General features: G+C 36.0%; 1 protein-coding gene across 1 annotated transcript; it reads left to right on the plus strand.

Moving 5' to 3' along the window:
• The first annotated feature begins 21,114 nt into the window (after window positions 1-21,114).
• On the plus strand, window positions 21,115-50,127 carry LOC127085417 (6-phosphogluconolactonase 3, chloroplastic). The gene is made up of 2 exons (XM_051025932.1): window positions 21,115-21,694; window positions 48,210-50,127. The coding sequence occupies exon 2, from the start codon at window positions 48,313-48,315 to the stop codon at window positions 48,952-48,954; it is 642 nt and encodes a 213-aa protein (XP_050881889.1). The 5' UTR covers window positions 21,115-21,694; window positions 48,210-48,312; the 3' UTR covers window positions 48,955-50,127.
• The last annotated feature ends 21,962 nt before the right edge of the window (window positions 50,128-72,089 follow it).

The following is a 72,089-nucleotide window of genomic DNA, read 5'->3' on the forward strand; positions in this document are numbered from 1 at the left end:
ATATGCCAAATGAGACTTATATGGACATGAATGAGGCCTTTCAAGCCATTTCCCACCTTCCAATCCATAAAATCGGGCACAGTTGACCACAGTTGACTTTCTAGGGTTTCTGGCTGACTGAACAAGGACTGGTGACTTCTGAGCATCCAATCTTTGGCCAAACCACTTCAAAATGATCCTTGGACCATATGAGCTTGAAAAATCAACCCTGGGGCTTTGTCTCAATGCAAATGGCACTTGCTTGCTTGATTGATTGATGCTCCTGATCAGTTGGTCCTGATTCATCAACTGAGCTTGCACTCGGGCACATGGACAATGCAATGTTATGCAGTGGACATTGTTAATGCTATGACCTAATATGCAATGAATATTCACAATGGTAGGGTGCAAATTTGAGGTGCTACATGATGCACTGAATGAAATAAATCTCTAGAAAGGTCGGCACTAGATTTCCTAACACGAAGAGGCGTATTGCGTCTACGTCCACAAATTTTGCAACATTAGGGAACAGGACAGTCCCGTATACACAAAGAGCCAACACAACATTGAAACCTCTCTGCTCACCATCCTCAAGCTTCTTCTTGGCTTCTCCTACTAGGAAACTCAGATGAAAACCACTGACTCCTCTCTTCTGACACATATTAGACTTCAAGACTGATTTCCCCAAATACGTGGTTGAATCAACCATGCTGAGATCGGGCAGAAACTCAGAACTGTAGAATAGCAACTGCAGCTTGATAGGATCTCTGAGAAAACTGGCAACCTCCTCCAAAGTAGGGACCAAGATGTAATCCGAGAATGTGAAACACCTCAATGGAGGGTCATAGAACTGCAACAATGTAAAGAGAGCATCATGTTGATCTTTGGAGAGAACCGTAACGAAGCTTAGAATCAACCCGTAATCCTTCCGGAAACCTTCTAGAGAATCATGATCCATTAACTTCATCAGTTGTTGAATGGGATCCAAACAAACCACAGAAAACTTGTAGGCGACATGTCTCTTTCTGCCAATATCCATCTTAGGAGAACCAGAGAACCCCGACCGGAATCAAGAAGAAGATATAAACCCCTAGTAATAAATAAACATGTGTTAAATGATGTGAATGAAAAATGATGTGATGCAATGCAGTGACATGGGAATCAGGAATGTTGTATCTGCTTGAACAACTGTCGGGTCACACTGTCTGAAGAGAAACCCACTGAGGAACACATAAGAGGTCAAAGTGCTGCTCCAGAAAACCGGGTTGGTTGAAGGTTAAGGTTTCATGAATTTAGCCCGCCCCTCACTAGTAGGTTCTAAGAACAGAAGTTTGTCAGCTTCAGCCCTTCAGTCGAGAATAATACGTTTACCACTGAAGGTTTGGCATTATTACGAGACAAAAGACCTCCACTAACTCCCCTCAACAGGACATCCTAAAGCAAGTTCCCAGCCTCAGGGTCCTCGGATTGAGCAACGAGAATGCGCCCACCAGAGCTAACATAAACACGTCTCGGAGGAGAGGCCTCGACTGAGTTCTCGGGAAATGGTCACCAGAGTCGATGATTTCTAAAGGAACATCTGTCGTTATGGAACACCCATAGGACAAAATATATCCAAAAGAAACCTTGTATGGGTGTGGGTCTTCATGAACGACTTAACATAGCAACATGCTATGCAAGCCTCATGACTATCCATTCTAAAACCTGTGTGTACGCTCAAGCCTGGGTAGTGGGCTTATCTCTCATAGAACAACCCATCCCAAAAAACAACCAACCCAACAGCAGATACAACAATCATATGTACATAATGCAATAAGATAAAGCAGATAAATGCTTAAAGTAAATAACTGTACAAAAGAATAAACACCCAACAAACAAGAAACCTACAAAAGCTAGGAGGGACTAGCATAGGAAATACACTCCCCAGCAGAGTCGCCAACTGTCGCAACTGGGCGGAAAAAAAACAACCGACGAAAAAAGAAACAGAAGAGTCACCACCGTTCGTTATTTATCCCAAAGGAGGGAAAGGAAACGATCGAAGAAAACCTAAAGAGAAGGAAAAGACAAGGTCTTGCAACCAAATCTTGGGTTCGGGAGTCGATTATGCGAAGGGAAGGTATTAGCACCCCTACGCATCCGTAGTACTCTATGGGATCCACTCTTGTTGTTCTCGTCTAAAGGGTGTAGGTTTATCTAATGTACTATCTGCTAAAAAAAGGTCCAAAGAAAATGACTTGCAAGGATGTCACATCCACTGCCTACGTATCTCATCTGAACATAAGAATCAGAGTCTTCGTAGCTCGGCTACCTATGGGTGAAAGAGAAGTGTGCTCGATAAGACATCGTGTCTTATGCCTACGTATCTCATCTGGAATGAGAATTAGAGGAAAACGTAGTTCAGCTAACTACAGGAACAAGGGTCTCGATTGCAACTAGGGCAAGAGAAAGGGAATGTCTCGATCGCAACGAGGGCGAGAGAAAGGAATCGCAACAAGGGCGAAAGCAAGCAAGGATTAGTTGTTAGTCGTCAGTCAAAAACTCGGCAAGACATCGCATCTCGTGCCTACGTATCTCATCTGAACATGAGAATCATAGTTGTCGTAGTTCGACTAACTAGGGGCTAAAGATTGCCATCTGAACATGGTCTTACAAAAGAGGACACCAGTTGTGTCAAAGGAAAGTGGGCAATGTGTTCAACGTCCTAGCAGTAGGTGTCGCAGCTCGCTGAATCTAGTCTTAGGCAGTTACCTCTTTGCAATAGAATGGACTGACATGCCACAAGATCGGAGACGCACGGAAGGTCTAAAAGAATGGGGAAGCTCTGCCCTAGAGTTGTCATGCAATGTGGACCTATGTGTTAGGATTTACAAATGGGAACATCTACCTAATGTTAGCATGCAAAGAATAAGGGAATTCTACCTATGTTATCATACAAAGGGTTCTACCTAATGGGTGCTACCTAAACGGAACAAGAGTCGACGGATGGAGTAAGGAGAGGAGCCATGGGTAAGGGTAGATGGCGATGCCTGAGGCAATCGACTTACAAGTAGGTGGCGATGCATGAAGCAATCGACTTACAGGTAGATGGTGATGCATGAAGCAATCGACTTACAAAAGGATGGATGAATACGTGTTGGTTCTGTTAAGTTTTGAAAATTATTACTCGACGTTGGATCGAGCTTTTGATCTTGTTTTGAAATGGTTATCGGATGTTCGTTTTAATTCTTGTATTAACAGATGAATAAAGAATGAAAGAATAAATATTATACACTTCATGGGAGAGGGGTACATTTGTTATGAATGGGGATTGTTCATGGCAATCAAACAATAAGAATAATATGCCTCATACATCATACAAGTAGGCAACAATTATCAATCAAATCAGATAAATAAACATGTATATGATCAAATCAAATGATCAAAGAATGAAATAATGAAGCATTAAACAATGTATGAGAAGTATGAACATGTTAAACAATCAAGCAATGGCATGCATAGATGAAAGAAACAAGTATAACAGATGACAGATGAATCAGACAGATGAAACTATGCACACAAAGGATCACTGAATAATTTAATCAGGAAATGATGCAAGGATCAAATAAAATCAAGATGAAAGGCCTCTAATACATGGCATATGAGATGAACAAGGAAGGATCAAAAGATCTCTTCAATTGCCATAAGCAATCCCTAAGTCAAACATCAATCATAGAAAAGTCAACTGAAAAGTCAAGTCAACTTAAAAAATATGAAATAAATAGCAAATTAATCAAGAAAATTATGAAAAATTAAACTAAATAAGGTAGGGTCAGGACATCATCATCCCCCAAAAATATTTTAAAAATATTGAAAATTAGTGCATGAATTAATTGAAATAAAACAGAAGTCAAACCGAAAGTCAACCAACAAAACTAGGTTAGAAATAAATCAAGCATAAATGGAAAATGTGAAATAAAAATCCAAGAAAAGGTAAGGTTTACCATGGGACAGTGTGTCAACCTTCATCCCAAAAATCAGAACCTAAAAATAATTTTAAGTCATGAAAATAAAAATCACAAAAGAAAGTATGCTAATATGAACCATTTAGAATAAATAATTAAAATAAAATACTAATATTAAATAAATACGAAAATAAAAATTAAATAAAATTAAATAAGACATTAAGAAACATGGAAAATATTTTTTGATATTTTTATGAATAAATAAAATATTTTTATTAATTAAAACAATACAGAAAAATAAGAATTAAAAAAAAGAAAATGACAATGGATTGTTGGTGGGCCTTGAGTGTGGGGGGTGTTGGAAGCAGCAGCTGAGGCCTATGATCCAAGCGCTTAGACCAGGCGTGACAAAGATTAAATGAACATTTTATTTTTTAATAACCATGTAACATGCATATCAACTGGTCACGTTTGTTTTAAGTCACTGCATGACAAAAATGGTTGGACGGTTATGATTAAAAGGCAAACGCATGATCTAATGGCCTTGGAAGCGACACGTATCATCTTCCTCACAAGCGAAACCCTAATCACCATGCAGACGTGAAACGTGACAAACACAGTGGATTTTCTCCAACTTCACTTGAAAAATGCAACCAACGTAGTGCACCAAATGACATGACATAAACACCAAAGTTCAAGTATGCAATGTGAGGTTCATCATGGTACCTTATTTCAGTAAAAATAATGGCTTGAACATAAAGAAAAATGGACAGTAAGATGACACCATGAGCACGACATGAACAGAAAACAACATCACAAATTCATAACATGAATCATTGCCTCGTGTTGAGGGCTTCAAAAAACAGGCATGGCATATGGTTATCATGAGAATGAGCATGAAGCAAGCATATAAATAGCATGGAGTAAGCATGGAAAACATGATGAACAAGCATGGAATGAGCATAAAATATTGATACATGGCCATGGAAGAGAGTGATAGAATTACCTAGTGGATGTAAGGTCCACTTCCTCTTGGTTGTGGAGAAAAGAGGAAGAAGAAATGGTGCCTTGATGCTGCAACTTTGAGAGCTTGTGAAATGGAAGAGGAATGAAAAACAGATCTTGAAACTTGCCTTGCTTGCTTGCTCGAAAATTATAGCCACCTTCCCTTCAGATTAGGGTTTAGTGCCTTAAATATGATGGGTTTAAATGTTCTAAATGGGCTTGCAAATGTTTGTTTTGGTTATGTGCAAAATGATGCAAAAAGTGAGGTGGTGAAAGCAAGCTTCTAATTTTGGAAAAAACTTAAGTTAGTGGAAACAAGAGTACATGGCCAAATGAGGTAAAGAATGTGGGCTGGTCGGTTTTGGTCTGGCTACAGCATAACTTGGTTTGACTTGTGCAACACAAAAACAGTCCAAGATGAGGACTTTGTGACTTTGTATCTTGATGAGCACATGACCAAATGGTAAGACAATGCAAACAGTAGAAAGAGTTCATGGAGCTTAACATCTTTCATGTTGGGCACAAATGGAAATAATTAATGGAAGAGGGTGAAAAATGGGCTTAAAGTTCAGGTTTCATCATGCCAAAATGGTTGGGCCAGTTTGGCCTAAATGCTGCCTAGAAAATTAAGTCATGATGCCCACTTTAGGTGAATGTATCTCTCAAACCATGGATCCAAATGAGATGACTCCAAAAGGATGTGAAAGAGGACATGGCAAGGTACAATTGTTATGAAGAAGGTATTTTCAAAAGATGCCTTGAAATGCAGGAAAACTAGCCAAGAAGTCTTGATAAACTTTGAAGATTTTGGAACTTAGAAAATTTTCTAAGTGTCCTAAGAAAATGTCTCACTTTGACTAAGCATAACTTTCCCAATCTTAATCCAAATGGAGCAAACTTTATATCTCTAGAAAGCTTGGAACAAGAGGAACAACTTTCATGTTGGAGAAAGTTTCAAATGGAGTTTTTATCTTGATGGAAAATGGGCTTAAAGTGAGTGTAACAATCATGAAAACTTGCCCTAAATGGAAAGTCAACCATTTCCAAATTAAGCAACTTTTTCAAATCCTGATTAAATGATGAATCCATGATCCAACCTTGATCAAATTTCACATGTAAGATCCCCTAGGCATGGATTTTGAGATTCCACTCTCAAAATGTCAGGAGTTGACTTTTCTGGCCCCACAGTTGACTTTTCCCAAACTGTCTGATTCCCGATTCCATTGATCAATTGAAGCACTTCTAGCTCAAATAAAGAGCTGATTTTTTGTATGTAGACCCTTGTGGACACATGGAGGGCCATGGAAAAGAGTTCCACCCAAAGAATCAGAAATAAACTGATTTTATACCAAACCCTTGTTTTAGGGCAAAATGATCGGGAACTGATTGCACTGATTGCCAATGGATCTTTCTGAGATATTTGTGAATCTTCCTAGGCCAAGATGCCTCTCTAATCATGACATGAATGAGCCCCTCTACTTCCAACCAAACATTGCCTGTTGCAGGTAGCCATGAAACCCTAATTTCCTAATTAAATCCAGATGAGCACTCTGATAGCTCTGAATCTTTCACTGATGAACTGGGGACCATAATAAGATACCTGGATCCCCCTGAGAACCTCGAGGCTTGTATACTTAGAGAAATGAAGTCCAATTCTCAATCTTGCTTTGTGTGGGCTCCTTCTGTTAAGGAGTGATCAATCAAAACCTGATTTCTATGTCACTAATAAAATATGCAATGAGTATGACCTAGTATGATGCTAATGAAGTGTGAAACATAATCCCATGCTTTCCAAGAAAAATGAAGGGTAAATTTTGGAGTGTTACAGGATGCTGCGGTGTTCATGTGAGTTACGCGTTTCAATTTACTTCACTTGCCATTTACAATTTTCTATTTTCGCTGTTGCATTTTGTTGCACCTGGAGTTTTGCTTTGAGCTGCGTTTGGTCGCGTTTTGGCTTATGATGCCTTACGTCGTTTTATGTGCAAACCATTCTTCCATCTCATTTTGGTGTTGCAGCTTGTAGCTTACCCTTCAACTTCGGCGTTGGCTCGGTGAAATATTGTTCACGCCGTAGCTTGCAACTTGTTGCTTCGGTTGCCGTTATGCATTTTTACATTGCCTTTGTTTGTTGTTGCACTTGGCGTTTGCGACTTGCATCGCTGCATTTGGCTCACGTTGTCGTTTGTGCTACAAACACTGCATTTTGTAGTTGTTTTCCGTATTGTAATGTGGCTCGTGTTTCCGTTTTTAGCTTTACTGCATTTTGCTTTGGATGCAACATTTGTGCTTCATGGCTTGTGTGCCGTTTTCCACTTTCTGCACTTGCGTTTTACTGCTATGATGGCACTTACATAGCAGTTTTTGTATTGCATTTTCCTTCACTTTCCAACACCTTCTTTTGTTTTATCTGTAGGATATGTACATTATTAGTTAGATAACATACATGGTTTATGGATAACTGGATTTATAATTTGGATAGGGGTTAATGTGGTTAACTAATGGATATTGGTTTAAATGGATTTGGGTTCATGAATCTAAATGGTTATTTGGATTTTAAAATATGGATTGGTTAATTGGTTATTAGAATGGATAATTATTGGGTAACCAAAATGGATCACGGGCTTACAATTGGGCCTAACAAAAAATGGATTTTTATAACACAAAAAAAGATGAATAGGCTTAACCAAAAAAATATGGTGAATGGGCTTAACCAAAAAAAGATGGTGAATGGGCCATAATGGAAATGAACAAGCATAACCCAATTTGATATGACAAAAAAAAATGAATTTCTAAAATAAAGTTGAAACTTCTAAAATTAATTCGAAATAAAATGATAAAATGATTTCTAAAATTGAATTTAAATTCCACAAGTCAAAATCTAACCTCAAAAAAATCAATTTAAACTTCAAAATTGAATTTGAACCAAAAATCAAATTGAAGCTAAAATCGACTTGAAAAAATAAATTGACACAATGTTGACTGTAATGATAACATGCATTGAACTGATAAATCCAACCGATACGACTTGTAAACCGAATTGAACCATAATCAAATGAATGAAAAATCGAACCACTCATGCACCAAGAAACACATGAATTCAAGTCACGTGTCGCCTCTTGTTGAGCCATGCTTATTCAAATGGAATGAATGGACGAAGATGATATGCAAATGTTAGGGGTTAGTGACCGATATGATTATGTGAAGGGTATGGCAAATTTCGGGGTATGACATCTGCTTACCTTGCGTAAGTCCCCTCAGACTTTTGCTTGAGGATTTCTATTCCCAAAACTGCTTACCTTTTGCAAGTCCCGCTGCCTTTTGCATGGGAAACCTTGTATGAGATAACCATTTATTTCCTGCTTTTTTCTTAGCCTTTCAGTAAGGAATTTCATATTACCTTTTGTATGAGAAATTCCTCCCAGCTTTCGTTTTAACCTTTTGTTAAGATATTCTCACTACCTTTTATGTGAGAATCCCCAGCAGACCTTGTGTCGAAAAGTTCTCATTACCTTTTGTGTGAGAATCTCATCCCCATCTTTTTGCTTGACCTTTTGTTAAGGAGTTATCATTACCTTTTGTATGAGAATTTAATTTCCATCTTTCTTCTTAACCTCTTGTTAAGAAGTTCTTACTAACTTTTGTGTGAGAAATTTACCCATCTTTCTAACCTTTTATTAGGAAATCCCCATGTTCTCTTACTAAGGAGTCGTTGCTACCTTTTGTACAAGAAAAACCGTATCCCCAGTGAATTCATCCTTCACCCCTAGTCTTTCTTCTTGACCTTTTGTTAAGGATTTACCATTATCTTTCGCATGAGAAGTCACATTTACCTTCGTGGGATTTCTTAACCTTTTTTTGAGGTTTTCTCATATGATTCGTGCATGAGAAAATATTGTACCCTTCACTTTCATTTTGCAAGTTCCCCTACCTTTTGTAGCAATAAGTTTAACCATTTCACAATCAAGTTGCTTGCCTTTTGTAGGACGTCTCTCTATCTTTTGCATAAAATTTCAGTTTTAGTTATATGTCCTCTATTACTTGTCTTTTGCAAATAAATTGTTTTTACCTTTGTGGAATCCTGCGGGAATATTTCAATCACCAGTACATGCCAAAACTTGTTAGTGGAGGAAGAAAAAAGAAAAACAAAAGAAAGAGAAAGAAAAAAAAGTAAGGGAAAGATGGAAAAAAAGAAGAGGATCAATCATACTGCACGCATAACATATTGCATACATCATGCATATCATAACATTTCCATCGTAGCTTCCCTACATTCCCCATAGACATTTCAGATTATTCCCAACAAGACGACCTTGTATAAAAGCCTATTCGCCATTCCATATCTCCAATAAACAATTTTCCACTAATACTTCACCTTTATTTATTCCCCAGTGGGAAAATTTAGGGATATTCTAGTATTTAATCCTCTCCTACCTCGAATGTCTGAAAGTCGTTGCTATTCATACTTTTAAGTCCGATAAGATTAAATAGAGGCAACTTTCATACCCTAAAATTTACCTTTCCTTCCATAAACCTTTCCTCTGGTCCATGACCCTAATTCATGTGCATACATTCATCCTTAATCATCTAGATTTGCACTAGCATGGTTCAAAGCAAAAAGGCAGGCTTCATGAGTTCAAGGTATGATGCTTGTGCTTGCAAAAAACTGGGATTTCTTGACATTATTTTGAAGTGTGCTCAACCAAGCACATAATCCTAATCACCTATGCCTTTTGCATTGTGGGTCTAGGAACTTACATGTTTGATTTTGGATTCGTCGGGGTTGTTTGGTCAATGTGGGGCTCATTATCCATCCTTCTATTGCATTTTCAGTTCAAAGCATTGCATTCTACACTAAAATTGCTCTTTTTACCTAAGTTGACTTTTGATCAACTGTTGACTTTTTGGTCAACCAGTTGACCAAAGTCAACTGATTAAGCTTTGACCTTGAAGCATTTTTCATTACCACCATTTTGCATAAATCCATTTCCTAATTCTATTACACCATACATAACATAAAATTAAAGGAAAGTGTTGAACATGCGCTTGTAGACATTCCATTCTCCTTGAAACACCTTTTTTCGCGCATGTAACCTGTTATGGTAACCGGTTACGCCATGCATAACCTGCACCAACAGAGCCCAGGAATCAACAATCATCGCGCATATGACCGGTTACACCTGCTTCAAATTGCCTTCTCAGCAACCTTAGAACACATGTTATCGGGGTAGTAACCGGTTACGGTAACCGGTTACCCCTGCTTTGCATGGCCTTGTTCAGCAGTCTAGAATGTTAATTCTCGTGGTGGTAACCAATTATACCTGCACCTGCAGTCCAAAAGCAGTAGCATATCAGTTTACCAATAGCAATATAAACCAGTCCCAATTCATTTTCAGCAGCATTTTATTTTGAATTAATTCACAAATAATTCAATTCAACTTTCACCCCATCCAAAATCCAATAAACAAATTTTAATTTCATTCCTAATATACCTTTGATCACTCTGTAAAACCTAAGATTCATTCACCATTCAAAGGGTTGGAAATTCTTGGGGGTTGGAAACTCTTGATCATTCAAACTTTTTGGCACTCATTGCAAATTCAATTTTTCTCCTCTCACGTGATCTTCTCCAATTCATCTCCCTACACTAAAGCTCTACCACCATTGGAGCAAGCTTCACATTGAAGCCTGTTATCAATTGAGCTAAACCTCCTACATTTTACACTCCTCAAAATTCAGAAAATCAATGTCAAGAACAACAATTCAATTTAACATTTTCATATCCAAATCATTAACAAGCAAAAGTAGAAGATCAAAGAAGCATACCTCTATCTTCTTCATCTTCATCACCTTCAAATTTCTGCAAGCTCTAAGGCAATCCTCTGTCTTGCAGGCTGACGATTTTTTTCCTTCGTTGTTTGCTGAATTTTTGATACCACAATGTAGCTTGTGTATTAGAGAATCAAAGCCCCAAGGTTTGGTGGCTTGATTATCCTTCATCTCCATTTAATTTCATTTTTTTGTGCTTGGGGTTCTTGACTTTAATGCTTTAATTTTAGAATTGCTTAACTCTTGGTTAGAATAGATGAGAGATTAGGATAAAGGAGGTTGAGAGGAGTGTAAGAGTGGTCTTATTTCTTGATTCCGGCACGGTGGTGTCGGAGCTCCGGTGGTTGTGGTCGCTTTTTGACATGGAACTTTGCACATGATGTGTAGAGATGTTGATGTTGCTGAACTTTTCCTCTCTTACTATTCTTATGTTATTATTTCTTCCTTGATTTTATATCTTGCATTTTTATTAACACTTTAACTTAATTTTATTTTTAATGCAAATTAACATCTAACTACTAACTTTTAATTAATCTTCATCATCTCAAATCATCCATAGATGAATATCCTTTGGTTGATTCGATCTTCTTCGATTCAAACATGTTGATAAATGATAAATGGATTTTTTTTTGCACTTTGACTTGATGATAGGTTATCCCTTGGAGAAGCATATGTTTAGGTCTTTTGATTTGTTGATAGATGATGACTAGGTGATTGTTTTTTTAACATTTAACTTCGAACCTTTACATTATGCAATGCTAACTTCTAGCTCCTAACATTTAAACTTGTGAAATTTAAATTCTTGCACATTAGCATTCATGCACTTCATCATTATCATTTTACCTCATCTTTATACATTCTTGTTATTTCTCTATCTTGTTATCTAATTAAAAATGAACAAAAACATGATAAAAATGGAAAAAACCGAAAAGTCTTAATTCATCTTTATTGAGACCTAAGCTTGGAGTATTATGGACATAATAGACTTTGTGTATGACCTAAGCTTGACATGGAGTGAGACTTAGAGGACTTGTTACGGCCCTTGTATGGACTTGGACTATTGTGATTAACCTATGCACAACTTGGAGTTTCTTTGGACTTGTAATCTTTTATTGCAAGAATGGCTCTCACTCATGGCACTATCCTAGGGAGACATGTTGATTCCACTATCCATTTGTTAGCTTAGGAAAAAATACACACAAAAGGCTTCCTCTTAGGCTACCTCACAATGAGACCCTTTATTTCTCGCATATATCACTTTGTATTTTTCATGTATCCCTTTCCTCACTATGGTGTACTTTTTTCCTCGCTTTCCTTTGTTTTGTTGATTGCTTGTTAGCCAACCTTAGGAGTTAGGATGGTCACCATTTCAAAACAATAAACAAACCCTTGATCCAACATCAAGCAACCGTTTTTTCAATCAAAACTAAAAAAGTAATAAAAATACGATTAGGATTGCGCACTCCATGTAGTAGTGCAATTCAAATCAACCACATATTCACAAAAAACCTAAAAATAACATCAAATCATCAAACCATTTTCCTCCTTAGGGCATCACTCCAAAAACCCTTTTTCAAGGTAAAATCAACCAACAAACAATCATTTTTTACCATGAACTACGGGGCTTTGATTTCTCACTTCAACAAGTGATCATACGTAGGCACGAAGGCCAAAATCCTTGGCGAGCATACTAATAAAAAACTCACTTCCACTTTGTAAACCTTTAGAAAATAAGCTTTGAGATAATGACACCCATTCAAGCAAAGGACAATCTAGATGGTTCCCGTCGAGTGCGGCGGATGTGAGGGGTGCTAATACCTCCCCTTGCATAACCGACTTCTAAATTCGTTCATGGTTGCGATGACCATTCTTTTTGGGGTTTTCTCGATATTTTTCATTTCCTTTGGAATAAATAAAATCTGATGGCGACTCTATATTTTTCGCGTAACGACACTATGACATAGTTGGAGTTTTATCCTAAACTTCCACTCCGTTTACCCTAATTTTTCTATTATGTTATATTCTGAACAATTAGATGTGCGCTCTATTACAAATGTAATTAATGAATGAGTATGAGCTTATAGGCATATACTATTCAAAATTCACTAGTATAATCGGTAATGAACACGTGTCTAATTATTTTTTGAAATGGTTAATGGTGAGAATAAACCATAGGTTGAATAATTACGTGTTAATCATAGTGAGGTGTCCTATTAGTGGATGGATTCGTGAATGGTGAGTGTACTACTCTTGTCGATAGTTCCATACAGGATTAGAGTCTATCGTAATGTAATTCTACTGTTATTTCTTCCATGGGAAAGGAATGGGTGTAACCTCATATCCTCCATACTTTAAAGTAAGTCCCAATAAGGATAAGGAATTCTCCGTCGAGATATTTACTTCGTTCTCCTGTAGGATATGAAATTCCCGTAATTGGATTCCACTATGCCTACTTCTACATGATAAGGAATGACTAAGAAGGCATTCCTCAGTCTATGTTCTCATGTAGGATATGGAATCCCCATATTTGGATTCCACCGTGTATGCTCCTACAGGATAAGGAATGTTCATGAAGGCGTTTCTCAGTTCTCCTTATTTGGGCAACGGGTCTAAGATATCAATTATGATATCATATAATATGTATAACTCGTAGATCCCTTTGTCTATCAGACATAAAGGACATTATACCATATACTTACGAGTTGTGTAAAGTTGTGCTTGCTTCGACGCTAGTATCTTAGCAGAGTATGAGTGTGTAATACGTTAATATGTTTAAGATCAGCATACCCTATAGAGTCGAGTGAACCCATAAGATAATAGGTCTCACTGAGATTTAGTAATCTCACCCCAATATTGTTGCTTATTTTCAGGTATTCCTTAGAAGATGGAGGATTTGCGAGAAGACTCGAAGTCGGAAGTCTTGATGACTAATGGTTATCTTTCTGTTGCACCACCTAGTTATTCATTTTGAAAAACCTGATACATTATTCCTTATGTGTTTTACATATTGTTATATAATTTTCAAGGTGTCATTTATTTTATGAGTTTCAGTACAAAAATCAACGCTTCATGTAATATGATCATAGGCAGTATTATGTGGGGTGTTACAGTTGCTATCTAGCCACACCAAAATTAAGCCACATCACACGCACGCACAAACGCACACGCGCGCGCGCAAAGACACACACACACACACACACACACACACACACACACACACATATATATATATATATATATATATATATATATATATATATATATATAATATGTCTAAATCTTCCCCTACTTTCCCATCATCTTAGTTTTCAAATTTACAATAAAAAATTTGAACTAGTAAACTTATTAATATGGAAATCCAAAAATATATAGAATGATTATCATATTTATTAATTGAAGATAATAAAATTTGCAATTAACACACCTAAACATTTTTCTTTAAACAATTTTGACATATAATGGGAGATAACTTTGTCCAACTTATATCATATACTTTTATGGTTGGTAGCTTTCACTTATCTCATTTTGAGACTCTTATTGCATTAATTTCTAAGGTAGATTATCCCCAAAATTTTATGGGATTCAGGCCCATTAGCTTTTACAACACTATATACAAGCTTATTACAAAAATTATGGTTAACAAATTGCGTCCTTATCTAAATCAGATAGTTGGACCTTTCCAGAGTAATTTTTTTGCTTAGTAAAGGAATACCTGACAATGCCATTATCCTCCAAGAAGCAATTCGTTCTATGTGTAAATCTAAAAATAAAAAAGTTGAAATAATGTTCAAAATAGATCTTGAAAAGGCCTATGATCATGCTAATTGGAATTTTTTGGAATTTTGTTTGAAGCGAAAAGGGTTTCCTCCCATAACTATAAACTTGATCATGCATTGTGTAACTAGGTCATCTATGTCTATTCTTTGAAATGGGAGACGACTACTAAATTTTATTTCAACTAGAGGATTACAACAAGGTCACCCTCTTTCACTCAATCCCTTTGTTATCTGTATGGAATTCTTGTCGTAGACAATCATCTGGGAAGTCAATGAAGGCCATTGGAAACCTGACAAGTTATATCAAAATGGACCCCCTCTCTTGCATTTATTTTTAGCAGATGATATTCTTCTTCTTGCAAAGGTTTATAACTCCCATGTATGGATCATTTATGGTATCTTAAATCGTTTTTCCATGTTTTCCGGCCCTAAAGTGAATGTTGTTAAGTCAAAGGTGTTCTTCTCAACTACCACCATGAGGAGTAAAATGGATTCAATTGTCTTCGACGCAGGTATCAAGCAAACTCTTGCTCTAGAAAAATAATTGGGTTTCTCTATGTTGCATGGTCATATTTAACACAAGGACTTTGAGTTTTTAGAGGAGAAAATCAGTCAGAGGTTAGCATCTAGAAAATATAAATTATTAAACAAGGTTGGTCGCTTGACTTTGGTTAGGTCTGTCATGACCTCCATTCCAAATTATTATATGCAAGTGGCTTGGCTACCTCAACCAACTTGTGATTTTATTAGTATGATGGATGAAGGTGAGAAAAATACACAAGAAGGGGGGCTATTGTGTATGCCAAAAATCGTTTCGCTTCTGATAGTGTAACTTCAGAGTGAGAACAACATTCAGAGTCTCATATTAGAAATGATAACAACAACGAAAATAATAATGATCAGAAGCAAAAGCAAGCAACTAACAAAGATTATTTTGGTTCCTCTCCTCAACTAAGAGTAGTCCAATTCCCTTGCCTCAACAAGAACTTTTCACTATAATCAACAAATTACACTTTGCTCAAGCCCACTTGCAAGAGACTTCACTTGCTCAATCAACCTAGAAAGAGACTTATGCTCAAGCAACCTTGCAAGAGACTTCTGATCAATCAAGCTAGAAAGAGACTTTACTGCTCAAGTACATAGACAAAAGACTTCACTGATCAAGCATGCAGGAGAGACTTCACTACTCAAGCACGCAGGCAAGATACTTCCTCAACTTTTAACAAACAATTTAGTAAATCTGATAACTACTATACTTAGATACACAACCAGAAGTATAGTAGTTGTGCAACAACCACAAAGGTTCTTAACCTCTTAAGATTTCTAAGATGCACAAAAATAAGAAATCTTAAGATCTTATCCAATAATAGTTACAAATTAAAGCTCAGAGTTATACTAAAGATATTATATTACGTTGTTGTACATCTTTCTTCAAATCTTCAACTTCCTTTTATAGAGGAGAGAAGTAGTCGTTGGAGGGTTTGAACAAGATAGCAAACTTAATGAAGAAGCATACCAAGAGAGACGTTGGAGAATGTATTTGGTTATAAGTATTGTCCACTGAATAATGGATTGTTCACAACACCTTTTGAAGTACTATGTATCTACCAAAATGTAGAACAAACTGAAGAAGGCACATCACAATTCCTTGATCCTTGCAAAATAAAACCCTTGTTGGCTCTACCCAGAAATCTGGCAGTTTGACAAGACTGGTCATCTTTGGTACAATGTAAGGATCAGAGGCTCATTAAGCCTTCAGAGTCCGAGCTGTTACTAGAGGCTGGAATACATGACCAGAGTCTGAACCTTCAGAGGTTGGTGAACACAATCAGAGTTACCAGATTCTGATCAGTCAGAATCAGAGATATACTGCTTCTCCACACATGCTTTCAACATGATTAATTATATGCTTGTGAGCATGCACACTTGAACATATATTAGTATACCCATTTATTCTTTAACTACTTTGTTATCATCAAAACCCAAGGGATATGAACAATCTTGTTCCAACAATGGCTAGAACTGTTTTTTGGGAAAAGTAATTCAAACACTAGTGTGCATCTCGTTGGCTGAAATAAAAGCATTAAGCCCAAATATTTGAGTGGTCTTGGGATCCGGAAAGGAAGGGAGGTTAATACTTTTATGTTGGATAAGCTGGTTTAGGGTCTCCACCGGAATTGTAATTCCCCATTAGTGAATAAATGTTCCTTAATAAGAAAAAGAAATATGGATTAGTTTTTTGGAATGCAATTATAAAAGCTTTCTTTGCTCTTAAAGATGAATTTGAATTTAAATTAGGGGATGGGAACTCCTCTTTCTGTTTTACCAATTGATATGGGGTAGGGAAATTAGCGGAACATGTTCTCTATATGGATATCCACGATTTGGAAATGCGAGTGAATGATGTTTACTTGGATGAAATTTGGAACTTATACTGATTATATATTAATATTCCTCTAGGTGTTTGTGACCGCCTGAAAGCGCTTCCAATTTGTTTGAACCCTATGGTGCCTGATCGATTAACTTGTAAAGGAAATTTATATAATATCTATACTGCTAGGGATAGTTATAACTGGCTCAATAGACTTGAATTTGTTTAGAATACAATAGACAATAAATCTTGGAAGTGAGTGTGGCATATGCCTACTCTTGAGAAGGTGAAATTCTTCATTTGAACAGTTTTACATAAATCTCTTCCTACGAGATCAATATTGTGTCATTGTGGTATGCTCCAAGCAGATCTCTATCCTAGATGCAATCAAGACGCTGAGACGACTCCACACTGCTTGAGAGACTGTGAATTTTCTACTCACTTTTAGAAATATATTGGCTTATTGGACCCACTATTCTTCCAAGGTGGTTAAGGCGCGCTACGAACAAATTATATCTTGCTAATGAAGTGGCATCTTCCTATACTTTGAAACTCATTACAATGAATTATGTTAATCTATTAGCTAACTGTTTTCTCAAGCATGATTTGTCTCATCGAACAAGAACGGTCACGTGGAATGCATAAAAAGGTAGTAATATGATTTTGAATGCTGATGGTAGTAGTCTCGGTAATCCCGACATCTAGAATTTTGATGGATTGATTCAAAATATTGATGGTGCTTGAGTTCACGGTTTTGCGTATATGTTGGTTGTTCCAACATCCTTCACACTGAGCTGATGGCGTTATATCATGGTTTGCATATGATCGAGAGACTTGACATCAAAGACTTGATGTGTTATTCTGACTCCAACTCCGTTATCAAACTTATCTTAGAGTCGATTAATGTTTGACTCCAACTCCATTAGGGAATGACGAGTTCAAATATTTCATACTCTTAGGGAGGAGAATGCTTATGTTGACCATATAGTAGTAGAGTTTGACATAACTCATCCTTACAAAAATGACTTGTAAGGTGAGAGTGTCACTCTATATAAACTCTTTCAAGGTTTTATCTCCAACCAATATAAGACTATGGATCTTTCCAATACACCCCTCATGCTCAACATTCTAATTGGCTTGGTATGTTGCTTCAAACGGTGAACGGCTTAAGGTTCGATCGATAGACTCTGATACCATATTAAAGTTTGACATAACTCATCCTTACAAAATCTGCTAATAAGGTGAGAGATGTTACTTTATATCAACTATTTCAAGACCCTGCAAAAAGTATTTATTTTATTATACTAATAAATGTTTGACTTCTACTCTCAACAAAATTTTTACTATCTATTAATTTTCTAACCAAAATGTTTTTAGGAAATTCCATAGCGAGATCTGTTTAAAAATATTTGACCATCCAATAAAAATATTTGACCAATAATTTTTTACAACACTTGACCATTTTTTTCTTCAATAAACATTTGACCATTTTGTCAAACAAAACATTCAACCAATTGAAATTAGACACGAATATGCTACCTTCTTATTCTAATAATGTCATTGTCAATATATATATATCTAGAAGAAAGTTGTTAATTCATCGTAACCAATTTTACTTTTAATAGTTTTGAAAATTAAATCAATCAACACACGCCAAAGTGGGATTTTTTTTGCATGATCACAAAGACCAAGCACAAATCTCTTTAAAATATTAGAAAAATTTAATTTTAATTTTTCTCAATAGTGTGTCTAAGATTTGTGTCTATAGTCTCGAGACTATAAAAAGACTTGTTCCGCCAAATTTATATGGTAGACCTTGCCTTATGTTAAATATAGATCGATTAAATATAGTAAATCAAGGAAAAAAATTGTTTCTACCCATTGCTTATATTAATATTAATTATAAATTTTTAGGAGTTTTGATTTCCTAACTTCTTTGCTTTTAGATTCGATCTTCTTTTTTTTTTTTTGGATAAATATTTGAATTTGTTTTCTTTCTTTCACAATTTTGGCCTTTGTTCTATTTTTCAAATATATCTTAATTTTATATAAAAAAACTATTAGTTATTTTTAGAACAATACATATTTCGATGTTTAAATAAGTTGGTCTCGTCAAAAATTATGAACAATAATTATCATGAGTATGTTTCAATACGATAAAAATAGGCAATTGCGTTAATGACAATAATGCATTACAAATAGTTTCATGTAGAAAGTGGAGTTAATTTTAAAAGCATTTATAAAGAACTTGAAATACTAAACACAACAAAGGAGGCAAACAGGATAAGGTGCCACGTGGACATATATGGTGGTCCTAAGTATTATGTCACTTGTCACATCCAAACAACCCCTCGTCGGTGTCACCATTGGCTCCGGCTCCGGCTCCGGGATCGGGTCACTTGTCACATCCAAATAATCCATCGCTGGTGTCACCACCGGAGACGGCTCTGGGACCAGGTTCGGGGGCGTGGGTGTAGAGGCGCTAGTGGCGACACTTGAGCACTTGGGCATGATGCATTGGAGCAATAGGGTTATTCGCGGCGCTCCGGCGGCCGGCCTTCGACCGCCATGCTGCAAATTAATTTTAATTATTGCTCTAGGATTTTGGTTGTTGCTTACGGTTTTATCTTCGAATTCAAAATATACAATACTTCATGAAGTGGTGCATTGTATTATTATAGGTGAACCATTGCGCACATATGCTGAAAAGGTGTTGTTTCTTCAATATTCCAGACACATTTCCTTGCATTTGAGTTCTTCACCAGTCTTGTGTAGACTCAACAAAGAGAGTACTTGAAATATTTTTAAAAGAAAGTGACTTCATTCACGATTCAGACCTGGATCCATTTAATCTTACCGAAATATCTAATAGTCTTAAAAGTATTTACACAATGACTTCCGACGTTGCAGTTTCAAGCATCAAAGTTATGAATTCGGATCTTGTCAAGTTGGATCGTTTTGATTGAACCAACTACACCAGATGGCAAGATAAGATGACATTTCTACTTAATGCCCTGAAGGTTCACTATGTCTTAGATCCTGACTTAACACTGATTCTTGAACCAACCGAAAATGATCCTGAAGAGGTCAAGAAGGGGTGTAAGAACGTAAGGAGGAAGAAGTGACATGTTGTCGACATATTCTGAATATGTTGTCTGATCATCTCTACGATCTCTATATAGATAATCCGTTTGCAATAGAAAATCTAGAAAACACTCGAGTTCAAATTCAACACCGAAGAGGAAGGTACAAATAAGTTTTTAATTTTTAAATATTTTGATTTTAAATTTATAGACTCCAAGCCCATTCTTCCCCAAGTACATGAGTTGCAAGTCCTCGTGAATAAAATCAAAATGGTGAAAATAGACATCCCTAAGACTTTTCAAGTCGGTGCAATCATTATGTCATACCCCAATTTTGGCCCTGAATCGCCAATTCAATACATTCATCATAAGCTATTGCATGTCTACATAGCATGCCATGCATTCCATACCGCATAGTGCCTAACATATCAGTCGAAATAATTTTTTGGAATTACAGGCGAACCGGTTGGACTAATCGCCAGATGTGCGTCAAATCAGTGGACGAAAATTTTTAAAATCAAGCTTCTAGACATCAATTTTATTAATCTACGTTTCGCGTAGTTTAATCTGGTATGTTCGATTTATTTTTCAGCTAATTTTTCGGCCACTTTCTGATCAGCTAAAGCCTGTTTAACCGGTCAAAATTTATTTCAAAATTAAAAGAAGCGTTGTATTTTTCCAATAAGTTTATTTCACACTGATCATTTTGGTGCATTCAATTTAATTTTTCGAGCGACTTCGCACCTGATTTTTATTCATTTTAAATCCGTTTATTTTCATTATTGTGTCAGAAAAATCAAAAAAAAATTAAATAGGTATAATCCTGCTCTCATTTTAATTTTATCATATGTATATGAAAAAAAGGTGAAATTTATTTAATTTAATTGATTTAAATTGATTAAAGCTTCTAGAAGGGATATTCTAGGCATTTTTAATTTGGTTAACAAAGTTGTGTTTCTTTGGTCCAATCTTAACCTTTAATTCAAGATAATCAGTGATCCCAATTGGAAAACACATGGATCCCTATCCTCAATTATCCTTCTCAACCAATGACCCTTTGACACATCACCAAAAAACAAAAGCTAAAGAAGCACACATGATAGAACGTCTCTCTTAACCCAACTGTCACCCTCTCTCTTCTCTCTGGACTTCTCTAAAAAGAAAAAAAGAAAAATCTCTTCTTCTTCCTTAACGACACGCGTCTCCCTATACCTGGCCACTTCACCCACTCAATGCTATCGGATCTCTCTCCTCACATTCAGAGACCCCTCGGTGGAAAACGAAAAAATGCCCTTTCTCTCACTAAAAAACCCAAGCTCTCATCGTATATCTTCTGCTCACAACAACATCTTCCATATACCTTTAACCTTCACATTAGAAATCCACCATAACCCCTACTGCGAATTGGTCTGTTGGAATCCCTCACGACCCCACCTCATACGCCGTTAACCCTCCTCCGTTCACCAACACCGCCCTCATCATCCCTCACTGCCTTTTGCGACCGTGCCTCCTTCTTCAACCTTTAAAACTCCTAACTCTCGCAACCTCCGATCGACCTTTAATCACGAAACACACTCCGCCGCGGAAACCCACACAACAACCCAATATCCTCCGTGCACAACCCCATTAACAATCAAACCCTCCAATATCTCCGAGATTCTCCACCGGAACAACTCCGCAAACCCCATCCTTATCTCTTTCAAACACAACCTCACATCAATCTTCCACTCGATTCTCCTTTAAACCCCTCAGATTCAAAGGGCTCAGCACCAAATCCAACAAGAGATTTATCTGCGAGGTTGTGAAATCTTCAATGGCGGTTAAAGTTGAGGTATTCGAGAAAGAGGCACTAGTTGTTTCTCTGGCTAAATACGTCGCTGATCTCTCCAATAAGTTTACTCAACAAAGAGGGGCTTTCACTGTTTGCTTGTCTGGTGGCTCTTTGATCAATTATCTTCGGAAATTGTCGGAGTCTCCGTATGTGGGTTCTATTGAATGGGGTAAATGGCATGTGTTTTGGGTGGATGAGAGAGTTGTACAAAAGGATCATGAAGATAGTAACTATAAGCTTGCTTTTGATGGCTTTCTCTCCAAGGTCGAATCACTTTGGCGATTTTGGCTCGGGTTTGTGGATTAACTGGAGAGCTCATCACCTGTTTCGACCATCCAAGGCCATCCAGCGAACCATTCGTCGCCGATATCCCCAAAGCTTCATCAGCGCTCGCATCATGTTCAAAAGTTTCGTTTCGGTTTGTCGGTATCGCGCTTCAGGGATTCGGGTTTCGTCACTCATGGAGCATGTTTAGCAATTCGTTCTTGATTCAGATATCCAAAGCTCCAAAACCGGCATCGCCAATTACTCCAAACTCGCTTCTCCAAGTGGATAACAAAGTTCAACTTTCACAATCAACAAATTTACACCGGTCTTTAGGTCTTCACATAATCAAGCCGAAATGATAGATGGACGCGTTCTAGAGACTTAATGTTAGAAGAGGCGTGAGAAAATTTACCTGAATGATACTATGGCGAAATAGGTTCAGTTAGTATGCATCAGCTGGTAGTAGTTGTACGCCTTTTGGGAAAGGGTATGTGCAAATCCTTTACGTTCATGGTGGTAACTTTCTAATAAAGAAAATGTGTTTTTGCAAGTAGCCAGACAGTTAGTGAGCCACTGAACTGTTGCGCTTCTATGCCGGTAGGATTTCCAGCAAATTATCCTGTTGGAACATAAACTCGACACTTGCCCTCCCCTATTAGAGATTCAATGGCAACATCTACAAGTTATTGCTAGAAATTTCACGATAGACCCTCTCAACTCTCAAAAGCATACAAGGCAAGCACCATGCTTCGGGATGTTGGAAGTAATTCTTGCATACCAAAAAATTCTTGATGAATGCAGGGCTATTTGGAAATTTTCGTGTGCACTTCTTCAGCGGAATTTTCCATGCTATGTTCAGATGTGAAGGTCATTGGCTACGGACTACCTCTTCGCATGACTTTTGCAATAGAGGTTCGGTAAATTCCACGTAACATCAACCAAAGTTTCAAGGCTAACGCGAGAAAGGAACAAGCAGCTAACTGTCGACAACAAAACCTACTGCTCGGATGAAAACAATGGTAACCTCTACATTTTGAACTTATATTCAATCCGATCCATTTTCGGTTCAAATTCCGTCACACCTCAAAAGCAGTAGTTATTGTCATTTATGTTTGGGTGATTGTAAATGGTTTTTTTTCATAGCATTTTGTGAGCAGGGTTCTGTGGAGTTGTTGTTGCAGGTTCATAGGTTGCATCAGTTCTGCAACCAGTTCCTTGCTCCAGGTTCTGGTTTAGTAAGCTGACTTGGTGTTGATTTGTGGTGATGCCGTTAATTTGTACTTCTATCATGTTAATCCTATGTTAAGTTGTTGTACCAAGCATTGGTGAGTGAATGTTGGTTAATTAGATGATGCAAATGTTAATTGGGATTGTTAGATTTATTGAATAGGACTGTTAGATTAACATGCTTTGATATTGTGAGATTGATATTGTGTAGAAATATAGCTTTGACTGTTAATTTGATGTAGCTATAGTGTTTGTGTTGTGTGTGTGTGTGTGATAGCTAATGAATGTGAGAATTAGATTGAAAATAGCGTGTTGTGTACATAATTGATGTGTGGTAATGTTGATTGTTGTGTGAAAGTTTATGATGTACTGCATGAGAAGTGTGTATTCGTATGTGTGTGTTGCTATTTGTCATAGTGTGAGTATGCTGATAGATATGCCTAATGGTGATTTTACTGAAAAAAAATCCAACCTTTTAAACCATTCCAATTTATAAAAAAAGTCAATTAGGTTATTTAATTCATATAACTAATTATTAATCGCCAAGATGAGTAATTAAGATCATTGTTTCATTTTGATCATAAATTAAAGCATTTTTTCAATTTTAATTTATTTTAAAATTCAATTCATTTTAAAATCATTTCAATTTAAATCATGTCTAAATTCAATTCATTTTAAAACCATTTCAATTTCAATTTAAATCATGTCTAAATTCAATTCATTTTAAAACCATTTCAATTTCAATTTAAATCATGTCTAAATTCAATTCATTTTAAACCATTCCAATTTCAATTTAAATCTTGTCTCAATTTATTTGAATTAAACCTTGATCAGATACCAATTGACCTCTCTTAAACCAAGTGCAATATTCAATTGTCTTTTTTTCTATTTGTTTTATTTTTTATAATAGGCTAGTTATTTATATCTTTTATAGTTTCTTAACATCACTTACAAAAATCTTTTCTTAAACAAACTCGAAGGAAAAGGACCGTTGGAATCTAGCATTCCAGTGTAACCCTTAAACAATTGAGTCCAAAGCACATGTCTTGTCCTTATTAAGTTTTCATTTTACATTAAACCATTTCAATTTCGACCCCAAATAATTTTTGTAACCAAGTCAAACTGTCTCAAATCATTTATGTGAATCCATCCTCGATCACATATTGAGAGATATTTTCTTAAAATCAAATACAATATCCAAACCTTTTTCTAAATAAACTCGAAAGAAAAGGACCGTTGGGATCAAGCATTCCGGCGTAACCCTCTGAATATTTGATTCTCATCAAGTGTTCGTTGTCCATTAAATAATTTTCTTAATAATTCGATTAAAAAAGGACCATTGGAATCTAGCATTCCGGTGGAACCCTGAATTTTTTATCTTAAGGCTTATGCCTCATTCTCAAATATCCGTCTTTCAAACTCAAAAAATACTTAATCTTTATTCAACAACTTTTCAATAAAGATGGAAATGGAACATGGTGTATACCGTGCACTCCTGAGATTAAGATTCAAGGTGGATGCCTTGCTTATCTTAGCTCTCGCCATCGTCTAAAATTGTCAATGCGGTTTCTTCAAACCCTTTCTCAATCAAACCTAAAAATACTTAATCTTTATTAAACACTTTTCGCCAATAAATATGGAAATGGAACATGGTGTATACCATGCACTCCTGAGACTAGGATTCGAGATGGATATCTCGCTCATCCAAGTTCTCGCCATCACTCAAAATACATCCAACCAATCAAACTCTTTCTCGCCGCCGTGCGATTAATCAAAAACCTTTTTCATAAATGAAAGATATATTGTCTTAAGGTGATGCAAAACAATGTTTCGGCCACGATTGTTGAGTCGAGATAAGCGACGCTTTTCCGAATGTAGATTTATAAATTCGTTCGATGTGTGGTATGCGTCCACTCCTCATCTGTTTTGGGTAAAATAATGTTTTCGTCGATTAATACAGTATAGCTTTCGCTAAAATCGACTAACAAACACAACATTTTTCTACCCAGAACTACGTAAGCCTTGATTTCTCTTTTGAGATACGTAGGAGCAGGATTTGTAAATCTTGTCAGGCCCGTTAATAAAAAACTTAGGTTTAGTCCTTCGTCAAAAATCCAAAAACATTTCTTCCCTCTTCTATTCTTTCTCTCCCTCATTATAACTTGAGAAGACTAACATAAGCTAACATTCAAAACGAAACTAACTGAACGGTTCCCGTTGAATACAACGGACGTGAGGGGTGCTAATACCTTCCCCTTACGTAACCGACTCCCAAACCCTGATATTGGTTGCGACGACCATAATCATTGTCATTTCGTATTGGGTTTTATCGATATTTCCCCTTTCCTTTTTAGGAATAAATAAAGTTCGGTGGCGACTCTGTTCAGTCCATCATTGCGAGCGTGCGATTGCGCTTCGCTTTAAAGTCGTATCCCCATTTTTCGAGGTGCGACAGATGGCGACTCTGCTGGGGACAACAATTCCTAAGTGAGTCAACCCTAGTTCAGTTAGATTTTCGTATGTGTGTTAGCTTTGCTTGTTTATTTTTTCTTTGTTATATGCTTTCTTTATCTCTGTTTTATCGCATTTTTATATAAGTATATATATCTATGTGTGGGTGTTGGGATTTTGATATCATGAATAAAGCTCTACACCCGAGCTTTGGAAAAAGAAGAGAGAACACGTAAGTTAGAATTGGAAGTTGTGTAGTGTTAGTCCCCAAGGGCCACTCCTTGCGTGTCTAGCATGAAGACTCCCCTAGAGTAGACCTGTTTGTAGATCTTGTTATAAGACAACTAGCCTGTTGCATGACGTTGATTCATGAAGGGTCCATGACTCTAGGAGCCCCTCTTAGAACCAGTTATTACTTTGGTGGTTGCGTAATGATGGACTCCAAGGGCCTCTCCTTTTTGCACCCAATATGAAAACCCCGCGCAGAAGAGACCTTTCGTCACTCTTGTCATAAAGTGGCTAGTCTGTTTTATGATGTTAATACGATTATGGTCCATGACTCTGGGAATCTTATCAAAAATGTAGAAACTATCCCGTGAGTGGGTTTATGGGTAGAAAGCCTAGAACTATCTATTAAGGAGCCTACCTAGTAAGCTGTTTTGAGTAACTCACGTTATCCCAAACCCTAACTATCTGCATTGCATTTTATTTGCATACCAAAACACAAAAAACAATGCATTGCATCCATTCATATACCGTTGCATATGCATTCGTCATCATGCATTTCATATCATTTTTCGAAAATACCAAAAAAAAACTCATCCATCCTTTGTCCATGATCAGCAAAGTGATTCTCAACACGCGTTTAGAACAAAGAACCATGTCTCAGGAAATGATGGATGAGCTAAGGAAAAGCCAAGAAGCACTGAAGGAGGAACTTAATCTTTTGAAGAGCCAAATGAGATGGATCTTGGAAACCCTGCAAGTCTTATTGAGAAAAGGGGGTCACCCAATATACACTGTTGCAACAAAGAGAGCTACTACTCCACATCCATCTAGTGTTACCTCAAGTCAAGGGAAATTTCATGTGGAAGCTCCTTATCTACCGGCACATGGCCCTCCCTCAAGACGTCATCATTAACATCCTCTGGCTATTCCTCCTCAAAATCACCGAAGTCAGGTTCAGAACAAAAATCAGAATCAGAACAAGAGGAACAAAAATCACAATGACCCAATTCCGGTGCCATATAGCAAGCTCTACCCACAGCTGATCCAGAATGCTTTGGTGACCCCTTGAGCTCTCACACCTACGTCACCATACCTGCCATGGTACAATCCAAATGCAACATGTGAATTCCATAAAGGGGCAGTGGGACATGACCTGGATTCTTACTTAGCGCTAAAAGCCTTGGTACGAGAACTGATTAACAAAAAGAGCTTAGTCTTTGAAGAAGATCACCCGAAGATCAAGTGCGGATACCATACTGGAACAATGGGGCACTCCATCGAGGAATGCAAGAGTTTTAAGCTCAAGCTGCAAAGATTGATTGACATAAGGTCACCAACACTCAAGGAGGAAGGCTCAGGTACATATACCTTGATTTCTGGGCCAGGTAATGAGAAAGGGGAAGGACCCTTGAAGCCCCTCAAGGTTTTGTTCCACAAGGAAGATGTCAGGGATGTGGCTAATGAGCTATCATTGTTTCCTGGTAAGAGCATTGAGATACCGCCTTGGGTTTCCAATGTCACAACCCATACCAATGAAAGAAAAGGAGAAGTGAGTAGTGGATCCAAGAGGGTTGCGTTCAACGATGAGATTGAAAGAAAAGAATTTGAAGATCATCATGCCAATGTCAAAAAGCTTGTTGATCTCGACCCATCGGCCGAATAAGTGTGAAGGTCTCAAGGGGTGTCCTCATAGGTTAATGGATCAAGTTTGAAGAAGTTATTCCCTAAAGTTGGCAATCATTTGGTTGTTTCAACACTTCTTTTGTAGTTTCCTCGCATGTTGATTGTTATTTGCTTTTAAGCATTGTTGTTTTATTTGAATTGGTAAGATTAATGAAATGTTTATGCATCTTTTGAATTAATCCATTCGTATTCACTCGTTTTTCATTTATGTTAAAAACAAAAATACTCCTCTCATTCACTTTTGTTTATCAAACCGTTGTGTTAACCAAGATTGGAAGGAGGAGGATGAAAACGAAACACCTGAAATTGTTGTGGTATGTTTTTGAGTAAAACCTTGTTGATGACGTAAGGCATTGTTTCAAATCCCCAAACACTGAAGAGATAGGGAGTTAATCCCAAGTCAACCACTTTGAGCCTAGAAGTTGGTGTTTATTTCGGATCTAAAACCCTTAATCTTAACCTGGGGCAGGGTAGTTTTGTTCAGATAGTTTGATCATGCATTCGATCTTTCAAAAAATCGTCCATATGTACACCCTCCAATTAGGTTCAACCACATGTTATCCTTCGCGCACATGTTGAAGTGTCGAAGAAGTTGAGAAAAGCTAAAATTAGTGTTGGTTGATCCTTATCCACCAATAATATGGCAGTCAACACCTTTAAAAAAAAGATTGAAAAAAGCTCGCTAAGTCAAATACCACAAAATGACTTAGGCAAAAGTCAGGGCATCCCGATGGACCGAAAGCTTCAAAGAAGCGGTCCAGGAAAAATTAGGGATAAAGAAAATCAATCAAAAGAGGTCATTAAATACTCAACAAAAACAAAATAAGGTGACTGCCATTTCAAGAAAATCTCGCCTTGAATCCCCATTTTCACTTTCGCACCTTCGAAGTCGAATGCGTGTATTGAATTAACTGAACATAGGAACTGGAGATCATCAAGAAGAAGGGGTGGGTAAAAATAAATTTTAAGCCTTATATCCTTTTGTTTCAAAAAACCGTGAACCAGGCCACGTTACAACCCTTAAAAGACCTAATTGAGATAGGGTTTATTTTGAAAGCATACTATAACAAGGTTGTGTTAACTTGACTCCAAACGATTTTTGTTAATCATTTGATGGCACCAACTTGAATACTGTGAATGACTTGATCACCATTGTGTTCTTATCAACGACTCTTTCACTGTATTTCACCCATTCATATCAATGAACTTTGATTTCAAATTTTTGCATAAGCATTGAATTAAAATTACCATTTTTTGAATGCACAATCTTATTTGCGAGTCAACACTTAGCATCAAAGAAATTCCAACAATATGCAGTTGAGGAAATTGATAAAGTGAAAGAAGTCCAAACAGGGGAAATCACTTTGAGCATCAGTTAATTCGAGCTAATCACCCTAAGGGTCATCTCGCCAAGAGTAATTTGCTTCAAGACTCAGACCGGGGCAAGCCACCTCAGAGCTCAATAAGTCCAACTATCCAAGGAAAGTCAACCAAGAGTCTACCATTCCAACATTTGGTTAGTCAAGTTCAGACCATTACAAGTTTCAAACACTTGGGGCAAGCCATCTCGAGGTAGTCTCATGGCAAGTTGTTTCCAAACTCACGTTCAAGGTGAACATTTCCAAAGACCCAACAGACTGGGGCAAGATGAGCCACAGAGGGGCAAAACCTCTTTCTTCATGCTTTCAAACCGCTTAAACAAATTCTACCATACGTCAACAGCTTTTGAGTTTAAGACAAGTGCCCGTAAATTATGCTAGCACGATTCATTAATCCTCCAAAAGGATCCCATTGGCTAAGTTGTGGTGTCAAGCTTGATAGAATTCTCCTTTGATAACATCTAGCATAAAATATTTGGTTGGGTTCTCGGTGTTGAGGAATCATGATCTCCTTAAAAATCCTCTACAGCTCCCAGTCCACTCAACTGTCAGCATTTTCATATCATGATCATTCATATATCATGCATAAAAAAAATTCAAATCATACATAGCCGAAATGTACTTCGGGCTCATTTTGCATTGACCCAGGTCTTGTTGTTGATTTTATACCCTTTGACCTCTAATTCCAGTTTGTATTTGGTGCCCTTAAACCAACATCCGGTTTTCGCAGTCATTTTCAAGTCCAATTGTTGTTGGCAAAACCCGTTAAAAGTTGGTTATAATCCATTACTTACGGTTAAAAGTCCAATTGTTGTTGAGCTTTATTCAGGTCATATATGAACCTGTTGTTGAGCTTTATTCCAGTGTCAGGTCATATATGAACCTGTTTTGAAGAGTCTTTCTCTATGATTGTTTCAGTATTGTCAGGTCATATATGAACCTGTTGTTGAGCTTTATTCAGGTCATATGTGAACCTGTTGTTGAGCTTTATTCCATGTTCAGGTCATATATCAACCTGTTGTTGAGCTTTATTCAGGTTATATGTGAACCTGTTGTTGAGCTTTGTTCCATTGTCAGGTCATATATGAACCCGTTGTTGAGCTTTATTCAGGTCATATGTGAACCTGTTGTTGAGCTTTATTCCATTGTCAGGTCATATATGAACCTGTTGTTGAGCATTGTCAGGTCATATATGAACCTGTTGTTGAGCTTTATTCAGGTCATATATGAACCTGTTGTTGAGCTTTATTCCATTGTCAGGTCATATATGAACCTGTTGTTGAGCATTGTCAGGTCATATATGAACCTGTTATTGAGCTTTATTCAGGTCATATATGAACCTGTTGTTGAGATTTATTCCATTGTCAGGTCATATATGAACCTGTTGTTGAGCTTTATTCAGGTCATATATGAACCTATTGTTGAGCTTTATTCCATTGTCAGGTCATATATGAACCTGTTGTTGAGCCTTATTCAGGTCATATATGAACTTGTTGTTGAGCTTTATTCCATTGTCAGGTCATATATGAACCTGTTGTTGAGCTTTGTCAGGTCATATATGAACCTGTTGTTGAGCTTTATTCAGGTCATATATGAACCTATTGTTGAGCTTTATTCCATTGTCAGGTCATATATGAACCTGTTGTTGAGCTTTATTCAGGTCATATATGAACCTGTTGTTGAGCTTTATTCCAGTGTCAGGTCATGTATGAACCTGTTTTAAAGAGTCTTCCTCTATGATTATTTCAGTGTTATCAGGTCAGATATGAACCTGCTGTTGAGCTTTATTCCAGTATTACCAGGTTCTTGATATTCCCCAGCATTGTCAGGTTATATATGAACCTATTGTTGAGCTTTATTCCAGTATTACCAGGTTCTTGATATTCCCCAGCATTGTCAGGTCATATATGAACCTGTTGTTGAGCTTTATTCCAGTATTACCAGGTCATGTATGAACCTGTTTTGAAGAATCTTTCTTTGTGATTGTTTCGGTGTTGTCGGGTCATATATGAACCTGTTGTAGATTTTTTTTTCTTATTCGGGTTTAGTAAGTCATATGTGAACTTACTACCGAAATCTCTTGTATTCTAAGTATCGTTTATCAAATTTCACTTTGAGTACTCCCCTGTGTGTGTCTGACTCTCCAGCAGGATTGTTTTCCCCAGCAAGTTGTTTTTTACCATTTGTCTGTCTCCCTGTAGACCATCAGCATTCCCCACAGATCTTTGTTTCATTCTGTATCCATCATAAAGCATCATGCTAGGGTTTATCTTATGTCCGATCATGTCCCTAGCAAATCAAATAAAAAGAGTCATTCATTCAGGCATTCATCTCATATCATATCCTATCATTTGCATTTCAGGATCAAAATTCGGGTCTTCTTAGTATTTAACTATCTCTCACTATGATCATATGAAGAGTGTCATGCTTCATATTCTCTAGTTGAAGATACTTATAGAGGGGCAACTATCATACCCCAATTTTGACCCTGAATCGCCAATTCAATACATTCATCATAAGTTATTGCATGTCTACATAGCATACCATGCATTCCATACAGCATAGTGCCTAAAATGTCAGTCGAAATAAATTTTTGGAATTACAGGCGAACCGGTTGGATTAATCGCCAGATGTGCGTCAAATCAGTGGACGAAAAATTTTAAAATCAAGCTTCTAGACATCAATTTTATTAATCTACGTTTCACATAGTTTAATCTGGTATGTTAGATTTATTTTTTAGCTAATTTATCGGCCACTTTCTGATCAGCTCAAGTCTGTTTAACCGGACAAAATTTATTTCAAAATTAAAAGAAACGTTGTATTTTTCCAATAAGTTTATTTCACACTGATCATTTTGGTGCATTCAATTTAATTTTTCGAGCGATTTCGCACCTGATTTTTATTCATTTTAAATCCGTTTATTTTTATTATTGTGTCAGAAAAATAAAAAAAAAATTAAATAGGTATTGTTGCACCCCAAAATTTGCCCTCTATTTTTAACTCTAACCAATTTTTTGTTTCACATTCATTTGCATCATCTTCATAGCATAACATTTTTTTCTGTCTTAATATTAGCCGGAATAATTTCTCGGAATTTACAAACAGACTGGTCAAATTAACTTTTTAACTGTGCCTAAAATTAGTCAACGAAAAAATGTCAAGTTTAAGTTTGCAAATGTCGGTAACATTAATCTGCGGTTCACGTGGTTTAATTTGACATGCTAAAGATATTTTTACGACTATTTTTGGTCATATGTTGATCAGTCTGAGCAGTTTAAACGGTCATAATTTTTATTTCAAAATCCGACCAAACGCTGTATTTTTCCGAGTCATTTATTTCGCGCTGATTATTTTGACGTGTTCATTTTATTTTTTCGAGCATTTTGGTGCCCGGCTTTTTTTTTTTGAGTCTATTTATTTTTATATTGGGTCTAGAATAAATAAATAGGTTAATTAGTTTTTATTTTAATTTTAACTATTTTAATTATTTAACTTTATTCAGTTTTCAATTTAATATTGGGTTTCAAAATAAACTTAGGCCCATTATCATTAACCTAATTTGTTCCTACATATACTTACTAGCATGACTGATAGAGAGAGGCCAAAAGACAGAACAAAAAAGAGAAACTGAGAGTGGCTGATCTATACTATCGTACACACAGTTTGGTAATAGTTTATATATGATATATATTTTATCTATTTTGTTGATATATTTGTTACTGTGTTTCAAATACATGTTCATATGTGTGACTGTGTTATGTATTCCAGATACATGCGGTTTGGTTAAATATATCAGGATATCGCCGTTTTGCTTTTTTATGCACATAAGTATAGCATGTATAATAATTTGGTTCATTGTATTATGTATTTGATGTGTTTGTTTTTATATAAGTTTTACATGTCTCATAATATATAATATAATATAATAATAATTTTGTTGTTAATAAAAATGCATATGGATCATATAATATATAATTTATAATATGTAACTAGTGTGTTAAATATATATATATATATATACATATATATATATATATATATATATATATATATATATATATATATATATATATATATATATATATATATATATATATATATATATATATATATATATATATATATATATATATATATATATTCTATTTATGTTATAATTTGATTATGTTTTCGGATCGGATCGTGTCAATACGCCGTTTTCACATATACGTGTATGAGGCGTGACATTTGTGTTATCCGATCCAGTTGCGATGATCGCAATTTTGGGCTAGCAACGCCGTTGTTTTTTTTAATTCATTTTTTTATATATACATATATTTAGATCTGCACATTTTTTTTCATAACTAACTACCCTGATTTTTGCTAAACCCTGACAATTTCGCCACAAACTCTAAATTTCAAACCTAAAACTTTAACCGTGTTATTTCCTCTAAACCATAAACCTTTTCTTAAACCTTAACAAACCTTATTACTATTTCCTATTTTCGCTCATATTTATGTTATTCATACACTGTAACTGCTTCGCCCTTGTAATATTTTAAGTTTTAACTTGTAATATTTTCAGTTTTACTTTTCGCCATCTTTATTATGTAACTGCACCAGAGCGTTGTAATAATTAGGGTTTTATTTTTCTGCCGTTTATTTTCTGCCATTTTATTTTTCTGCCATTTATTTTTCTGCCATTTAAATTCCTGCCATTGATCCTATATTAACTGCGTGGTTTAGTAATGTAGGGCGTGAAAACCTACTAAATTAATTATTTAATATTTTTCTATAACCTTTATATTTTTTGTAAATAAATAATAAATACTAACTATTTTAATAACTTTTTTTTATTACTTACTTATAATAATAAATCCTTATATATTTTGTAAATAAAATCTAATTGACCATTTTTCTAATTGAATAATAATAATAAACCTATTAATCTAATAATTTGATATTTTCTATAATCTTTATTTATTTTGTAAATAACTAACTTAATATTTTTCATATAACTCTTTTATTTTATAATTTGTACATTAATATATTTTAAATTCTTTTATTATTACTAATTTATTTTAAACTCATATTTTTCTAATAACTTCTAAAAAAATCTAACTTGTTTAACTTAAAATAATTTCTTTTAAAATTCTAACCTTTTTATTATCACTTTATTATTATTGTTATTTTATTATTGCTTTATTACCATTGTTTATTTATTATTTTATTATTATTTGCTTTTATCTATTCTATTTTTGCTTCATTATTTTCCTTATTTTAATTTTGTTTTATTTATAATATTAGGAACAAATGTATAGGTTGTAAATTTATTCTTTCTCGCCCGATTATTATGTATCTGTCCCATAGCCATGTAATAGTTTAGGAATTTATTTTTCTTGCTTTTATTTTTGTAAATATTTATTGCGTGGTTAGTAATTTAGGGAGTGCAAAAAAACTAACTGTAAATAATTGAACTTAGAAAATTAAATTCAAGACAAATATCTGAAAAATAACACTCACACACGTCAGTCGATCTTTGATCGCCATCTGTACTTCCTAGGGTATTCCTCTTGGTTGCCTTCTTTAAATGGTCAAGTCCCTCGAAAATAGGGGTGTCTTAAGCAAAGTCCCTTCAAACAGAAAAATCATCAAGTCCCTATAAACTTAAAAGATCAAGTCCCTACGAGGTTGCTTACGATATAATGATCTCGTCCCTTCGGTAAATATGATGATAGTCCCTACGAGTTGCTAAAGACACCCCTTATGTTGCCTTCATTGACCATACGATGACCCTACACCCGTCCCTTAAACACATCCAAGGTAATGACTACCTATTCCTTAATAATAGGGACAGTCTTACCATTGAAAGAATATACGAGAACACGAAAGACTTAATCTAGGGTAGGTATCTCATAGTTACTTGCTCACACTTTTCAAAATTACTTTTACACCTCACAATTTCTAAACTAGGCTTTGTATACACCCATACGAGGGCCATTACAAAGTACTTATAGAAATTTTTCTAATCACACACTACACTCTTGCAAACAAACAAAGTGAGCTAAGTAACTAAGAGCCCATGGATAACCATGGATATAAAGGGTGCTAATACCTTCCCTTTGTATAACCTACCCCCCGAACTCAAAATCTTTTTAAGGTCTTTCCTGTTCTTTTATGTCCTTTCCTTTTGGATAAAATAAAAGTCGGTGGCGACTCTTGCTATCCGCAACATTTAACTAAAGTCAGTTCTCCCACCGTGTTACAGAACTGGCGACTCTGCTGGGGATTTAATAAAAGAGGGGTACCCTTAGGAATTAGATCACTTTAAAATTGTTTGCCTTGTTTGCTTTATACTTATCTGTTGGGTGCTCTTATGTGTGAAAGACCCTAACCCGGATCTAGTGTACCTTAGGTAAATGGCAATAGACCAAGGAAACTGTACGGCGTATATCGATATGGTTGATCTGGTGGCCATAGTTAGTGTGACTTCTTGGTTGGTGCTTATGTTCCTTAAGCAAGTTGAGGATAATATGAGGCTGCCATATGTTGTCAATACACTAACTGACTTTTAGAACCCTAGTCATCCCATCTTGGCCTTTAGAAAGTAGTGAGATAACCGGCTTTGGTGAAGACTGAAGTTGGTTGATACTCGATACTACACTCATTGAGATCCTAAACTTAGAGGGTTTTGGTTGGCAAGTAAGTTGCCTACTGAACAACCACCCTTGTGAAGGATCAATGATTTTGAGATCCCTTAGAACCTGGTTACTTTTGTAGGACAGGATGAATCAACTAAACTTCAGGGGAGGGTACTTACCTTTAAACCTCATGCAAGCCTTCAAACCTAGGGCTATTGTGTGACTTGTTTGTGTGTCCCACATGTTTGTGATTGAGCATAACATCATAGCATCATCATGCATCATAAGCATAGCATTTTCACTAACCATTTCAAGGACCAAAGGATTTATCTTTGTTCTTTGTTGCAGGTCATGGCTTCTGCTCGTAGGAATACTATCCGGATCAACTTTGTAGGAATACCTCCTAAGCTTAAGGAATTGGTCTCTCAAGTTTCTGAAAACTCCCAGTTCATCAAGAGGCATGGTCACCTACTGGATCTAGTCACTTCAGGGTTCAATGAAGACATGATGAGTGTCCTGTTTCAGTTCTTTGACCCTAAACATCATTGCTTCACATTTCCCGACTATCAGCTGGTTCCTACAATGGAAGAGTTCTCCAAGCTTCTGGGTATACCTATTCTTGATCAGAAACCCTTCACAGGCTTGGAAAAAGAGCCTAAACCTGAAGTCATTGCTACAGCCTTACATTTAAAGAAATCAGACATTGTCCTAGAAACAAGGAATGGAGTTAAGGGTATTCTTGCTAAGGTATTGATGGAGAAAGCTCAAGTATTCCTGAAGGCTATGAGTTATGATGCTTTTGAGGAGATCTTAGCCCTATCGATTTATGGCTTAGTACTGTTCCCCAATCCAGACCAGTTCATAGACGTACACGCCATCAACATATTTCTGACTCGCAATCCAGTGCCTACATTACTTGGAGACATCTTACACTCTCTTCATACCCGTACTACGAAGGCACGAGGAACTCTGATGTGTTGCATACCTCTATTATCTAGGTGGTTTATTTCTCACCTTCCTCGATCAGTGATGAAGAATGAACAAGGGTTCAGGTGGTCCAAGAGGATTATGTCACTTTCTCATTCAGATATTCATTGGTGCTCTAGATCTATGGAGAATGTTACCATCATTGACCGTTGTGGGGAGTTCCCTAATGTGCCACTCCTTGGCATAAGAGGGGGCATTACCTACAACCCTTCTTTAGCTCTACGTCAGTTTGGTTACGCTCGGACTGATGGTCCTCATGACATGCTTATTCAGGGTATTGTGTTCGACTACGACAACGATCTTCAAGGTTACCGTCAAAGGTTCATACGAGCATGGGGTAAAGTGAACAAGGTTGACAGCAAGACTCTGGAACCCAAGTACACTATTCCTATGGAACCATATCTCAGATGGGTACGATCTCGTGCTCAGACTCTTATGATGCCATATCCTGCTATCCTGCCAGTTACCATGGAGCCTGTTGCTGAAGGAGATACTTCTTACATCATTCTTCATCCAGACATGCCCACTGACATGGAAGAGTTACAGAGGTCCTGGATCCAGTTGAAGGAGCAAAGAGATACTTTTGAGACTCATTACAAGGCAAGTCAGGAAAGAATCCTGGAGCTAACAAAACAACTTCACGAGGAGCGGAATCTCAACTCATACCTCAACACAAAGAGGAAACGTCCATGGGAGACTTAAAACCCCATTTTTTGTATTCATTTCATTTTTATTGTAAACCCAAGGGGCAAACAAGATTATTACTAATAAAAGTTTACTTTTTGGTGGTTTAAACAAATTTAAATCCTACGGTCCTTGAAAACATCGCATAAGCATCTACATACCATATTATTGCATCACAGGTTTCTTATGAACAGGTATCTTATCTTCTCGCTGTTTATTTCAGCAGAAATGGCTCTTGAACAGACTGTCAAAGATCTCCAGGCTCAGAATGCACAATTCCAAGAGTTGATTCTGAACTTGTCCAAGGGGCAAGATGAGTTGAAGACATTGCTGGCTAAGAAGAAGAGGACTAGAAGATCAGGAGGCCTTATCAATCTGGGAAGAAGATTCAGAGGCCCTATCAAGACAAAGGAACAGGTTGATGATTATGAGTCTGAAAATTCTGAGAAAGAGGGAGGTAGTCCCCATGATACTGTGGGAGATTCTAATTCTGAAGCAAATTATTATCATGATCCTAATGAAGATAAGTACAAGATGCTGGTGGATAGAATGAATGCTATGGAGTTACAAAAATCTTCTGGGCTGGATTTTGAAGATCTGAGTTTAATATCTGGAGTGGTTATACCTATTGGTTTCAAGGTTCCTGCTTTTGTGGTGTATGATGGTGTCTCATGTCCCAAGCTGCATTTAAGATCCTATGTCCGGAGGATTCAACCACATACTGCTGATAAGAAGTTATGGATTCATTTCTTCCAAGAGAGCTTGTCTGGAGCTCAATTGGAATGGTACTATCAATTGGAGAGTGTCAATATCCGTGATTGGAATGATCTTGCTGAGGCCTTCTACAGGCAATACCAATACAATGCTGATTTAGCACCTACTCGCATGCAGCTACAAAGCATGTCAATGGGTGCTAAGGAGAATTTCAAGGAGTATGCCCAGAAATGGAGAGACCTGGCTGGCAGAGTTCAACCTCCTCTGACTGACAGGGAGCTAGTGGATATGTTTATGAGTACGCTGAATAGTCCTTTCTATAGTCACCTCATTGGAAGCTCATCATCTGGTTTCACTGAGCTGATAATGACTGGAGAGCGTGTGGAAAGTGGTATAAGAAGTGGTAAGATACAGGTGGGTGCCTCTTCATCAAGCACTGCAAAGAAGCCCCCTAGTGGAAAGAAGGAGTCTAATGCTGTGTATGGTCAACCTGGCCGTAACAGAAGTCACCAATCCGTAGGAGCAGTTCACATTTCTAATCCTACTCCTGCAACACCAGAGCTACCACAGAGCAATCCACAGAAGCCTAGAAGATAATTCACCAAGATCAACATGTCACTGGCCCAAGCCTTGCAACACATGTTGAAAGGGGAACTCATTACTTTGAAGGACCCTCCTCAGAATCCTAATACTTCCTCTCCTCGGTACAATCCTAATGCACGATGTGCCTATCATTCTAATTGTCCGGGACATGACACCAACAATTGCTGGGTGCTGAAAAATAAGATTCAAGATATGATTGAAGCTGGGGAGATTGAATTTGACCCTCCTGGGACTCCAAATGTGATTACTGCTCCCATGCCCAATCATGAGAAGACTGTTAATGCTGTTGATGAAATTTCATATGTTTCCTCAGTAGCAGATGTGACTACTCCCTTATCTATTATCAAGAAGAAGCTGGTGCAGGCTGGATTCTTTCCAGGTTGCAACGAAGACTGTTTTTATTGTGCCTACAAACCTGATAGATGCTGGAAGTTGAAAGATGGTATTCAACGCCTCATGGACAATTACACTATATTGTTTGAGAGAACTCCTTCTGTGGAAAGTATGTGTGAACACCTAACTCGAGGTAAGAAGTTTGAAGATGTGGATATGGTTGATAAAGTGCCAGTGAAGATTACCTCCAAAGGCCCTGTCAAGATCACTTCCAAGGGTCCTATCAAAATTACTGCTGAAGGCCTGGTGAAGACTGTTGCTGAATTTAGAGTGCCTCCCATGATTATTACCACTCCTGGCCCTATTCCTTATACTTCGGATAAAGCTATACCCTGGAATTACGGCTCTGATGTTTATATCCATGGTGTTAAGCAGGAACCTTTGACTGATACACCTGTTACTGATGATAACCTTGATGTTGATAATATTGCTGGATCTAGTAAGATCACCAGAAGTGGAAGAATTTTCTCTCCTCCAGCTACCTCAAAAAATACAGTTCTTCCAACTACTACCTCCACTTCTGAGCCAAGTACTGATGCTCGAGGCAAAGGTCCTGTGGTTGAACCTGTGCAAGCTGAAGCACCGACTGCTGAAAATCTCTCTAAACAGATGGCAGAAGTGCTGAAGATCATTCGTAAGAGTGATTATGATATTGTTGACCAGTTGGGGCATACTCCCTCCAAAATTTCCATGTTGTCTTTGTTGCTGTGTTCTGAGGCTCATGCTAAAGCCTTGATCAAATTCTTAAGGACTGCTCATGTACCAAATGAAATTTCTGTGGATCAATTTGAAAATTGTGTTGCACATCTGACTTATGATAATGGGTTAGGTTTTTCTGATGCTGACTTGACTCCTGCCAAAAGAAACCATAACAGAACTTTACATATCTCCATTGAATGTAGGGGCACTACCTTGTCTCATGTGTTGATAGACAATGGCTCTTCATTGAATGTACTTCCCAAAGAGGTTCTGAACAAGCTCAGTCCTGAAGATGCTGTGTTAAGATCAAGTAATATAGTGGTGAGAGCCTTTGATGGTTCAAGAAGAGTGGTGCATGGAGAAATAGATCTCCCGATCAAAGTAGGCTCTCAAGTCTTCGATTCTACCTTCTATGTAATGGATATTCGTCCTGCGTACTCTTGTTTGCTTGGGCGCCCCTGGATCCACGGGGCAGGTGCTGTGACCTCCACTCTACATCAGAAGTTGAGATATCCAGTGAAGGGAAAGATCGTAACTGTTTATGGAGAGGAAGAATATATGGTCAGTCATGTGAATACATTTAAGTATGTTGAAGTGGAAAGTGAATATGTTGAGACTCCTTGCCAGACATTTGAAGTAGTTCCTTGGGTCGTTCCCGCTACTGAAGCTCCTCCTGTGGTTAAAAGAGTTCTTGTGGTTACCAGAGTACCTCCTACAATGGCTTCCCTCAAAGATGCTAGAGCTGTGGTTGAAGAAGGTGGTTGTACTATTTGGGGTCAGCTTCCCGACATTCCTTACAAGTCTGACAAGTTTGGTTTGGGTTTCACTGCAGAGTCCCAGAAGGCTGTTCGTCGTGCTCGTGCTGTTCGTATCACCAATCCAGGGAACATGAAAGATCAAATCAATGCTGTGGGTGACTATAATGAAGACTACAATCTGGATAACTGGATTTTTCCTACTGTGGGTGATGGGCTCAACAATTGGAAGACTGAAGACGTTATTCCTATCTCCTTTAGTCAGGAGTAAATACTATTACTGTGTTGTTATTTTTAAGTTTCTAATTAAACTTTTAAGCCTTGTGCCTTACCCGGGGCACAATGGTATGCTTGTTTCGGGATGTCATTTCATTTGCATACTTCATTCAATAAAAATCAATGGACGTTTCGTTTTCGTAAATATTGGGCTCTTTGTTTTTCTTTTATTTTATTTTCATCAGCTATGTGTTCTTACACACACCCACATCACTAAAATGCAGATCCTCATCCACTCTGGATCATGTTGGTAACAGTTCTACTATTGCCAATTATAATTTCGAGAATCCGATCTATCAAGCTGAAGATGGAAAGGATGAAGATTGTGAAGTACCTGTAGAGCTTGCTAGGTTATTACAACAAGAAGAGAAAGTTACACAGCTGCATGAGGAATCAATTGAGGTTGTAAATCTGGGTACTGAAGTAGACAAGAAAGAAGTCAAAATAGGAGCAGGCTTGGAAAACAGTGTCAAAGAAAGATTGAGTCGGATGTTACGTGACTATGTAGAGGTTTTCGCTGGAAAAATCAAGAGATGATATGGAATGATGAATGTCAAGAAGCTTTTGACAAAATCAAGAAGTATCTCCAAGAACCTATAAATCTGATGCCACCAGTTGAAGGAAAACCTCTAATCATGTATTTGACCGTGTTAGAAAATTCAATAGGGTGTGTGTTGGGGCAACATGATGAGTCTGGTCGAAAAGAGCATGCAATATACTACCTTAGCAAAAGGTACCGACTGTGAAACAAGATACTCCCAGCTCGAGAAAGCTTGCTATGCTTTGGCTTAGGCTGCTCGCCGACTAAGACAGTATATGTTGAATCATACCACTTTATTGATTTCTAAGATGGATCTTATCAAATATACATCTGAGAAACCTGCTCTCTCCGGAAGAACAACAAGATGATTGCTGAACTCTGCACGCAGTTCAAAATAAAACACCATAACTCTTCTCCGTACCGGCCAAAGATGAATGGCGCCGTGGAGGCTGCTAATAAGAATATTAAGAAGATCATACAAAAGATGACAGTAACATACAAAGACTGGCATGAGATGTTTCCCTTTGCTCTTCATGGTTATCGCACTTCAGTGCGCACTTTGACAGGGGCAACTCCTTTCTCTTTGGTCTACGGAATGGAAGCCGTGTTACCAGTGGAAGTTCAGATTCCCTCTCTAAGAATCATGAAAGAGGCAGGTTTAGACGAGGATGAATGGATTCAGACTCGACTCGACCAGATAAATTTGATTGATGAGAAGAGGTTGGCAGCTGTTTGTCATGGTCAGATGTACCAGAAACGGATGATCAAAGCTTTCAATAAGAAGGTTAAGCCAAAGGTATATCAGGCTGGTGACTTGGTAATCAAGCGTATCATACTACCACAGGGTGATCCTAGGGGCAAGTGGACTCCTACATATGAAGGACCATTTGTGGTCAAAAGAGTATTCTCAGGAGGTGCCATGATGCTTACTACTATGGATGGTGAAGACTTTCCACAACCTGTAAACGCAGACATAGTTAAAAAATACTACGCATAAAAAGAGACCCGCTAGGTTGACTGGCCTAGGCAAAAATAAGGGCATCCCGGCAAACCAAAAGTGTTCGGGCAAAAATTAGGGATATATATAAAAAAAAATGTACACCCGGCAAGTCGAAAACCTGAAAAGGCGGCTTGGGCAAAAAAGGGTATCCCGGTGGATTGAAAACCTGAAAGGGCAATCCAGGCAAAAGTTAGGGATTAAAGCGTATGACTATGTCTCGTTTGGATCACTCATGTAACTTCAACTGATGGTGCTACCTAAATCAAGTTCAAACAGATAAAGATCAATCCAATCGTTTCTGTCTCAACAACAGAAGATGAGATATTTGAAGATAATGGCAATAGTAGAATTGAAACTCAATAGGATCATTTTTCACATAGCTGTTTTCTTTGTTTTATAAAAATTTACGACGAATTCCTCTTACTAGGATTTTTGTCTCCTTGTACAAACTTGCCTATGTATAGGTCACTTTGTGATATAAATAACATTTCATCTTTGAATCCAGATTTACTTTTACTCTATTTACATAAGCGAAAACGTCCATTGGTTGTGTTTGAATGTATGTATGCTTTTGAATACGATTGATGTCTACCAGAAATGCATAAAATGCAGTAATAGTATTTACTAAGGACGAACGAGGGTAGTAGTTCAACGAAGCTTCGCCGGTTCATCCCCACTACAAATCCCCAGTAGAGCAAATCTATCTTTATAGATACTTCGAATTACGTCTCCCCTTGAATTTATGTCCATCTCTTTTATCCTCAGTCGGGATACTCAGGAACTTATTCCTTCAATAGAAGTACGACGAACGAATACGGGAAGTGACAAATACTATACTATCAAACAAGACGGGAACGAGTTCCTCATACTCTTCAGCAACGAATCGGGATTTATTTTCCCTAGCCAGCAGTTGTTATACAAAGATATTCGGACGCTTCAGGCCGCATGATTCATACATACATCACTTACATCATACCATAGCATATCCATAAGTGCATAATACATTTACTTAGATGCACCATGCCATGCATGCATACATATTGCATAAACTAACCTTTTCCTTGCAGGATGGTTATATACAGATAAAATACTATCAACAATTCACAACAGGTCAGAAACGATCTATACGAAGATCTAGTGCTGATACTTAATCATTACTCAAGGTGTCCTTGGATAGTAGGCAAACGGTCTATACGAAGATCTATTCCCTAGTCCAGGATGTTTTCAGGAGAGTTAATCCTGATACTCTTTTGTCCTCGGATAGTAGGCAAACAGTCTATACGAAGATCTATTCCCTAGTCCAGGATATTTTCAGAAGATTTAATCCTGATATTCTTTTGTTCTTGGATAGTAGGCAAACGGTCTATACGAAGATCTATTCCCTAATCCAGGATATTTCCAGAAGAGATAATCATCACGAAGATTTATTTCTACTGGTCTATTCAACAATTCAAAACAGTTCAGAGACGATCTATACGAAGGTCTAGTGCTGATACTTGATTCAGAAAGAAATCGCCACGAAGATTTGGTTCTGACACTTAAATTAAAAGTATGTTCTTAGATACGATTCAGAGACGGCCTATACGAAGACCTAGTACTGATATCCAGTATCAACATCAAGATATTATCACCTCCTGATATTATGGATGGCATCTATAAGCCCATCTCCAGTTCTTCCAAGTGGCATCTTCAAGCCCACTTAAGCATATACAACCAGTCATCAGTGTTACTTTACGCACCAGCGAGTGCAAATTTTTGGGATTTTGTGTTCAATCCCCTTCAACCTTCCAAGTCACGAATGGCACACAGGCCAATCTAACTCCTCAGATTTCAAAAAATTGAACAGGGGCAGCTGTTGCACCCCAAAATTTGCCCTCTATTTTTAACTCTAACCAATTTTTTGTTTCACATTCATTTGCATCATCTTCATAGCATAACATTTTTTTCTGTCTTAATATTAGCCGGAATAATTTCTCGGAATTTACAAACAGACTGGTCAAATTAACTTTTTAACTGTGCCTAAAATTAGTCAACGAAAAAATGTCAAGTTTAAGTTTGCAAATGTCGGTAACATTAATCTGCGGTTCACGTGGTTTAATTTGACATGCTAAAGATATTTTTATGACTATTTTTGGTCATATGTTGATCAGTCTGAGCAGTTTAAACGGTCATAATTTTTATTTCAAAATCCGACCAAACGCTGTATTTTTCCGAGTCATTTATTTCGCGCTGATTATTTTGACGTGTTCATTTTATTTTTTCGAGCATTTTGGTGCCCGACTTTTTTTTTTTTGAGTCTATTTATTTTTATATTGGGTCTAGAATAAATAAATAGGTTAATTAGTTTTTATTTTAATTTTAACTATTTTAATTATTTAACTTTATTCAGTTTTCAATTTAATATTGGGTTTCAAAATAAACTTAGGCCCATTATCATTAACCTAATTTGTTCCTATATATACTTACTAGCATGACTGATAGAGAGAGGCCAAAAGACAGAACAAAAAAGAGAAACTGAGAGTGGCTGATCTATACTATCGTACACACAGTTTGATAATAGTTTATATATGATATATACTTTATCTATTTTGTTGATATATTTGTTACTGTGTTTCAAATACATGTTCATATGTGTGACTGTGTTATGTATTCCAGATACATGCGGTTTGGTTAAATATATCAGGATATCGCCGTTTTGCTTTTTTATGCACATAAGTATATCATGTATAATAATTTGGTTCATTGTATTATGTATTTGATGTGTTTGTTTTTATATAAGTTTTACATGTCTCATAATATAAATAAATATAATAATAATTTTGTTGTTAATAAAAATGCATATGGATCATATAATATATAATTTATAATATGTAACTAGTGTGTTAAATATATATATATTTCTATTTTATGTTATAATTTGATTATGTTTTCGGATCGGATCGTGTCAATACGCCGTTTTCACATACACATGTATGAGGCGTGGCATTTGTGTTATCCGATCCAGTTGCGATGATCGCAATTTTGCGCTAGCAACGCCGTTGTTTTTTTTAATTCATTTTTTTTATATACATATATTTAGATCTGCACATTTTTTTTCATAACTAACTACCCTGATTTTTCCTAAACCCTGACAATTTCGCCACAAACTCTAAATTTCAAACCTAAAACTTTAACCGTGTTATTTCCTCTAAACCATAAACCTTTTCTTAAACCTTAACAAACCTTATTATTATTTCCTATTTTCGCTCATATTTATGTTATTCATACACTGTAACTACTTCGCCCTTGTAATATTTTAAGTTTTAACTTGTAATATTTTCAGTTTTACTTTTCGCCATCTTTATTATGTAACTGCACCAAAGCGTTGTAATAATTAGGGTTTTATTTTTCTGCCGTTTATTTTCTGCCATTTTATTTTTCTGCCATTTATTTTTCTGCCATTTAAATTCCTGCCATTGATCCTATATTAACTGCGTGGTTTAGTAATGTAGGGCGTGAAAACCTACTAAATTAATTATTTAATATTTTTCTATAACCTTTATATTTTTGTAAATAAATAATAAATACTAACTATTTTAATAACTTTTTTTATTACTTACTTATAATAATAAATCCTTATATATTTTGTAAATAAAATCTAATTGACCATTTTTCTAATTGAATAATAATAATAAACCTATTAATCTAATAATTTGATATTTTCTATAATCTTTATTTATTTTGTAAATAACTAACTTAATATTTTTCATATAACTCTTTTATTTTATAATTTGTACATTAATATATTTTAAATTCTTTTATTATTACTAATTTATTTTAAACTCATATTTTTCTAATAACTTCTAAAAAAATCTAACTTGTTTAACTTAAAATAATTTCTTTTAAAATTCTAACCTTTTTATTATCACTTTATTATTATTGTTATTTTATTATTGCTTTATTACCATTGTTTATTTATTATTTTATTATTATTTGCTTTTATCTATTCTATTTTTGCTTCATTATTTTCCTTATTTTAATTTTGTTTTATTTATAATATTAGGAACAAATGTATAGGTTGTAAATTTATTCTTTCTCGCCCGATTATTATGTATCTGTCCCATAGCCATGTAATAGTTTAGGAATTTATTTTTCTTGCTTTTATTTTTGTAAATATTTATTGCGTGGTTAGTAATTTAGGGAGTGCAAAAAAACTAACTGTAAATAATTGAACTTAGAAAATTAAATTCAAGACAAATATCTGAAAAATAACACTCACACACGTCAGTCGATCTTTGATCGCCATCTGTACTTCCTAGGGTATTCCTCTTGGTTGCCTTCTTTAAATGGTCAAGTCCCTCGAAAATAGGGGTGTCTTAAGCAAAGTCCCTTCAAACAGAAAAATCATCAAGTCCTTATAAAGTTAAAAGATCAAGTCCCTACGAGGTTGCTTACGATATAATGATCTTGTCCCTTCGGTAAATATGATGATAGTCCCTACGAGTTTCTAAAGACACCCCTTATGTTGCCTTCATTGACCATACGATGACCCTACACCCGTCCCTTAAACACATCCAAGGTAATGACTACCTATTCCTTAATAATAGGGACAGTCTTACCATTGAAAGAATATACGAGAACACGAAAGACTTAATCTAGGGTAGGTATCTCATAGTTACTTGCTCACACTTTTCAAAATTACTTTTACACCTCACAATTTCTAAACTAGGCTTTGTATACACCCATACGAGGGCCATTACAAAGTACTTAAAGAAATTTTTCTAATCACACACTACACTCTTGCAAACAAACAAAGTGAGCTAAGTAACTAAGAGCCCATGGATAACCATGGATATAAAGGGTGCTAATACCTTCCCTTTGTATAACCTACCCCCCGAACTCAAAATCTTTTTAAGGTCTTTCCTGTTCTTTTATGTCCTTTCCTTTTGGATAAAATAAAAGTCGGTGGCGACTCTTGCTATCCGCAACATTTAACTAAAGTCAGTTCTCCCACCGTGTTACAAGTATAATCCTGCTCTCATTTTAATTTTATCATATCTATATGAAATTTATTTAATTTAATTGATTTAAATTGATTAAAGCTTCTAGAAGGGATATTCTAGGCATTTTTAATTTGGTTAACAAGGTTGTGTTTCTTTGGTCCAATCTTAACCTTTAATTCAAGATAATTAGTGATCCCAATTGGAAAACACATGGATCCCTATCCTCAATTATCCTTCTCAACCAATGACCCTTTGACACATCACCAAAAAACAAAAGCTAAAGAAGCACACATGATAGAACGTCTCTCTTAACCCAACCGTCACCCTCTCTCTTCTCTCTGGACTTCTCTAAAAAGAAAAAAAGAAAAATCTCTTCTTCTTCCTTAACGACACGCGTCTCCCTATACCTGGCCACTTCACCCACTCAATGCTATCGGATCTCTCTCCTCACATTCAGAGACCCCTCGGTGGAAAACGAAAAAATGCCCTTTCTCTCACTAAAAAACCCAAGCTCTCATCATCTATCTTCTGCTCACAACAACATCTTCCGTATACCTTTAACCTTCACATTAGAAATCCACCATAACCCCTACTGTGAATTGGTCTGTTGGAATCCCTCACGACCCCACCTCATACGCCGTTAACCCTCCTCCGTTCACCAACACCGCCCTCATCATCCCTCACTGCCTTTTGCGACCGTGCCTCCTTCTTCAACCTTTAAAACTCCTAACTCTCACAACCTCCGATCGACCTTTAATCATGAAACACACTCCGCCGCGGAAACCCACACAACAACCCAATATCCGCCGTGCACAACCTCATTAACAATCAAACCCTCCAATATCGCTGAGATTCTCCACCGGAACAACTCCGAAAACCCCATCCTTATCCCTTTCAAACACAACCTCACATCAATCTTACACTCGATTCTCCTTTAAACCCCTCAGATTCAAAGGGCTCAGCACCAAATCCAGCAAGAGATTTATCTGCGAGGCTGTGAAATCTTCAATGGCGGTTGAAGTTGAGGTATTCGAGAAAGAGGCACTAGCTGTTTCTCTGGCTAAATACGTCGCTGATCTCTCCAATAAGTTTACTCAACAAATAGGGGCTTTCACTGTTTGCTTGTCTGGTGGCTCTTTGATCAATTATCTTCGGAAATTGTCGGGGCCACCGTATGTGTATTCTATTAAATGGGGTAAATGGCATGTGTTTTGGATGGATAAGAGAGTTGTACCAAAGGATCATGAAGATAGTAACTATAAGCCTACTTTTGATGGCTTTCTCTCCAAGGTCAAATCATCTTCGATTTTGGCTCGGGGTTGTAGATTAACCGGAGAGCTCATCACCTGTTTCGACCATCCAAGGTCATCCAGCGAACCATTCGTCTCCGATATCCCCAAAGCTTCATCAGCGCTCGCATCATGTTCAAAAGTTACGTTTCGGTTTGTCGGCATCGCGCTTCAGGGATTCGGGTTTCGTCACTCATGGAGCATGTTTAGCAATTCGTTCTTGATTCAGATATCCAAAGCCCCGAAACCGGCATCACGAATTACTCCAAACTCGCTTCTCCAAATGGAAAACAAAGTTCAACTTTCACAATCAACAAATTTACACCGGTCTTTAGGTCTTCACATAATCAAGCCGAAATGATAGATGGACGCGTTCTAGAGAATTATTGTGAGAAGAGGCGTGAGAAAATTTACCTGAATGATCCTATGGCGAAACAGGTTCAGTTAGTATGCATCAGTTGGTAGTAGTTGTATGCCTTTTGGGAAAGGGTATGTGCAAATCCTTTACGTTCATGGTGGTAACTTTCTAATAAACAAAATGTGTTTTTGCAAGTAGCCAGACAGTTAGTGAGCCACTGAACTGCTGCGCTTCTATGCCGGTAGGATTTCCAGCAAATTATCCTGTTGGATCATAAACTCGACACTTGCCCTCCCCTATCAGAGATTGAATGGCAACATCTACAAGTGATTGTTAGAAATTTCACGATAGACCCTCTCAACTCTTAAAAGCACACAAGGCAAGCACCATGCTTCGGGATGTTGGAAGTAATTCTTGCATACCAAAAAATTCTTGATGAATGCAGGGCTATTTGGAAATGTTCGTGTGCACTTCTTCAGCGGAATTTTCCATGTTGTGTTCAGATGTGAAGGTCATTGGCTACAGACTACCTCTTCGTATGACTTTTGCAATAGAGGTTCGGTAAATTCCACGCAACATCAACCAAAGTTTCAAGGCTAAGGCGAGAAAGGAACAAGCAGCTAACCGTCGACAACAAAACCTGCTGCTTGGATGAAAACAATGGTAACCTTTACATTTTGAACTTATATTCAATCCGATCCATTTTCGGTTCAAATTCCGTCACACCTCAAAAGCAGTAGTTATCGTCATTTATGTTTGGGTGATTGTAAATGGTTTTTTTTCATAGCATTTTGTGAGCAGGGTTCTGTGGAGTTGTTGTTGCAGGTTCATAGGTTGCATCAGTTCTGCAACCAGTTCCTTGATGCACGTTCTGGTTTAGTAAGCTGACTTGGTGTTGATTTGTGGTGATGTCGTTAATTTATACTTCTATCATGTTAATCCTATGTTAAGTTGTTGTACCAAGCATTGGTGAGTGAATGTTGGTTAATTAGATGATGCAAATGTTAATTGGGATTGTTAGATTTATTGAATAGAACTGTTAGATTAACATGCTTTGATATTGTGAGATTGATATTGTGTAGAAATATAGCTTTAACTGTTAATTTGTAATGTAGCTATAGTGTTTGTGTTGTGCGTGTGTGATACCTAATGAATGTGAGAATTAGATTGAAAATAGTGTGTTGTGTACATAATTGATGTGTGGTAATGTTGATTGTTGTGTGAAAGTTTATGATGTACTGCATGAGAAGTGTGTATTCCGTATGTGTGTGTTGCTATTTGTCATAGTGTGAGTATGCTGATAGATATGCCTAATGGTGATTTTACTGAAAAAATCCAACCTTTTAAACCATTCCAATTTATAAAAAATTTCAATTAGGTTATTTAATTCATATAACTAATTATTAATCGCCAAGATGAGTAATTAAGATCATTGTTTCATTTTGATCATAAATTAAAGCATTTTTTCAATTTTAATTTATTTTAAAATACAATTCATTTTAAAACCATTTCAATTTCAATTTAAATCATGTCTAAATTCAATTCATTTTAAAACTATTTCAATTTCAATTTAAATCATGTCTAAATTCAATTCATTTTAAAACCATTTCAATTTCAATTTAAATCATGTCTAAATTCAATTCATTTTAAACCATTCCAATTTCAATTTAAATCTTGTCTCAATTTATTTGAATTAAACCTTGATCAGATACCAATTGACCTCTCTTAAATCAAGTGCAATATTCAATTGTCTTTTTTTCTATTTGTTTTATTTTTTATAATAGGCTAGTTATTTATATCTTTTATAATTTCTTAACATAACTTACAAAAATCTTTTCTTAAACAAACTCGAAAGAAAAGGACCGTTGGAATCTAGGATTCCAGTGTAACCCTTGAACAATTGAGTCCAAAGCACATGTCTTGTCCTTATTAAGTTTTCATTTTCCATTAAACCATTTCAATTTCGACTCCAAATAATTTTTGTAACCAAGTCAAATTGTCTCAAATCATTTATGTGAATCCATCCTCGATCACATATTGAGAGGTATTTTCTTAAAATCAAATACAATATCCAAACCTTTTTCTAAATAAACTCGAAAGAAAAGGACCGTTGGGATCAAGCATTCCAGCGTAACCCTTTGAATATTTGATTCTCATCAAGTGTTCGTTGTCCATTAAATAACTTTCTTAATAATTCGATTAAAAAAGGACCATTGGAATCTAGCATTCCGGTGGAACCCTGAATTTTTGATCTTAAGGCTTATGCCTCATTCTCAAATATTCGTCTTTCAAACTCAAAAAATACTTAATCCTTATTCAACACCTTTTCAATAAAGATGGAAATGGAACATGGTGTATACCGTGCACTCCTGAGATTAAGATTCAAGGTGGATGCCTTGCTTATCTTAGCTCTCGCCATCGTCTAAAATTGTCAATGCGGTTTCTTCAAACCCTTTCTCAATCAAACCTAAAAATACTTAATCTTTATTAAACACTTTTAGCCAATAAAGATGGAAATGGAACATGGTGTATACCATGCACTCTTGAGACTAGGATTCGAGATGGATATCTCGCTCATCCAAGTTCTCGCCATCACTCAAAATACATCCAACCAATCAAACTCTTTCTCGCCACCGTGCGATTAATCAAAAGCCTTTTTCATAAATGAAAGATATATTGTCTTAAGGTGATGCAAAACAATGTTTCGGCCACGATTGTTGAGTCGAGATAAGTGACGTTTTTTCGAATGTAGATTTATAAATCCGTTCGATGTGTGGTATGCGTCCACTCCTCATCTGTTTTGGGTAAAACAATGTTTTCGTCGATTAATACAGTATAGCTTTCGCTAAAATCGACTAACAAACAAACACTTTTCTACCCAAAACTACGTAAGCCTTGATTTCTCTTTTGAGATACGTAGGAGCAGGATTTATAAATCTTGTCAGACCCATTAATAAAAAACTTAGGTTTAGTCCTTCGTCAAAAATCCAAAAACATTTCTTCCCTCTTCTATTCTTTCTCTCCCTCATTATAACTTGAGAAGACTAACATAAGCTAACATTCAAAACGAAACTAACTAAACGGTTCCTGTTGAATACAACGGACGTGAGGGGTGCTAATACCTTCCCCTTACGTAACCGACTCCCGAACCCTGATATTGGTTGCGACGACCATAATCATTGTCATTTTGTATTGTGTTTTATCGATATTTCCCCTTTCCTTTTTAGGAATAAATAAAGTTCGGTGGCGACTCTGTTCAGTCCATCATTGCGAGCGTGCGATTGCGCTTCGCTTTAAAGTCGTATCCCCATTTTTCGAGGTGTGACACATTGTAAATTACCACCTTCGTGGAAAGGCTTCAAAATGAAGTTGTTGCACATTTCTGAGGACTTCTCTTTGGAGAAAATCAAGAAATGTCTTCGAATCGAGGAGGAATCGAAGGAGAGGGAGAAATCAGAATCAGCGGGTCTTTCTAAAGCCAATGTCGTGACCACCAAAGGAAAGAAGAAACATGATGGCATGGAGAGTCATCTTGGACCAAAAAAGGTACATAACAAGTTCAAGAATTCTGGCGGTCAGAAGGGTCTGAAAAGTGGATGTTTTGCTTGTGGAAAACCTGGACATTATGCTCGAGATTGCAAGCACAATAAGTCAAAAAAACGACATGAATACAGTTCATGCAAATGATGACATAATTGTTACAGTGAGGAAAATTATGGCAATAAAAGGCAAAGTTCAAGGTTGGTGGTAAGATACATGTGCTACGGTGCATGTCTCTTATGACAAGGCTGCATTCAAAACCTATTCTGAGGCAAATAATGGACAAGAAGTACAAATGTGAAATGAAGTACGATCTAAAGTTGTTGGAACTGGATCGTTCAAACTCAACTTCACTTTTGGAAATAAAGTCACTCTTGCCAATGTGCTTCGTGTCCTCGACATGAATATGAATCTTGTTAGTGGGAATTTATTAGGAAAACCGATTATTAAATCTGTTTATGAATCGGGAAAACTTATATTAACTTGTAATGGTGTATTTGTTGGAAAAGGACATTCCGTTGAGGTAGTACTACCGACAATATTATTAATGAAATTTCTAATTTCGCTTACATGCTTGAATCTATTTCTCTATGGCACAATAGATTAGCATATTCCGGTATTAGTTCTACGAAGAGACTAATTAAATTTGGATTGATTTCATGTAATATAAATGATTTCACAAAATGTGAATTATGTTTTAAATCAAATATGATTAAGAAACCTTTGAAAAGTGTTGAAAGAAATACAAATCTACTTGATCTTATACATTCAGATTTGTGCGAATTTAACAACATGTTAACCCGTGGGGAAATAAATATTTTATTATATTCATCGATGATTCTTCTAGATACATACATGTATATCTCTTAAAGCATAAAGATGATGCTTTTAATGCCTTTAAGATTTATAAAGCAGAAGTGGAAAATCAATTAAGTAAAAGTATAAAATTCCTTAGGAGTGATAGGGATGGTGAATACTTTTCTACTGAATTTGATGCATTTTGTGAACAACACAGCATAATACATGAATGTTTGGCACCTCGCACACCGCAATAAAAAGGCATGGCCGAAAGAAAGAATCAAACATATCAAGAGATGATGAATGTCATGTTGATGCATTATGAATTAACCTTAAATTTATGGGGTGAGGCCTTACTATCCTCTTGCCACATAATTAATAGAATTCCTTTAAAGAAAATCGGTTTTTCTCCATATGAGGCATGGAAAGGCCGAACGCCAAATATCGATTACTTTAAAGTCTGAGTGTGTGTGGCTTACTACAAAAACATGGATCCTAAAAGAACCAAGTTGGTTCCTCGCGGGATAAGATATGCCTTCGTAGGATATGCACAAAATAGTAAAGCATATAGACTCTTAAATTTAGAGTCTAATGTAATTATACAATTATGGGATATAGAATTCTTTGAAAATCTTATCACCAAGGATAAAGAATCAGAGTCAGTCGCAAATAAAGAATCTTGTGAAGAAGATTCGTCTCAGATTGTAAAAATACAACCTGAAGGCACTTCTCGAATTATTAAATCACAACCCGAGCCTAGGATAAGCAAGAGAGTCAGGAAAACAAGGAATCTAGGACCAGACGAAATTGATCCTCAATTTATTTCCTTTTATCTAGTTGAGGGAAATTGTAAGATTTTTGTTCAAAGTATTTCGGTCATTCTTCAACTAGAGGATGATCCTAAAACTTACAAGGAAGCAATAACTTCAAGGGACTCCTCTTTTTGGAAGGATGATATCCAATATGAAATGGATTCAATTGTGTCAAACCACACTTTGGAACTTGTGGACTTACCAAAGGGATCAAGGCCAATTGGATGCAAGTGGGTGTTTAAAAGAAAATATCATAGTGATGGTATCTTAAACATTTATAAGGTCAGATTAGTGGCAAAAGGATTTAGACAAAAGGAAGGTATAAATTACTTTGACACATATGCACCAGTAGCAAGGACAACCACAGTTAGATTGTTGTTTGCCTTAGCCTCTTTGAATGACCTTATAATTCATCAGATGGATGTTAAAACAACATTCCTAAATAGAGATCTCGATGAGGAAATCTACATGGAACAACCAAAAGGCTACGTGCTTCCTGAAAATGAATAAAAGGTGTGTAAGCTTGTCAAATCCGTATATGGCTTAAAACAAGCACACACAAAATGGCATCGAAAATTTGATTTTGTGATACTCTCAAATGGATTTATTCCTAATTCTTGCGACAAGCGTTTATACACAAAGGTGTTCAAAAACACTGTAATATTTCTTTGTCTCTATGTTGATGACGTGCTAATAATTAGCAATTATTTGAATGGAATTTTAGAGACAAAGAGGTTTCTAACTTCCACTTTCAAGATGAAAGATCTTGGACTTATTGACACAATTTCAGGGATCAAAGTTAAGAGAAATAGTGGGGGTTATGAACTTAGTCAAACATACTATATTGAGAAAATGCTTGATAATTTCAACCATCTAAAATTTAAGGAAGTAACCACTCCATTTGATCATGTCGTCAAACTTAAAAAGAACAATGGAAGAGCAATGGCTCAATTGGAATATGCAAGTGCAATAGGGTGTCTTATGTACTTAATGCAATGTACCAGACCCGATATATCATTTGCAGATAGTAAAATGAGTAGATTTACTAGTAATCCAAGTAAAGAACATTGGAAGACAATCACGAGGATTTTTGCCTATCTACTAAAAACCAAAGATCTTGACATTCATTATGGTAGGTTCCTTACCATACTAGAAGGATATACCGATGCGAGTTGGATATCTAACGTTGGAGATCATAAATCTATAACTGGGTGGATATTTACACTAGCCGGAGGAGAAATTTCTTAGAATAGCAAGAAACAAATATGCATTACTCTTTCAACCATGGAATTAGAGTTCGTGGCTCTCGCTTCCGCTGGTCAATAAAAAGAATGGTTGAGGGATCTTCTGTTATAAGTTCCATTGGCTAAAGACAATGTTTCAAAGGTGATGATACACTGTGATAGCCAAACCACTTTAGCAAGAGCATCCAGTGAAGTGTATAATGGAAAGTATAAGCATATAGGACTTAGACATTCGTTCATGAGAAAATTGATTAAGGATGGAATTATTTCACTCACCTATATACGAACAAGCTATAATTTGGCCGATCCATTTACTAAGCCACTGGCCAGAGACTTGGTAAAAACAACCTCGAGAGGCATGGGGTTGAAACTCCTTGAATAAGAGTTCTAACAACAACGACAACCCAATCTTATGTTAACAAAACATTAACTTCAAGATTCAATGGGTAATAACAAGTCGTTGTTTTGGATGTAAGTCAGGTATTGGGTAATAATGTTGACTATTTTAAATAGAGGGTTGAGGTTTTCAAAACCTCTTAATTAAGTTCATAACTGAGGAAAAGTATCTCATGTAAAATGATACAACATGAACTTCACCTATGTGAATTTTGAGATGGTGTCATCTCAAAGTGAGAGTTGGAGTTTATCTCATGAAAAATTCATGAAATAGGATAACATATGGCCATAAATAAGTGCTAAGCGAGATATGTAGAGGAATAACCTTTAAAAAGTATGTGTAAGGTAACGTCGATCTAATCATATGGATTAATGGTTTAAAAGCATTGCTGCCTAATATTCTGATTAAACTTTGTGTTATCCTAACTAAGATTAAGTTTCATATCGAAAGATATCTAACTGTATTATTAACACTCTTTATATCTCATTTTTTGGAATTAATTTTGTCATTATTAGAACAAGTGGGGAATTGTTGGAAATTATGAACAATAATTGTCATGGGTGTGTTCCAATATGACAAAAACGGGCAATTGAGTTAATGACAATAAATGCATTGCAAATAGTCCCACATAGAAAATGGAGCTAACTTTAAAAGCATTTATAAAGACCTTGAAACATTAAACTCACCAAAGGAACCAAATATGATAAGGTGCCACATGGACATATGTGGTAGTCCCAAGCATTATGCCACTTGTCACATCCAAACAACCCTTTGTCGGTGTCGCCACCGACAACACTAGCTCCGACTTCGGGACTGAGTCCAAGGGTGTGGATGTAGAGGCGCTAGTGGTGGATTGTAGGCGGCACTTAAGCACTTAGGCACGACACATCGAAGCAATCAGGATATTCGCAGCGTCAATGGGGCGACGCTCCGACGACTGGCCTTCGACTGGCATACTGTGAATTAATTTTAATTATTGCTCCAGGATTTTGGTCGTTGCTTATGGTTTGAAATTTGAATTCAAAATATACAATACTTCATGAAGTGGCGCATTATAGTATTATAGGTGAACCATTGCAAACATATGCTGAAAAGATGTTGTTTCATCATAGTTGCAAACTTATAAAACAACACATGCATGACCTATAAATACATGATTTTGAATTCAAAAATAATTCACTCAAAAAATTATACATCCTCTTAAATATTCCAGACACACTTCCTTGCATTCGAGTTCTTCACTAGTCTTATGTAGACTCGATTAAGAGGCTGAATTATCCTGAGTATTCTTGATTTCCAACTCTAGGACAATAAAGAGAGTTCTTGAAATACTTTTAAGGAAAGTAATTTCATTCATGATTCAGACCTGGATCCATTTAATCTTACTGAAATATCTAATAGTCTTAAAAGTATTTACACAATGGCTTCTGACGCTGTAGTTTCAAGCATCAAAGTTATGAACCATGATCTTGTCAAGTTGGATCCCTTTGATGGAACAAACTACACCAGATGTCAATATAAGATGGTATTCCTACTGACTTCCCCAAATAACACAACACTAACATTTTTCTAATATAAATTGTTTAAAGGTTAATGACCTGCATTTTTATAGATTAAAAAGACTTGCTTATCATGTAAAAAGTTTAAGGAACTACTATTTTATTAGAAGCGTTTAACCAAAAAGATTAAAATAAGCATTTAACTAAAATGGGGAATATGTCATATTCTTTGGAAAAAGTTAATTAGAGAAAATGAGGATGGCCAAAGTTTTAAAAAGAAAAATTATAAATAGAAAAGAAACCCTACATAAGGGTTACTTGGAGGAATTGTTAGAGAGCTTAAGAAAGGGACAAATCAGAGCTATGATAATCATTCCTCAACTCCATATTCACTTCGACTATAAAGTTGATGCTGAGAGGAATGGCATTGAACATTGATTGTAATTGGAGGATTACTATTAGTGCTTGAGGCACGTTTAGTGATATGAGAAAGATAGAATAAGGAAATAAGGATTGTATTATTGAATTGAATGATGCTGAATTACAAAGTGTCTATTTATAGACACCTAAGTGACTTGAATACTAAGTAAAATAATAAACTAAGCAACAAACCCTATACCCTAATTAGATTTGGGTTTGGGCCACACAACTCAACTTGTATTATATCTAATATTTTAACATACCCCATATAATCCACGTTGTCGGAACACACTAATCATTTTCTTTCTCAATGTTAGGAACCTGTCGATCTTCAATCCTTTGGTGAAAATGCCGGCCAATTGTGATTCACTTGAGCAATGTCTTAATTCAATTTCACCTGGATTTACATTCTCCCTTAAGAAGTGAAATCTAGCTTCTATGTGTTTACTTTTTCCATACAAAACTAGATTTTTCGCAAGATTTATGGCTGACTTATTGTTGATCTGCAATACCAGAGGTTTTTTCACTTCAACCTCGATCTCTTCGAGCAAAAATATGATCAAAATTTCTTGACACACAACATAGGAACCTGCTATATATTTAACCTCACACGATGATAATGTCACCACATGTTGATTTCTTGAGCACCATGAGATTGGGGCACTAAATACTTGAAAGAAATATCCAGTAGTGCTTCTTCAATCTTCCTTATCTCCACACCAATCAGCATCTGAATAACAAGTAACCATAACTTATTTTCTTTCAGACTCTCGTCGAAATAAAATTCCATAGTTTGTCAATCCTTTTAAGTATCTCAGGATTCTTCTTGCAGCCTTCATGTGTGACACCCTTAGTTCACTCATATATTTGCTTACTAATCCGATTGAGAAACATATGTCAGGTTGACTGTTGCACATATATCTCAAAGATCCGACAATTTGTTTGATCAAAGTTGCATCGACTTTATCTTCCTCTCCATGCTTCTCCAGCTTCAAGTTTGGTTCGCTAGGTGAAGATGCAGGAGTCGAATCACCCATCATGAATCTCTTGAGTATCTATTTGACATACTTTCTTTGATGTAGCATTGTACCTTGCTTCGACATTTGAAATTCCATGCCTAGGAAGTATGACAACTTTCCCATATCTGACATTTCAAATTCCTTCTTCATTAGCTCTTTGAACTTTGACAAGTTCTTCAAGCTATTTCCAGTTACTAGCAAGTCATCGACATATAAGAAATTGATTTTTATATCTTGTGCCACAACCTGAACATAGACATCATACTCAGATTTGCATTTGAAGAATCTCAATTAGACCAAGTATGAGTCAATCTTCTTGTTCCATGCCTTAGGTGTCTGCTTGAGACCATATAACGTCTTGTGCAACTTGTATACTTTCCTTGCTTCCTCCTGAATCACAAACCTAGGAGGTTGTATGAAATACACCTCTTCATCTAAAGGTTCATTCAAAAGTTCCGATTTCACATCTAAGTGAAATGTCGACCAACCTTGCTTACATGCCAAGGCTACCACTAGTCGAACAGTTTCCAATCTTGTGATAGGTGTAAAGACTTCAGAGTAGTCGAGTCCTGCTCGCTAAAAAAATCCTCGAGCTACCAATATAGCCTTATGTCTTGCTATCGATCCATCAACATTGTGCTTCAACTTGAACACCCACTTCACTTTGATAGCTTTTGTATGGGATGGCAATTCGACCAACTCCCATGTGTTATTTCTTTCGATTGCTTATAACTCTTCGACCATATCAGACTTCCACTTAATATTATTTAAAGCCTCGCTATAGTTGATTAGTTCAACACTTAAAAGTAAAGAAAAGTTAACTAGTTCTTCATCTGTTGTGACTTCATCATCACTAACCACTTTATAGTCTTGAAGTCTTGTTGGACGGGCTCTAGTTCTTTGAGGTTTCTGACTTGTGCTAGCCATAACCTCTCTGACTTTGAATGTTTCGATTATGTCAGCAACAACTTCCACTTCAACTGAAATATTGACAATATCTTTGACTTTAACATAATTACTTGGTTCATCAAAATCATAGCTCATCAATGGCTTATCAATTTCATTGCTAGAATTCCAATCACAGGAAGAATTTTCATCAATCAAAATATCTTGACTAGTCATAATCTTCTGGTTAATTGGACTGAACAACATGTATGCTTCAGTCTTATGATATCCTACCAGAATTATAGGTTGACTCTTGTCATCAAGTTTCCTTCTTGTATTAGGAACATGCTTGTAACACATAAAGCCAAACACCTTCAGATGACTCACTGATGGTCATTTGCTACTCCCCACTTCTTCAAAAACATTGTTCTTAAGATTCTTGGTAGGGAACCTGTTCAATATATATAAAAAACAGTCGAAACAACTTTACCCCATTAGGATTTTGTATAATTCTTCTGCTTCAGCTTGCATCTCGCCATGTCCAATATGATCATGTTTCTTCTTTCTGCTATTCCATTATATTGAGGAGTATAAGGAGCATTTACCTCATGATCAACATCATGTTCTCCATAGAATGCTTCAAATATCTTGGATGTGTATTCTCCACCTCCATCTGTTTGCAGAACCTTGATCTTCTTTTCACTCTGGTTTTTGACAAGTATCTTAAATCTCTTAAAGATTTTGAATACTTCATCCTTTCTCTTGATCACATAGATCCACAACTTTTGACTAAACTAATCGACAAACGAAACAAAATACATGTTTTCACCAATGGTATGCTCCTCAAAAGGACCACATACGTCTGAATGTACAACTTCGAGTATGCAGGAGGATCTCATTGGCATAGTCGAAACGAAAGAGTTCCTGGACTACTTTCCGACTAGACAATCTTTACAGAGTTCGTCGGGCATCTCAAGACTTGGTAGAGTAGTTATCATATCTTGAGTGATCAGTTGATTGAGTGACCTAAAAATCAGATGGCCAAACCTCAAATGCCACAACCAACCATTTTTATGGTCGACAATTATTTTTAGACATTGTACCTCAGTTGAACTGATCATTGTCTTAAATATTCTATTCTTCGACAGAGGAGATTTCAAGACCAAGTTATTCTGGATATCACAAAGTTCTAAGGCTTCATCTTTCATAACCACTGAGAACCCTTTTTCAACCAATTGTCCAATACTTAGTAGATTACACTTCATTCCAAGGACATAGAGTAGTGGAGAAGTTTTTTCACATTGACTAAAATAATGCAACTTTTTTCCTCTTGCCTCCACTATATTAAAGACAAAATATTATTTTTTCTTATCTCATTTTCTAGTGTTTTTCATCATCTTTCTCTTGACATTTCCCTTTAATCCTAAAACTCGCTTACCTCTCGAATCCAAACATGCATTTCGGATAATCGATGATTATCATCCAAACATTTTAGTCGCTTGTTCACTAGTGCATATAAGGGATTTAAGACCGGTTTTTAGAGATTTAATACCTGTTATTTTCCGGTGTTATTGTCGTCGGTATTGTAAGTATAATTTAGACACCGATTTTAAAATAGGGAAGAATGATGTTATACGAGTTATAGATAGTTGTTAAAACTAACATTCGACACATTTTTTTCTCCTTCAAAAAGGTGTAATAACTTATGAAACATACCTGATTTGTTCAAAAAATTAGTGTTAAAACTTTGATGTAAATTTTTTTTATCAGACACCAACTTATGACACCTATTTCAACCTATAATGGATGTCAAAAATCTATATCATACCAATTTTATCGAAAATTGGGTGTTAAAAATTTAACGAAGAGTTATTTGGTTAAAAATCAACATTCCATACTTATTTTTTCTTCATTAATTATGTGTATAACCTTTCTTAAAATAGGTGTATTGTGTATATATCACACATTTTTTTCCTAAAAAGTTAGTGTTATAAAAAACATATAGTGTGATTTCATTTGAATTGAACCATAAACACATTTTTCTCTAAAATGGGTGTGAAAAAATACATATGTTATTTTCATCTTAAATAAATTTGAGATCATATGTGACATCTGTATATTTTTTATTGTTTCAACTCAACAAAATTTAATTCATAAATTTTGATTTTGATATAAAAATTTATATCAGCAAACAATATCAAAATTAAAGCTTACTAAAAAATAATATAAATCCAAATTTATATTTAAAAATGTGTGAATTTAAAAGTTAATACTAGTTTCTATACAACACCATCTTTTATCTAACTTCTTGTTTTTTTCTCTTCAATTTGATGTTGTTCTTCAACTATTTGTAAAAAGTATTGAGCCAAAATTTGTCGAATATTATCAATAACAACATTGTTATATGGTGATGAATAATCGTAAATCTACAAATTCAAACAATAAAATATATTAAACGAACGTACATGTTAAAACATGAAATTATATGATATTTTTATTACCTCATGTAATCCTTGAAGTTAAACACACCTAACATTGGTAATTTTATACTTTTTTTTTTAAAGAAATTGAGTATGATACTGATGATCCTTAAGTTACTTCTACATTAGATGTACTTTAAATATCAACCATAACTCTTGAAGTGTGGCGTTTCTTTTTCTTTCTTAAACTCAAAATCAAAGTCTCGTGAGTTTTTCTTTCTTTTCATTATGAAGAATGGCTTTTTATTTCAAAATCACAACTCTTTCAAACAACCCTAAAGTTACCACTGTTCCCAAATTCACTAAGTAGTGTTTCACTCAATCTTGATTTCTCCGTCTCAATGTTAATAGTGTTTCTTATTTTCATACTTTGTTCTTTGTGTTGTTAATGTGTGTTTCTATTTTCACGTTTTGTTCTTTTTTACACTTTGTTTCTTTTATGTGATAGTTCTTATGTTCACTTTTGTGTATATTTGTGTAGATTAGGTTAGAGATTAAAATAAATATAAATTAGGTCTGTATTTTTGCAATTTCCATTTATCAAATTTCAAGTTCAAGTATATTTTAGATATTTAAAACAAAAACATATAGATACTCTATATATTTAATAATTTGAGACGATTTGAATGATTGACAATGCTAGGATTTTCTTTAATAAGATCTAAGATACAATGAGTTGTAGTTACATAAATAAGGAAATACTTTTCCCCTAAGGACTCTGCATTGTTACGATGCCAGGAATATTCTTTGTTGTGTACATATTGAATTTTATTTATTTGTTTCATTTTATGGACTAAGACTCATAATTAGAATATGAGTCACTGCATACGCAAATCAACAAATAAAATTGGATAAACTAAGATTCTACAATTTTCTGAATCTCTACCATGTTTTGTTAATTTCATTAAAAATTATGAAACAAAATTTATACAATTTATTAAATCTCTACCATCTTTTGTTCATTTCAACCATAATTATGAAAGATATTATGGTTAAGTCCCAACTAAATGTAACACAACTCAACAATGTCTAGCAAGTGGTCTTGATTTTGAGCTTTACTTTCTTTTAATTTTGAGAAATGATTTTTTTCTTTCAGAATCCACACTCTTTCAAACAACCATATGATCCGCGGAGTTTCTAAATTCACACTACATTGATTGCGCTCAACCTTCATTTATCCGCCTCACTATTAATAAGTGTTTCTTAATTTCATGTTTTGTTCTTTGTGTTGTTAATTGTTAATCCTATTTTCATGTTTTGTTTTTGATATTTCCACTTTGTTTCTTTGATGCGGTAGTTCTTATGTTCACTCTTTATGTTTGTTTATGTAGATTAGGTTATAGATTAAAAATGAACCTAAATTAGGTCTTAATTTTTGCAGTTTCCGTTGATTAAATTTCAAGTTCAAATGTATTTCAGATGTTTAAAACAAAACCATATAGATACTCTGTATATTTAATAATTTTGAGGCAATTGGAATGACTCAAAATACTAGTATTTTCTTTAATAAGATCCTAGATACAATGAGTTGCTATTACAGAAATAGGGAGATATTTTCTTCTCCAAGGACTCTCCATTATTACGATACCTAGAATAATCTTTGTTATGTACATGTTCATTTTTGTTTATTGATTTGATTTTATGAACTAAGGCTTATAATTAAAATATGAATCACTACAATTTATGAATTTATGAAATAAGTATTAACAAAGATTTTACAATTTGCTGAACTTTATCATGTTTTGTTCATTTCATTAGAAATTATGAAATAAAATTTATACATTTTGTTGAATCTCTACCATTTTAAGTTATGTGATAATTATAAAATTAGACACCTTTTCATACATGATATTGCTAAGGAAATTTTGGATGTCCCTCCGTTGGAGGAGGTGGGTGAGGATGGCTTGGTTTGAAAGGAGGAACAAAATGGAGAATATAGTGTCAAGACTGGATACATGATTCTGAAGGGTGATATAAGAAGAGGAGGGGCATTAGTGTATAGGGGGAGTGAGGTTGTTTGTGGAAAAAATTAGAACACCACCTAAGGCAAAACACTTATTAGGGAGGATTTTCCGTGATTACCTCCCAACTCGGGTGAGACTTAGCCAACACCACGTTCCTTGCCATGTTGTATGTCAACTTTGTCATAGGAATGAAGAGGATGATTGGCGAATTTTCTTTGGTTGCATCGAGTTGGAATGGAACAGGTCTGAGTTTGGTTATTGAATCTAGGATACATAATTTTGCCGACATTAAGGAGGTGATCCATGATATATGTCGTAAGGAGGACCGTAGGACACCAAGTAGAGTGACTACGATGTTATGGGTACTTTGGAACAATAAGAACAATTGGATTTGGTTTGATGAAAAATTGGAAGCTAATAATTTGGGCTTACAAGTGTTCTATAGTTGGAATGATTGGTTTCTAGCACATAACATTTAAGAGGATACCGAACTAGCCCAACGACAACAATCTTGAGTGCCACCTATATAAGGGTAGGTGAAATGTAGTATGGATGTTGGGTTTAATAACATAAAGAGAACCACTAATAGGTGGTGGTGCTTTAAAGATAGCAATGCGAGGTTTATAAATGCGGTAGTAGTGTGTGATTTTGGTATTTATTCAGTCTTGGAAGCTGAAGTAAGGGCCGTAAAAGAAGCTATTCAGACAACCACTCATTTGCAAATAGATCGTGTCACATTTGAAAGTGATTCATAGATGGTGGTCCAAGTTATTCATGCGAATAAAAGTGGTAACTCCGAGTTTAGTTTTATTATTTATTGTATTAATAATTTATTATTTTATAATCCCAACTTCAAGGTGAATTTTGTGAAGCGTCGAGTGAATTCAGTTGCACACTTGTTAGCTAAAGCGACCGATTAATGGACTAGACGCATTGTTTTCCATTTGATTCCTCATTGTATTGAATAAATCTTGATTAATGTAGTATGGATACCGAACTAGCCTAACGACAACAATCTTGAGTGCCACCTATACAAGGGTAGGTGAAATGTAGTATGGATGTTGGGTTTAATAACATAAAGAGAACCACTAATAGGTGGTGGTGTTTTAGAGGTTTATAAATGCGGTAGTAGTGTGTGATTTTGGTATTTATTCAGTCTTGGAAGCTGAAGTAAGGGCCATGAAAGAAGCTATTCAGACACCCAATTATCAGCTTATGCCTACGTTAGAGAAATATGCCCATCTCTTGAGAATACCCGTTTCTGACAAGGTACCTTTTAATGGATTAGAGGAGATTCCCAGATCTCATATTATAGCTGAAGCTTTTCATTTGAAGAAGTCTGAGATTGAGACTCATTGGGTAAAGAAAGGAGGAATGTTTAGGTTGACTTCTGAGTTCCTCATTGGTAAAGTCACTGTCTTTGCTCAAGCCGGTAGTGTGGATGCTTTTGAAGCCATTTTTGTATTGCTCATCTACGGTTTGGCTTTGTTCCCTAACATTAATGGTTTTGTTGATGTTAACGGCATTAGAATCTTCTTGATTAGGAATCTTATGCCTACTATGTTGGGCGATATGTATTTTTCTTTGCATTTTAGGAATTCTAAAGGTGGTGGGACTATTGTGTGTTGTGTTCCTCTTCTGTACAAGTGGTTTATTTCGCACTTGCCTCAGACGCCTGCTTTCTTGGAGAACAAACAATGTCTAAGGTGGTCCCAGAGACTTATGTCTCTCACTAATGATGATATTGTTTGGTATGATTCTAGATTGGGTAGCTTGGATATTATTGATAGTTGTGGTGAATTCTCTAATGTACCTCTCATTGGTACACAAGGAGGAATCAACTACAACCCTATTTTGGCTCGTCGTCAACTTGGGTTCCCCTTGAGAGATAAACCTAATAACACTCAGTTAAAAGGTCTTTTCTATCAAGAGGGTAAAGATCTCCAACATCTGAAGCAGAAGATGATACATGCTTGGCATAAGTTGCATAGGAAAGGAAGATCCGAGCTTTGTCCGCGCAACTGTGTAGCTTTGGAAGCTTACACTACTTGGGTAAAGAAGAGAGCTTTATAGTTGAAGATGTCGTATGCTTGTGAAAGACCTATGTCTTTGGTTGTGGCTGAGCCATCAACTCTCCCTAATCAAGACGTAGTGGAGTTGGAAGACGCGCTCGCCAAGATGAAGCAAGAGAGAGATATGTGGGAAGAGTGGTTCCATGCTTTGAGTCGAAAGCATGAGGAGTTGCATCTTGAGTCAAAGGATAAGGACGCGCTTATTGAACTTCTTAAAGACCGAGCAGTGAAGAGACAGAGAGAGCCAGAGGGTCCATCTTCCTCTAGTATGCCTCAACCTTATGGTGATTGGAAGAAGATTGTTGATCAGCTTGTCCTTGAGAAGGCTCAGATGAAGACATCTTTTGAGTTTGAGATTCGACGCATCCGAAGGAAGTACGCTCCCGCAACCAGATCACCTAACATTGTTGCTAGGGGATCCTTAGGATGATTAGTTTCCTTTTCTTTTGTATTTATACTTTGGTTTCTGAAATTGTACTCAGTGTAATCCTTCCAAATTGTATGAATAAAAAGAGATTTTATGGTCAATCAAATTGTTACTATTGTTATTATTTAATATTTGCAAATAGGACTTCATGTGTTCCTTGAAATTAAAAAACAATCAAAAATATTGCATTACATGCATCATATGCATAACAGGTTTTCTTCTGCCAGATTATCTTATCGGTTATTCTTTTGTACTTCAGCCAAGCTGACTCACCGATATAACACTCGCGCCAATCAACCCAAGATCATGGAACATTTGGAACAAGAGAATAGAAAGTTGAAGGATGAGATTGCACGATTGATTGTTATGATGGAGTATGTTCTTGCTGCGCAGAATCAGTCTTCACCAACTCCTGCAACTCCTCCCTAGAGGACTGTTATTTTTGAGGTTGCTACCTCAATTGTTCTCGTCGCTGCTAACCAATCCGGTCCTTCCATGCCTACTGGATTCCCGTGGGGAATGCCACCAAACTTTATACCTGAAGGGTTTTCACCCACCTTTGTCTCTATGTCGGCATCTAGCCTGGTCATGTCTCTGTCGCCTCTAGTTGTTCATACTTTGCCTCGTGTTGAGGATACCATCTACTATTCTGAGCCATCTAAGGGCTCATATGTATATGAGAAGATGGCAGAAATGAAGGATCAGTTTCTTGAGCTGCGAAAGGAGTTGAAGAAGTTGAGAGGAAAATACATGTTTGGTAAGAGTGCTGCTGAGCTCTGCCCGGTACCGAATGTGAAAATCCCGATGAAATTCAAAGTCTCTGACTTTGAAAAGTATAAGGGAAACACTTGTCCACTAAGCCACCTTGTTATGTACGCCAGAAAGATGTCAACTCAAACTGATAATGATCAGTTGGTGATTCATTACTTTCAAGACAGTTTGACCGGTGCTGCTTTGAGATGGTATATGGGGTTGGACAGTGCAAGTGTCCATACTTTCAACGATTTGGGTGAAACTTTTGTTAAGCAGTACAAATACAACATTGATATGACGCCTGATAGAGAGCAGCCGAGGTCTATGTCTCAGAAGGATAATGAGACATTTAAAGAGTATGCTCAGAGGTGGAGGGAACTTACTGCCTAGATTAATCCTCCATTGGAAGAGAAAGAGATGACGAAGATTTTTCTGAAGACCCTGAGTTTGTTTTATTACGAACGTATGATTGTCAGTGCCCTCAGTGACTTTACCGAAATGATAAATATGGGGATGGGTTAGAAGAGGGAGTCCGTGAAGGACGTCTGTCTAAGGAAGAAGCATCGTCCAGTAAGAAGTATGGGAGTGGTTTCTCCAAGAAAAAAGAGGGGGAAACTAATTCAGTATCTATGGGGAGGCAGAGGAGGCCTCATGTCAGAAGGAGTTCTCAAATGCGTCAGTATCAACATCAAGTTTCTTCAGTAACTCCAGTTTTTTTCAACAATTCCAACAATCAAGTTGTTCTGATTCAACAACAACAACGTCAACAACAACCACAACAAAGAACCAACTACAACAACAATAATCAATAACAAAGTTTGGAGAGGAAGAAGGTCTCTTTTGGTCTCATCCCTATGTCCTACGCAGAATTATATCCATCTTTGATTCTCAAGAACCTTATTCAACCCAGAAATCCACCTCAAATTCTAGAGCCACTTCTGTGGTGGTTCAAACCCGAACTCTGTTGTGCCTTTCACCAGGGAACCCCTGGCCACGACATTGAGAACTGTTACTCGTTAAAGTACGAAGTACAAGAGCTTGTGAAGAGTGGGATGGTGTCCTTTGAGGACCATGCGCCTACATCCTAAATAGTAATGCCTAACCACAAATGACTTGTGTGACATTAGTAACTCCAAAAGGGTCTCCACTTAGTAGATGGGTCTCAAGCCAACTTGTTAAGGACTACTCCACACAAGTTAACATGACTATACCATCCTTATATCTTAATTGCACTCAAGTTTGGGTTAGAACTTATCTCACCACTCAGAGATCACTAAGCACAACAAGCAGATTATATTACACAAGCAAATATACAAACATCAAATATACAAATATATATACACATAAAAAGTAGGCTTAACCCATTGAGGACTACTCCTCAGCAGAGTCGCCACTTAATTTTTGTAGTGGTAAATTCATGACCATCAAGCTATGGATAAGCTTAACGTTAATAAAATCAAAGTCGTCACCACGCTTTTATTGTTTCTAAAGGAAAAGGGAAAAGTACGAACAAAACCCAAAGATAAGAAGTTTTCAAATCAAAACTGATAAAATGCCAGAGATTATAGGTAAAGGGGTTGGTTACACAGAGCAAAGATGTTAGCACCCAAAGTGTCATAGGTACTCATAGGGAGTCCTTTTTATGTGTGTATGTGTGTTTGGTATAAAAGATGTTTGAGAAAAATAGAGTGTGAGGATGAGAAAAGAATTCATTAATTATATTTTTGTGTTTGACAAGACCTTCAAACTTGTGCCTACGTACCAACATAAAAATGAGGGATCCAAAACCTCGTAGTTTGTGGTAACAATTTCAAAATGAGTGAGTTGCTTTTAATCAAAATTTAAGTTAAAATAGGCCCAAAGGGCCCACAAGTTTGAATGGGTGTTAGTTGTTTTTGTCTTTTGAAGTTTTAAGTCAATATGATTAGATTTAATTGCAAGTTTGATTTAAGAAAAGGGTTTGAAAATTCAATGGCATAAGGCCAAAGTTTCTAATTGAAATAAGGTCAAAGTTTGAAATCACAAACAAAAAAGGTTTTTGAAAAGGGGGGAGATTTTGAAATTTAAGAAATGAGAGGATATGAAGAGACTAATCATAAGTATAAAATTAAAAGCTAAGAGTTGAAAAGATTTGATCAATGGGATGCAATCCAACAGACAAGAATGTCATATAGAAAACTCATTTTCCCTTTGAACTTTGAATCAAGCAATAATCAGCAAGCAATTAACAATATCAAACATCATGAAGATCAATGCATCAAATAAAGATGACCACATCCAAGCAAGCAAATCCCATAGCTAGCAGTCTTCTTTGTCTTCTCATGTATCAGATGAAAAACTCCTTGATTAACTCAGACATAAGATCAAAATAATAGTTGCATCAAGACCATGTAGCAGATAAGTTCAAATAGATCCCAATACTTGCATCAAATGAAGGCTCAAATCACAATAATCTGGTCTCAAAATGTTGGCATTGGCCAAGTCCTTTTGCATATGGAATGTTACCTAATCTTAAGTCCAAAAGTTCAGATCAAGCTCAATAGTCCACCAAACATTTTTTAGGGTTTTTGTTGTTTATTAGGTATTTTAAAGTCCTAAGACCACAAACACAAACAAAATACACCAACAAATATATACAATCATAATATATGGCTCAAATGAGCAAAGTGAAAATGGCATAAACATAAACAAGTTAAATGATATGTAAATGGCAATGAATGGTAAATGACTTGAAATTAAATTGCATAAAGTAAATGACTTGAAAGTAAAGCAAATATTAATAAGAATTAGTCAAATGTTAGTCAAAGTTAATTAAATGTTAGTAGTGTTTTGCTTTTCAATTGATTAAGTCATTCTTTGGAGAACACTCAACCATCTACTCACAAGCATAGATCCTTGAACTAAGACATCTTCCAAAGAAAGGAAAAAATGTCAAGTTTCCACATAATACCATGAAAGATGGGAGACTTACAATCTCACTTACTAGAATGATATGCCTTTAGGGTCAAATTTATCGTTATGTTAAGCAATCGTAATTGGACTTATATAGAAGGCACAACTATTTGAGGTCGGACAATAAAAATTTATGTGCTAATGCATGTTAGAGATTTGGTATAATGAATCAAACTCCTAAAACATACCGCACACTAAAAGAAAAGATCACAAGGGATGAACTTATCTTAGTCATACTTATATTGGTTCATCTGACACAAAGTCATTGATGAACCAATTAGTCTTAGGATATTGAGACTTTATTGGTCAATGAAAAGGATGAGAAAGAATGGGGATGAAGATTAAGAGAGAGGGGAGATGAGAGAAACAAAAATTGGTCATGGGAGGAATTTTATCAAATTAAAATCATTCATTCATTTTGGGAGATGAAATGTACATTTCATAAATCCCTTAAATCAAATTATTTTAATCCAATAAAAGTCAAAGCAACATTGATCAATTCCCAAGCAAATAGTCAAACATCACAAGACCATAGAAATGGCTCAACACAATTTTTACACAATTAATCAATTAAAAATATATTAAAATTAAAATTAATTTAGTCAAAATCTAAAATCTCTTCAAAACACTAAATAAATGGCCAAGAGATTTATCCTAGGTCAAACAAGGTCAAAGGACCTTAGACAAAAAAAATCATGATTTTTGAAAAGTCATAAATATTTTTAAACAATTAAAAATATGCACAAAAATATTTAATTCATAAAAAATATCAAAATTAATCCAAAAAATAATTTTAATTCAGAAAATGAAAGAGAAAAATATTTAAAGATTTTTGGTGAAAGTCTCATATTTTTTGGATTAAAAATGAAATTAATATGAATTAAACAAAATAAAACAATTAAATGAAAAATCAGAAAAAAACAAAAAAAACAAGGGTCATCAGATCTCCCTCATTAATTGAGGTGACAGATCTGACGGTCACGCGCTAAGGTGCACCCAACACATGAGTCAAGCGCGCTGCAATATGAGTCAAACAAAACAAAGATCAGGATTAAAACGTGGAATCAAGATCAGATGGTTGGAAAGCAACCAACACACCACCGGAGCTCTAGCTTCGGTCATCTTCTCCGGTGAGGACCACCGGACTGGTCCAACCAAAAATTCATGAAAAATGAAAAATGAATATACTAATTTGAAGAAAAAATGCTTAGGAGCACGAATCTGACCTCCATTTCTTCCAATTCCAAGTATATTGAAAGATACATGGATTAGAAATTTAAGGTTCATGATCTGAGTTGCTTCGATTTGACCTCAAAACAATTCAATCTTGTTGTCTACATTGGTAGGACTTCAGCAAACCAAAAATCATAAAGAATAATGAAGAATTAAGAGAGAATCGAAGAGATGACGTTTCTGAATTTTCACCTTCGAGTTGCTTCCAATTTGCTTGATCTTGATCTGGATTTGCTTGATTCTTCTTCCTCTTGCTTGCAGTGATCAATTGAGATGAAAAGGGCAATGAATTCTTGGAGTTTGAATTTCAAAACAGAAGGTGAAATTCAAACTCGATTTTAATTGAAATCTTCAAGAATTCTATGGATTGAGGAGTTTGAGTTGTCTTGGCAAAGCTTGGACAAGGTGTTAATAAAGTTCTGAGCTCATTGCACTTGTATTTAGAGTTTTTTTTTTTTTTTTTTTTTGTGTGTGTCCTAGAAGCCAATTTGGATATAATGCTTTTTAAGATAAAATTTGTTTGGGAGTCTTTTTCACGGACCCTTTTTAAATTAGTTGAAAAGTTTTCTAAATCCAACTTATAAGCACCACTAGATATATATTCATTAAGAACCAACATTATAACTTTCTCAATAATTCAATA

Source organism: Lathyrus oleraceus, chromosome 5 (assembly GCF_024323335.1).
Source record: "Lathyrus oleraceus cultivar Zhongwan6 chromosome 5, CAAS_Psat_ZW6_1.0, whole genome shotgun sequence".
Classification (NCBI taxonomy): Eukaryota; Viridiplantae; Streptophyta; class Magnoliopsida; order Fabales; family Fabaceae; genus Lathyrus; species Lathyrus oleraceus.

Coding starts and splice junctions, on each gene's coding strand:
- LOC127085417 (XM_051025932.1), top strand. CDS start 48,313: ATGGCGGTTGAAGTTGAGGTATTCGAGAAAGAGGCACTAGCTGTTTCT.